The 71,175-nt window shown below is 46.7% G+C and overlaps 1 protein-coding gene and 3 long non-coding RNA genes across 4 annotated transcripts; all 4 read right to left on the bottom strand.

Annotated features, from left to right (window-relative positions):
* Positions 1-11,685: 11,685 nt before the first annotated feature.
* On the bottom strand, positions 11,686-23,001 carry LOC135825316 (uncharacterized). The gene is made up of 3 exons (XR_010555054.1): positions 22,661-23,001; positions 16,862-16,925; positions 11,686-13,814 (listed from the first exon to the last, which is right to left on the bottom strand). It is a non-coding gene; the product is annotated as an uncharacterized LOC135825316 (long non-coding RNA).
* Positions 23,002-29,971: 6,970 nt separating this feature from the next.
* On the bottom strand, positions 29,972-45,331 carry LOC135825317 (uncharacterized). The gene is made up of 3 exons (XR_010555055.1): positions 45,182-45,331; positions 36,016-36,079; positions 29,972-30,696 (listed from the first exon to the last, which is right to left on the bottom strand). It is a non-coding gene; the product is annotated as an uncharacterized LOC135825317 (long non-coding RNA).
* Positions 41,638-43,738, bottom strand: LOC135824913 (uncharacterized). Its single transcript, XR_010554971.1, has 2 exons — positions 42,658-43,738; positions 41,638-42,573 (listed from the first exon to the last, which is right to left on the bottom strand). It is a non-coding gene; the product is annotated as an uncharacterized LOC135824913 (long non-coding RNA).
* An 11,720-nt stretch (positions 45,332-57,051) lies between the features above and the next one.
* LOC135825365 (kielin/chordin-like protein) lies at positions 57,052-61,537 on the bottom strand. Its single transcript, XM_065338098.1, has 5 exons — positions 61,357-61,537; positions 59,787-60,015; positions 59,184-59,393; positions 58,443-58,637; positions 57,052-57,888 (listed from the first exon to the last, which is right to left on the bottom strand). The coding sequence occupies exons 2-5, from the start codon at positions 59,998-60,000 to the stop codon at positions 57,554-57,556; spliced, it is 954 nt and encodes a 317-aa protein (XP_065194170.1). The 5' UTR covers positions 60,001-60,015; positions 61,357-61,537; the 3' UTR covers positions 57,052-57,553.
* Between the last annotated feature and the right edge of the window lie 9,638 nt (positions 61,538-71,175).

Below are 71,175 nucleotides of genomic sequence, written 5' to 3'. Positions count from 1 at the left end.
AGACACAGGAAATGTGACTGGTGTCCGTACACTGGACGCCAATATCATCCCAGTCTTCTCCTGCAGGATCTGTTTGACATTGACATACCGGTATGCAGTGGGTCGACATTGGCCTGGTTTGGCAGCTATCTGCCTGGGTGGATGTAGCAGGTTTGCATTGGCGCGTCGTCCAGTCCGACATTTTCTTGTAACTGTGGAGTACCGGCAGGGTTTGAGAGATTGCTCGTGCTGTGAACACATCTCTTCTGCCTGTCTCCGTCTTGGAAGTGCCGTCTCGCCGCTTCCTTGCTCTACAGTCACGCCGTTATTTCGCTTTGTTTCGTGGTGCAGCTGAAAACCTGCCCAAACAACTGTGAGCTCGCAACATGGTATGGACAAATTGCACCACTCATGCTGGTTAACTAAAACCGGGATAGTCGAGTAAGCGAGTTCACTCCCTGGGCCATGGCAAGATCTGTTCAGCGCGGGCTATTCCAACCTCCAAGTGCATAGTCACCGATCGATCCATGCGATGGTGGTTGACCTACAAAGAGCCAAGGTCTACGAGTACTACTATTGGATGCAGTCAACAAAATCAAAGTACCTCAGTATGCCCCAGAATAGGGCATGTGCATCTATAGCATGACACAACAGGGGTTCTGGCGGCACCTGTCAAACAAGCAGTAGCGACTAGTGCCAGCTACCTATTGGAGGCTAGCCGCTACAGTCTGTCACTGGAGATAATTATTATGTTCACTGTTTAGACTGAGCACAATCAATGATGCCCAATCAATCTGCCCAATTTGTGTTCTGTTCCAACTAATTATAACGTCCCATCGCATCAACCCTACCACACGCACATGTTGTCACTCTAGCACGACTTGTGTTATTATTGTTTATTTTGATTCGCACGATAAATAGAGCACAATAAACGTTAACTTGACCGAAGGTTAAAGGTGACTGCAGAATAATATAGAGGAACACATCGAGGTACAGGTACCGGCATCAATACAGTATCAGAGAGAAACAAATAAAAATGAGAGGTACGCAGAAAAAACTCCCGTAAGCCCAAGGGGAAGTGGTTGATGAGGGATGAATGCACTCTCCACGCTCATCTACACTGTTCGTGGAAATGCACACATACATACAATAATATACAACATAGCAATAGCATGCACAGAACCGAACAATGTCATGTTCACACATGCAAGCACAGACCTGAACATTAGTACCAAAAGCCGATACAGACAATATCCCCATACACACAGACGCACACACACACACACACACACACACACACACACACACACACACACACACACACACACACACACACACACACACACACACAGTGTCCCATGTATGCGCCCGTGGCAAGAAAAGCATGCAAATCTACAAATGCACTGGATGTGAACCCACAGATTTTCTCTTATAGCAACGATAGCGGATCTGATTCTGAATGAAACACACACACACACAATACAATCATTGAATGCCCATCCGCAGATGATGGCAGGTCCTGAAAGAACAGGCAGTGTTCCAGTGATGGGGAACAGAACTTCGAGTGGCGAGTGAGGTATACACACACACACACACACACGTGCGCGCGCGGGCACACAATAAAGTATTCAGAAATAGAATCGACATCGTAGTATTCATTGGTTGGGGAATGGAAAGGAAAATAAAACATTGCTGTAGGTTATTGTTGTAAGGACACTAGGAGCACAACAGAAAGGTAAGCAACTTGCTTTGAAGCAAAGAAAGTTATTATTCCACGGATCTCAGAAGGAAGGAACGTTCCAGAATGCTGCACTGGCAACAGGCGACCTGCATGTGCGCGGCCCCTGCAGTCGGTCCAGCTGCCGGCCTTGCAGTGCTGAAAAGAATGTGCAGTACAGCATGTCACATAGTATCGCAGCCTGGACAAATAGGCGCTAGGAAGTCCTAGTTATGTGCTCACCTACACCACGATGCACCAATCTTCTGAGCTACTTTGGCAACAACTTTGTACTTGAGACTCCCATGGGCTGAGCCAGTTGTTGAGGGCTGCATCAAGGTGGACGGCAATGACCGCTGATGGCAAGGCAATCCATGATACACAGTCACTAGGGCATCGTCAACATGGCGCTGAGGCTGGATCGATAAAATTAACCTTTAGGCTGCCGCGGGGTTGACAACGAGGCCGCTGTCTCGAAGCTAGTCAGTCAGCCTGGTCACCGCCATTGACGAACCAGTCGCCACCGCCAGCAGTGGCGGTAGGTTGTGACAAGTGTTGTGCAATATTGTCAGCAAATTCAGTACTCAGGATAAGATGAGTGACAAAGGGAACGTTGCGTTTGATAATATTGAAGTGAACAGGGATGATCACAAACCCTGCGCGTACTCCACCGTGAGTTACAAGAAAATTCCGGACTGGACGACGAGCAAACACCAACCTGCTACATCCAACCAGGCAGATACTATTACGATAGCTGCCAAACCAGGTCAATGCCGACCTACTGCATAATGTCAATGTCAAACAGATCCTGCAGAAGAAGACTGGGGTGTTGGCGTCCAGTCACTGAGTGTACAGACACCAGTCACATTTTCTGCGTCTTTTGCAGCATACAGGATAGACTCATCACTGTAAAGTCCACTACTTCGTGATTTTTATTTGTAGAATACATGACAGGCGTATTCAGTGTGCCTCGCAGGACTGCGAGATGCTGCAGAAGACCAGGTTCGAACTTTCTGGACCGCCATTCACCGACGGTGGGCTACACGATGCTGGATGAACTAGATTCCAGTGAAAACCCAAGATTCCTTTGCTCCTGGACGCTCCGACGTGTTGTGATATCTGCCAGGTGCGCAGTAACTAGTATTTTCATCGCTATAGCGAGGACGACGCCGATCGGCAAACTCTCGCTCACAGCCATCACCAGCCTCTCAAAACCATCACTTGGCACCCCCCAGAGGTATAGGAGAAAGCCAAAACAGCTCTCAACAAACAAAAGCTAAGGACGATGGAAAGAGAGCATGTCAAAAAGAAGACGAACAGTATGAAGTTCAAATGGTTTTGAACACTCGTACCACCAACTATACCACTTTCAATAAATCGTGACGCCATTTTGTTTTAACATGAATATCGCGGGTTCGTATCCAAAAGAGTTCGTGCGTTTCCTTATAAAGTTCTTTTTTCTTCTTCTTTTTTTTCGTACTTCTATGCGTATCTCGCGCCAGGTGTTTTGTTGTTGTTGTTGTTGCCCGTTTTGGATGTAAATTTTCGCATGTTGCATGTTGGAGGAAGTGCCTCGTGGCTCGTATTCTTGAAGTCGACGAAAATAACTCATACAATCAGGTAGGTTTGGACTCTTGAGGGACTGCCGCTGACATCCAAGCGCTTTCGCTTTCCTGACCTCGTGGTCAGAGCAAGTGCCAGTGCAGTGGAAATTCCGGTTGTGGTTTCTTTCGTCTGTTGCCGAGATGAGAACTGTATTTTCCGATGATATGTAACTGAAATGTCTTGAGGTATGGCATTCCATCATCGCAGAAAAGTAGAGAAAGATGATTTCCCAAACCGAAAAGCCAGACCAAGCTGCCATCGTATTGAACGAGTACACTGTAGTGTAGAAACTGGTCACTGACCCGATCAACTGACAACGAAGCAACTACAAAAACAAAATTGACATCGTCCACAAAGGACAACGAATGCATACATGTACATATGGCGGTGCGTGCGTACGCGCGTGCAGGACCACAACTACATGTACAACATTTAAAAAATGTGCATATGTCGAGGATGACATCGACAACCGTCGAGTTTCATGAATCAACACCCCGGAATTTGAGAAATTGAACATACTTCCAGGGCATACATGTAGATTAACGGCCGGACATCTGACATTTTCCGGCCATTTTCGGCCACTGACCGGACGTTTTCAATTTCACCGGACATAGTGTCCGGTCAAAAAGGAAAAAAAGAGCAGCGACCTTTCGACCTTTTTATGCAGAGTTGGGTTTTCTTCGGAGCTTCGTGCCAAATGCGACTTGCATATCGCAACTAACACGTCTACACCGTAGCCTCGATCCCTCAGGCGTAGACTTCACCATAATCCGCCTGTAGCAACGCGGTTGCTACAGTCAATTCACACTTTCGACCTTTGGTATATGCATGGTACATGGTGTCGACTTCGCACCTGAATCTATGGGTTGAACTGCAGTGCAGTTGTTCGCTCTTGAGAGGAAGATGTCATCTTTTATTTTCACCCTTTCACTGACCAGGAATGCAGATAGTCTTTTAGAATGTCTTCTGGAAAGCGAAAGGGAGATTCAGAGGACTTGCCGCCGGGCAAAAAAGTCCGTGGTGTGAAGGCCGCTACTTGCGATAAGTGGATCTCGGACAATGATGCAGAGCTGACTACTTCCGCCTAGCTGATTTATGACCGGCAGAAGAACGATCGGCTGTTAGCAGAATGTTTGAAGTGTTCCGTGTGCATCAAGTTTGTAGACAGAGTCCGCAGTTGTAAAAACTTCAGCGAGGCTTTCATAACCGGATCCAAGAACCTGAGAACATCAGCGTTCAAGGACCATGCTGGAACGGAGATGCATAAACGAGGAATGAATCTTTTCCGCAGGCAAGAGTGTCCCGCTCGAAATGCCCTCGAATTCGGTCCGCGAAGGTACTGTGCGAGGTGGACGATGGTGCTGCCGCTATTGCACGATGCACTTACCTTCTCTGCAAGGAGCATATCGCGTTCGCAAAATTCTTGACTGCAACGCTTTCTTGTACATACATTTGTCGTCAGTAAATAGTTCAGTTTCTAATACAAATAAATTGTACATAGTAATGTGTGAGATACGTCCACATAATGAGTCATTGTGAATATACTTCAGTACTACTAAAAAAAAGAAACACCCTGAAAATGTGTTGTGGAAAATGTCCGGGCATGTCCGGACAGATTTCAAAACGGAAGGACATTTGTCCGAGCTAAATGAAATCCTTAAGCTCTGGCCTGAAGTCTTCAGGCCAGGTTGTACACAAATACGCTTCACGTCTACGATCATGTTGCCGCCAAGTCGTGGCACCCCCCTCCGGAGGTCGCGGACACGATTTGAAATGTGGCCGCGACGTTTTGGTCAAGTTTAGTTCATGCCGTTGCCATGCAACTTGGCCGCATGGACGCTGGTTTTGGTCGCAGTGTGAGCGCGCCCTTACAGGGCATTCACACTACGTTCACCCGATCCCACGTTTCACTCGATTGGCTGGCGTTCACGTCACAACATGTTCACACTATACACTTCACTCACGTTTCAAGTCCTCATTTGGACGGATTCTCACTGTGGCAACAGGCAGAAGCCCGCGACTTGTTCGAAAAAGTTCAAACTCAAAGATCGGGAAAGAGGCAAGGATGGAACGAGGAAATTTTATTGTTTGGTTCTTCATATCTCATGTTGTCACAGTATATGTACCATCTGCAGCACTCCCAGTCTGCTGGCGTTGGTGTTTCGCGTAGAGTTCTCGCCCACGCTTCTTGGTCGAATCAACTTTGTTGTTCACTTCCTGCTCCGTGTATTTCTCGGAGGAGCCCAATTCCTCCCGGATGTAGCAATTCAGCTTTTCAGTCTGAGTCACAAGCCGCACCTTTGCACTTCTGGACAGCATCTGTTTGTCTTTGTTGAGAAGAACATCTCCCCACAACTCGATGAATTTCTTCTCCGCCTCCACAGACCTACATGTATCGTGATAGTCAGATCGAGTGCAAGAGAAAAAAAGAGAAATGACTTTTGATATGGCGGAAGTAGTCTCCCAGTACTAGACTATACTGGCAGTACGAGTCGTGGTCGGCGATCCGCGACCAAACGCCAGGTTTTGATCGCGGCCACGATTTTCACGACCACGATTCACATTTCACGCCATTGCAATATCTCCATGGATACCTGCGTCCAGACGTGACTGGGATCGTAGTGTGAATGCACTATTAGAAATGTCAGTTTAGAGTTAGAGTTCAACCTTCAATCCAGTCTTTAGTAATAATAAAGTTAACAACAGTGTGTTCACTGAGACCCGTGTGCATTTGCCTCAGAGACAGAGAGACTGCGACCCGCTACAGCTCTACGGGGGGGGGGACTGCTAAAGCTTTTTATTTATTCATTTTTTATTTATTTTTTACCTGTACCACACATTGCCGTTCAATGAAAACCGACCGGGGTGATGTGCATGGTCTTCGCAAGTCCTCACGTCTTCAGTCACATCACTCATCCGGGTGTCAGCATGCAGGCGACGACCGATATGGTTCTGGGAAAGGGTAGGGAAACACAACTTTTAAATATTTGGCTTTATTATTATTATTATTAATTCAACATCTCCTGGCTCGTCAGAAGACTGCCAATATATATGAGAAGTCGGGTGGTAGCCAACCACGGCGAACTGAATAATAAGGAGAGATAAATAAAGAGAGTACTGCAAGGGGAGGCATAACGAAAATGGTGAGATTATTTAGGACGAAGAAGCCGAAGCTTGAACTCCTTAATGTCTGTGCATGCTTTAGGGCTAGTTGGCAGGGAAGACCAGAGAGTGTACGCAGAGAAGACTAGATATTTCAGAAACAGGGAGGTATTGGCACGGGTTAATGAGAAGGAATGACGTGTTGATCTGGTGGACACAAACCAGTTATACTTAGCAAAGTGTTTGGGAGCCAGGTTTAATAAGATCAGGTGTACAAGGATGCAAAGATGTTGCTGGTGTCGCTCTAAGAGGGGAGATACTGAAGCTAAACTGTAGAGATGTTGGGAGGAGAATGTTTGATTTTTGCGAAACAGGATTTTTAGAAGCAGACGCTGGTGTATTTCCAGAGTTTGAACAAGGGCCTGAGACAGACCGCACCACGCTGTGTCACAGTAATCAAATATAGGTAGAATGTACGACGTAAAGAACAATTTTCGGCAATGGTCATTTAAATGGTGGCAGTGAGGTTGCAACATGCCAAGGGAGGAGCTAGCTCGCTTGCATACTGACTGGACCTGTGGGGACCAGGACACATGGCTGTCGAACATAACACCAAGGTGTTTGTGTTCATGAGCAATTTTAACGTTAGCATCGGCTCCTGGAAAGTGCAACGGCTGAGTAGGCGGCGATGGGCTGATGAACATTGCTTCGGTCTTCGCGATGTTGGGCCTCAGCTTCCAAGCTTCCATCCATGCTATGGTGGAGTTAATGCCGGTCTGCATGGAGGTAACGAGGTTGGAAGGCGAGCTGTCAGAGCACAACAGTGCAGTGTCATCAGCAAAAAGGCTGACGTCTGGAACTAGAGAGGGCAGATCGTTCACATAAGTTAGGAAAAGGAGTGGACCCAGTATGGACCCTGTGGAACACCAGACACTACAGGTAAAGGATCGGACAAGGAAGCAGAGACACGGACAGTTTGATGACGGGACGACAAATATGACGACAGCCACTGCAGAGCTGTACCACGTACTAGAAAAATGGACTCAAGCTTTGCAAGGAGGCCTCGATGCCAGACTGTATCGAACGCTTTTGATAGATCAAAAACACAAGACCTACATGCTTCTTCAGGTTACGATGTCCGTAAATATCCTGGATTAAGCGTGTCAATTGCAAAGTAGTTGAGTCGCCACGACAGAAGCCGGATTGTGCAGAGGAGAGGGCAGGGGTGACATGGTGGTAGAGAGATTCATAGAAGATGCGTTCACAGACCTTGGATATAGTTGGGAGGAGGGAGATGGGCCTGTAATTAACAGCTTGGGAGCGTTGTCCTTTCTTAAATATCGGGACAACAATAGCAGATTTCCACGCAGACGGGAAGACTCCTGCACGATATGACAAGTTGAAGAGCAAGCAAAGGGGACACGACAAGGAAGGCACCAGCAGTTTAAGGACTTCATTTGGAATACCGTCTTTTCCAGGAGACTTGCAGCTCTTAAGACATTTCAGTTGTTTGCGGACCACACCAGTTGTTGTAAAGACCTCCAGAAGTGGAGCGCGCAGCTCTGGAGCTGGGTGCAGGGGCGGGATAACCCAGTTCGGATCGTGGGGAAGGCCGGGAGAGACAAACTGTTTGTTCAGAGTGTCCGCAATGGATTTTGCCTCAGACTGACGGTTGCCATCAGGATCAATCAAGCACTGGATTGGGGCGCGAGAGACACTGGGACGCTGGGTGCGAATGAACTGATAGAGAGAAGGACGATTGGGTGAGGAGATTGTTGCAGAGAGGGAGCTGATGTAAGAGCGGTAGGTTTTACGGGATAGGTATTTGACAAAGTTGCGTTGAACTCGGTAGGCCTCCATATTGACTGGTGTTGGAAAATTTCGGCTGACACTGAAGAGGTCTCGTTTAAGTTTCACCGCAGATACGAGGACAGTCGACACCCAGGGTGGATTGGATGTCACAGACGATGTGCGTGTGTTTGGCTGACAAGAATGGGTGGAAAAATCAGCGAGGTGGTGCTGGAAGGTTTGTTCCAGGACGATTGAAAATCGATCGACTGCGTTGTCAACAGTTGGGGAGTTGCCTGGGCGTAGAAATGACCAGTCACAATGAGAGAGATCGGAATTAAGAGAGTCCCAGCAGTGAGAGGGGACATGACGATAGCGGTAAGGGAAATGTTTGCGTGGTGCTTGCTGCAGATGTTGGCCAGGCGATGGTGAGAGCTCGAACCGACATGACACGGTCAGATGATCCGAGGATCCAAGAGTACAAGTCGTGTTAATATCCGTTGCAAGCTGGGGGTTGTTGACGAAGAGAAGGTCTAAGCACGACTGGGTCCCTGCAGGTGTTGTGTGCGTTGGGGTAATCACAAGCTGCTCTAGTCCGAAGCAGGTGAGGTGGCGGTAGAGCGCAGCTCCCGCGGGGGACGTTGATTGCTTGACCCACGCATACGAAACAAAAGGCACAGGAGGAGTCCGAGGAAAGTGGCTTCTCGGGTTTTTCCTGAAAGTGAGGTGTCAGATACATTTTAGGAAACATCTGGGAAGCATCGAAGCACAATCCCATAGTGCAGATGGTACATGTTGTATAGATTTCAGGAAAACCAGGAATCGTAATTCTGCAATGCAGCCATTGGCACTTTGATCATCGTTGTGTATTCAATCAGCTGAAGGCACGCCAGAACAAGGTCATCTCGGATCATCAGGAACAAATTGGCGAAAAGATCCATTGCCACGGTCATTTAACCCTTTCAGTGCTATTGACGAGATATCTCACTCTGCCAAGTGTGCCTCACTCTGGCAAATGTAAACTTTTGGGTGTGTACCAAAACACTCGTACACGCCTCACGGTTGACACATACGAACACACATGCGCATATACACACACACACACTCGCACACACACACGCACACCCATAAACTAGCACAATGTACTTTGGTGGAGTGATGGTGGACGGTTGACGATTGACGATTTTTGGACTCTGATGGTGGACGGTGGATGAGGCTTGGGGATATCTTGGAGGAATCTGATGGTACTGCGCGCGTTATTGACTGCTGTATTGGGTTTTATTCCCGTAGCTATGCAGAAGACGTTACTTCAGTAACGTCTGGCGCTAGCCAGGGTCCACACAGCTTTAATTCCCGTAGCGATGCAGAAGACGTTACTTCAGTAACGTCTGGCGCTAGCCAGGGTCCACACAGCTTTAATTCCCGTAGCTATGCAGAAGACGTTACTTCAGTAACGTCTGCCGCTAGCCAGGGTCCACACAGCTTTAATTCCCGTAGCTATGCAGAAGACGTTACTTCAGTAACGTCTGGCGCTAGCCAGGGTCCACACAGCTTTAATTCCCGTAGCTATGCAGAAGACGTTACTTCAGTAACGTCTGGCGCTAGCCAGGGTCCACACAGCTTTAATTTGGTGTTTGTTTGTTTGTTTGTTTGTTTGTTTGTGTCACGCCTGGCGGTATCCCGTATCTGTCCCGTACTTTACCGTACCAGCAAAGACAGCTGGCCACAATATTTTTGTTTGTTTGTGCCATTGACATGCCTGGCGCTATCCCGTACCTGTCCCGTACCATCAAGAGTACGGTACCGTGTATGTGTGGGAGTATACATGGCTGACATTGCTTGTGCATATGTGTGTGTGTGTTGGGGGCGGGGGTGTGGGTACATGCGTGTCTTCGTTCGTGTCCGCGTGAGCGTGTGTTGGTGAGTTTGTATGTGTGTATGGAGGGGGGGGGGAGGACATGCAGGCGTATTTGTGTGTGTCGCTGGGGGGGGGGGGGGGCATGGTTTTTCGTCGCGTGTATCCATGTGTGTGTGTATGCTCGTGCAAGTGATGCGCTCTGGAGATGGTGTCTTGGGATGCCCTCAAGCAATATCACTTACACTGACCACACTCCAGGGATGGGGAGGAGGTGGGGGTTGGGGGTGGGTATGTACCGGTACTCGTTACGAGGAGAGTTTGATCATTACGCAATGTCCACCTGGCAGTGTCGGTAGAGTTCTTTGCAAGCGCTACTAAGTTTTAGATCAATGAAATACGATCGAGTGAGCCAATGTTGCTGCAGGCGCCAGTCAACATCTCAGTGTGGGTAGGACTAGGGCTGTACAGTATCCAACGCTCGTGCTTGACTTACGCAGTCGGATTGCCAAGCAAGTACTCGCTCTTTTCATATTTTCGAGCGAGTGCTGGAGTACTAAGCATTCGATACCCTTTTCATCCCTAGTTATAACACAGTGTAGGTGAAGGTATTTATGTCTGTTTTACTTTTCTGCTTTGCAACATATTCAGGTGACCTGGCTCACACCCACCAACCGTCGGTCACCGATCCGCTCTACCTGCCCGACCCCCATTCCAATTTCAAGTACTGTACGACGGACGCCCGTGAGTTTGACCGGCGCTTCGAGGAGTGGGCGCTGGACAGCGCGAGGGGGAAGTCCCTGGAGTCGCGCTGCATCGAACTGGAGCGCACAGCTCTGTCGTGCGGGATTTGTGGCTGTCTAATTCTGGAAGGCGCACTGCACGTGTTTGAGCAGAAGGGCGAGGCGTACCCCGGGAAGCTATTCATCAGATGCGCACCGACGTATTATGCCATGATGTCGTGTTTGTTCGTACGCTAGCGCTAGCGAGCCTGCTCCTGTCCACCTCGGGGTGGTATTGCGGCAACTCAAACTGTTTTCCGACCTAGTCACCATTCAACTGTCTACTTTCAGCCTCACACATCACTCCACCTAGCAAATCACAACACATTTCTTATGCTTTTGAAAAGACACTATTCACAAGGTGGACCATACAGTAAAACCTGAAAATCGAGACCACCGTGACTAACGACCAGCCTGGTACTAAAGACCACTTCGCCAGGCACAGACTGTCTCACAATCATATATTATGGTTGTGCGGTGCAAACCTCTAACTAAAGACCACCTGCCACTAAAGACCGCTTTCTCTGGCCCCAAGGGGGGTCGTTAGTCACAGGTTTCAATGTATTCAATTTCCTAGGCATTCCAATCACAACCTACATGTATTTCAGTGTGTACTTGTGCAAGCTTTCTGCAACAAGTGTACCAGCATTCAGAAAGCTGTTAGGAGGTGCAATGCCCCCCTCGAGAATTTTTTGACAATGAATGTGATTTTCTGCCGATTCGAAGTACACGTGCCGTGGCCACTTTTTCTTATCAAACTTTGCTTAGGTTCAGCCCATGCACTTGATATGGCCTCAGTGCTGGAATAATCCCTTGCCACAATTCATATTAGTTTGTTTCGTAAAAACGAGAGTATGTCAAGTTACGTAGGTATCATGATTCTTTTGTCAATATTGAAAAATAGCTGCTGGGATGATCCAGTGATGCAAAGCGGAATAGGGCAGCTGCTTACTCCGGCTACTGTCAATTAAGTGTTTGTATGTTGCTGTTGCTGCTGGTGCTGCTGCTATTGCTCCTAATGTTGAGGTTGGTGCTGATGCGGCAGAGACAGCTATTACTGCCACTATTGCTGCTGCTGCGGCCTCTGCTGCTGCCACTGCAGACTACAGTAGCTGCTGCCACTGCTGTTGCTGGTACCGTGACTGGTTCCACTGCTGTTGCTGGTAGCATGACTGATTCCACTGCTCTTGCTGGTGGTTTTGCGGTTGGGCGCCTTGTCGGAGTGGTGGCATAGACACAATTTAATGTGTTATACTGTACAATGCTACAACAATTATACCACTGTGATTAGCCTTTCTTTCAATTACTAAGACGTGGACTAGCCACAAATAAATGGGAATAGCGCGGAGGACCATCGTTGTTGGCCGACTCTAACGGCGGCGCGGAGGGGGCCAAAGAGGTGGCTTGCACATCCCGCTGCTCCTGAGACTGGTGTTGCCGCTCCTGCTGCTGCTGCGCCTCTTGCTGTTGCTCGTGGCGATGATTTCTGACCTGATCGGTGCCATCTTCGTATGTATGGGAAATAGTTGCCTGGGCTTTGCGACTGGGACGGTCGCTGGCTTGGAAATGTAATTGTTAAATATTGTGTGCCACAACTCGTCATCACTGAGTTCTCCGCCTCACTTGCATGGAATGGGTATGGGGAACTGCTTAAGCACTGTTTTTCTACACATTGCGAAAAGGGTTGGGAAACGCAACTTAATAATAAAAAAATATTTGGCTTGACGCACGTATACGAAACAATTGGCCCCGGAGAAGTCCAAGATAAGTGAACTTCCCAGTGTTTCTTGAAAGCGAGGTGTCATATGCATTTTAGGAAACATCTGGGAAGCTTCGAACCCCAATCCTACAATGTATATGGTACACGTGTAGATTTCAAATGTAACGGATTGCCAACAAGCTAAGACGATTCTATTGTAATCAAATAAAGAGATATCTGCTGTAGAATGATAAGACTATTATAAAGCAGACAGAAGTGAGAGAAGAGCCTAGACTTGCATGTACATTGTACAGTGCATGGTGGTGTACCTCCGAGTTTCACGTTAATCATGGTTCGGGCAACACAATGTGTCATTATACATCCTTGAATGCGTCGGACCCCACGATAGGCGGTCAGCCTTTGGGTCTTCCTAATAAAGTTATTATTTAAAAAAGAGAAGAAACACATGAGAACGAGTTATGCAGCAACTATCCACGACTGTAACGAGATGATAAACAGTCAGATGATAAACAGTGTTTCTTCTCTTTTTTACATTTTATTACTTGCTCAGTATCCGAGTTTAAAGTTATTATTATTAGTATTATTATAACATGTACCTGTTCCGTAGTACAAACAAGGTGTGAACAGTTCTTTTGTGTTAGTCACTAAGTCTTCAGTAGCAAATACTTGTGAAAAGCTCGGAGGAGCATCGCTCCTGGCAGATTCCAGTAACGGCGGCGCAGAGGGGACGGATGCGGTGGTTTGCTCATCCTGAGGCTGTTGTTGCTGCTCCTGCTGCTGCTCCTGTTGCTGCTGCTGCTACGCCTGTCGCTGCTCATGTTGCTGTTGCTGGTTGTGTTCGGGACCAGTAGTCGTATGCCACAATATAATGTAATTGTTAAGCAGGATGTGTGACTGGCATTGCCATTACCGGTCCAACTGGATTGTAAGTGGGTAGGATGATTGCGTTCGGGATGACGGCGGCGCCGGGAACAGCAGCTGCAGCAGTTCCTTTTCTAACTGGCTGGGCTATGCTTGCGCTTTCATGGGAACATTGCCTCAGAGCTCTGTTGAAATTTTGACTCTCAAGTCGGACCTGACACCCAAGCACACAGCCTGCGAGGCCAAAAGGTATACAAATGAACAAGCAGAGAACTCCCAACCCAATTATGATCCCACCGCTAAAATCTGGTCCAGCGTTGACTCCCCAATCAATCAGGACCGCTCCGCCTATCAGGCATGCCGCAAAGAGGATTAGGAGGAAAACGGCTAGAATGGAACGGCTTCCTAGACAGATGCAGACACACAAAGGCGCAAACACACACAGACATAATCACACATATATGCATACACACACACGCATACACACATACACACACACACACACGCATACACACATCTTAGTAAGGCCAACAACCGCCCCTCAAAGTGTGCAGCTTCAATTGCCTCTGTTCATGTCCGTGTACCGGTATAATTATAGTGAAACATGTCTAAGATGACCACTCAAGGGACCTTGAAAATGTGGTCTCTGTAACCAGGTGGTCTCCTTATCCAGGGTCATTTGATTGGGAATAAAGTCCCTTGGTCTTGGTTGTAATGGTCTTCTTGGACAGGTGGTCGCCTTATCCGAGTGGTCGCCTTATCCGAGTGGTCGCCTTATCCGAGTGGTCGCCTTATCCGAGTGGTCGCCTTAAAGGGGAAGTTAAGGCAAAAATTAAAATTTCACCAGTTGTAGTCTTCGGGGTGCTGAGTCGAATGGTCGTGGTCCGAGGAAGCTGAGACGCTCCCTTCCTACTTGAATCCCAATCGAACTCGCGCACTTCCACCGAAACTGGGTGACTGCGCCCTTCTAGATGGGGATTTGTATGCAAAATGTCACTAAAAGCGCGATTTCGTTCTTATAAAAGCACGGATGACCGCGATTGGCCCATATGTTGTAGTGTTTGGGACGCTGAGTCGACTGGTTTTGGACCGAAAAGGCTGCGATGCAGCGTTCCTCCTTTATTCCCAATCGAACATGGTTGAAGAAGCGGTCACGTGGTCCTGGGTGCCCAAATCACCTGGTCACCACGCCAGCAGGTGACAACTTTCACACCAAGGTTCAACTCGGGTTCAACTCGAGTGACAGGACTGCACCCAAAAAAGGTCAAACAGGCTAGTAAGTTGTACCCTGCAGGCACGGTGACCAGGTGACTGGTGTACGCAGGAGCACGTGACCGCTTCTTCAACCATGTTCGATTGGGAATAAAGGAGGAACGCTGCATCGCAGCCTTTTCGGACCAAAACCAGTCGACTCAGCGTCCAAAAGACTACAACATATGGGCCAATCGTGGTCATCCGTGCTTTTATAAGAACGAAATGGCGCTTTTAGTGACATTTTGCATACAAATCCCCATCTAGTAGGGCGCAGTCACCCAGTTTCGGTGGAAGTGCGCGAGTTCGATTGGGATTCAAGTAGGAAGGGAGGGTCTCAGCTTTCTCGGACCAAGACCATTCGACTCAGCACCCCGAAGACTACAACTGGTGAAATTTTAATTTTTGCCTTAACTTCCCCTTTAACAGGCTTTACTGTAATAGATAAAGAGAGGTTATAAGATGTCACCGAACAGTCTAGGAAGATAATTCCCGCGGGTATTTCAATGGCATTGGGGTCCAAATTAGATACGTACTTGTAGATGTATTATGTATACTAGGGGTGAAACAATTATACTGAATACTCGAGTACTCGATCGGTTTTTTTCAGAAATAATCGTACTCGGAATAAATCAGAGTACTCGTTCATACGTGGTACATGCATTTACCACAGAACTCTGCAGTTTCAGAGCAGCAATCGGCAGATATTGATGTGCAGACTGTGTGGTGAACATTTGTTCAAGAGTAGAGAGAGCCCAAATGACCCAGCCACCAATATCCCAGAGAAAAATGACTGCCATTCGGTTCAATCAATGGTGTTTCATGTGATTTTAAGGCCCTTGGTGTGCAATTTTTAGGAGATGAAGAATACTCGAATACTCGAGTATTCGATCGGAGAAAATCAGAGTACTCGAACTCGGGATCTCAATGCCAACTTTCACCCCTAATGTATACTAATGCCTCCACGCTCGGACAAACAATAATTATGGCATCTGGCGATGGCCAATTGTAGAAACACTGTTTATTTTATCTTAACTCGTATCCATATGTCTTTTTCTCTTCCATATTTTATTTTATTTATTATTATTTTTTTACATCGGAAGCTCAACAGTGCAGCTGCACAAATATGAAGAGGCGGATGGGACCAAAAAAATATATAAAAAACTAAATAAATAAACAATGTAAAATATACATCAGTGTAAATGTTCATACATCAGTGTAAATGTTCAAATGTTTAGCAAAAAAAAAAAAGGGGATGAGAGGTGAACATAAAGAGAAAAGAAGAAAAACGTATGCTGAATGAACCTGGGCAATATATACATGTAGCTGGTGAGTAGGCAACTAAACGTTGCCAACGTTGTCAAACTAAATTGCACGATATCGTTCAAACCAAACTGGATCATCCAATAAGCGCTTAAAACCACGATCGAACTGGAGGATTTCAAGTCATTAGGTAGAGCATTAAAAAATTTTTTTTGATAAAACGAATTTGGATTTTCAGGTGTCCTTTGGAATGGGCGTGTTCCCTTCACCGATCTTAATGCCAGAATGTAAGACACCTTAAAAGACATTATGATTGCTTAAAAAGGTACAAGATTCGGAAAGTTCAATGAAATTCGACTAGGAACATTAATTATTATTATTAGAAACGACATCAACGTCCAGTTCCCCAAGAAGAGGACTGTTTAGTGTTACTTTATTAGGATGACCCAAAGGCAAATCGCCTATCGAGCGGTTCACCGGATTGAATGGTTGTAGTATGACAAAGCAAAAAAACTGTTACTGGTAGTAACGCATGTCGCTGCTCTCATGTCAGGAGGCGGCTGCTGTATCGAGAGAGAAATTAGAGGACGCTGAATGAAGCTGCATAGATTCCCATCCCGTACCCGTCACCTCCCTCCCTTGACCCCTAACTCGCTCCAGCATATTTCGGCACTATACAACACAGATCATCCACGTGACGTCTCAACCCGAAATGATTGCGCAATTCCAATGAAAGTCCAAACAAACAACACTGGGTGCCGTGGTGTCAAGTTATAAAAATTGTCTGCGCAAATATGTCCCTCCATCATGTCTCAGTATAGAAATTTTCCTTTTCCACCATTTTCCCCAGATAGGTCAACTTCCGAGGGGCATCTTTTGGCCCTTTGCACAGTTCCCTATATGTTGTGCGTGAAAATCAACAGGGATGCATGCCTTACTTCGATCGCATCCAACCATGACGTCCGAGTGATTGATTGCGGACGAGGCAACTTTTAACTTGATCTACACAAGAGCAGCAGTTAACCAAACAATCCAGAATCAATGAGCTTCAAAACCAAATTGATAGGAGAGCGATTTATCCCTCAAATATCATCATTGCGATCGCTCGTATCCATGTTCACTTCCAACCTTTCCACTCAGTTTATGTACATAACTACGAAGTCGCTTAGTTCAGTACGCATGGATAAACTGTCAGTTTCTTCCGCTACCACCTACCTACTTAAACCTTCATTTAAAAGAACACGATTGCGAAGCAGCAAAAAAGCAAATAAATGGAGAAAAGCAATGTAAATGTAAATTTGATAACCGCAATCAATAAAATGAGCTGAACACTTGCAAGCCAGATATGAAAGAAAGATTTTTTTCTTTCTTTCATATCTGGCTTGCAAGTGTTGAGTTTCGGAGAGAAAAGAGCAGTACGTGGTATGTGGCCTCTAATTTCCTAAAACTTTGAAAATCTCGGTGAAGTCCAAATTTGAAATTGAACCGACATTTGTGTACTTTATTCATGCAATGTAAAAAACGGTGGATACGATATGCAATGAAACGATCAAAATATGAAGAAAAGGTGTAGAGAAAAAATGGTTTCAAACAAGTTTTCGTACAACACTCATCCGGAATCGTCGTTGTAATAAAGGACACTGAAACAAAATTGAACTATTACAGAAAATCTAAGTTAGAGAAATAACACTAAGAACAACAGCAGTGAAATTTACAAGTGTGAATTTTAACAATCAAAGCGAGAGCAATAACGAATGCGTGTGCTAACAATAAACATGCAAATGGAAAAATGAACAAACAAGAGAAAGAAAGAAGGAAGGAAAAAGTGATAACACATAACAGCAGTGCATTTCTCCTGGAACATTAACGGCCAATCTTGGCCGCACCAAACACGACACGTTACTTGACCAATTTCAACCCAATTATACTATCTTTCTGTACACACAAATTACGCTTATACAGACGCTGATAGATAGCTTTCAACACTTTTAACTGTAGTCCATAACCATAACCATGACGACCACGGCACAATACAGTGAACGAAAAGTCGGAATACGAATTGCAACAATCAGGACTAACTAGCAGATGATTGTACACTGAAGACTTGCTACCACGAACCCTACGCACAACACTAACACTCTCACCTGCACTCTCACAATATCTTCCATCATTGCTCTCCGACTTACTGCTCCCTTTGCAGTTCGTTCCATCCTCCGCTCTCTCTGTCTCGTCCATCCTGCCTGACCGGGTCCATTGAACTTAACTCGGCCGTCACCCTGCTGTCACGTCCCTCCTTTCGCCCTTGTCTGTTGAGTGCGTAGCTTCTGTTGTAGTTGGCTGTTTATCGTTTTGGTCTTTCAATTGTGGGCTTGGATGGTGGATTAGTTGTGGTTGCTGTAGATTGCGCTGTTGGTGTTGGTGTGGGAGCTGCTGATATGCAAGGTGGGTCTTTTTGAGTCGGCATTTGTAGTGAATAAAGTACACAAATGTCGGTTCAGTTCATTTTATTGATTGCGGTTATCAAAATATTGTCTCCTCGCCGTTAGTTTAAATGTAAATTCCAAATCAATAATCATAGACACGATAAAAATAATATGAAAAACACAATCTTGATTCTGGGCCACAGTCCTCAAAATGCGGAAGGGGTATTCGTGACGTACTATTTATTGCCAAACACACCAATCCAACAGGTGATCACACCAATCCAACAGGCGATCACACCAATCCAACAGGCGATCACACCAATCCAACAGGCGATCACACCAATCCAACAGGCGATCTAAAGCAAACTCACCAAGAGATCTAGACACGCCACAGCACGTGGCACTCAAGAAAAAGCCTTACATACTGCTTTGTACTACCTACATGTATCTACATACAATAACCTACCTACCTACCTACCTACCTATGAACCTACCTACCTACCTATGTACCTACCCACCTATCTACATACCTACCTACTTATCTATCTACCTACATACAACGTACCTATACCTACCTGCCTCACAAGTCACTAGTAAGAAACAAAGCAAATAGACAACCGAGTACGTTAAAGCCTACTACAGTCGTCCCTCTCTAATCCGGCACATTTTGCAACGGCATTTTCTGCTGGATAAACAAGGGTGCTGGATTATCGAATCCTGCCCTCCAACCCGGCCCACCAATTAACATACATGTTTGTGTCGTACGTCAAAACGTAGGGATTTTCTGTGTCAATCCAAGTACTTTGTGGAATGCATGTCTATAACATACACTTGGGAATATCCTATGCACTGGTATAGGATATTCCCAAGTGTATTGTTACATCTGAGGTGTATGTTACAATGCTCCCTGACGGTATGCGATATACAACTGCTGGATTAGAAAATCGAATTATGTACAGTTTGAGTGATTTGTTGCAGAAAATCGCTGCTGGAGGCGGAATTCAAGTGCCGGATTAAAGCGTAGAAAATGAACTGAAAAAATCCGTTTTGCCAGAAAGTGTGCTGGTTTGCAAGGGTGCTGGATAAACAAGTGCCGGATTAGAGAGGGACGACTGTAGTACATACATTATAACCCAATACTAGTATAATACTAGTTTTAGATAAACCTTGTTTCATGCTCATCACAACCACGCGCTCTTCAGCCGAACCATACAGACACCAGCAAGGACACTTCCGTTGAGAGATAATATTGCTCCACGCCTCTAGACAGCTGTTTCGCTCCCTGTCGGAGCTCATCAGTAGAGGATGATAGTGATGATAATGGAGGAATGATCATTCTTATACACCAGAAATGGCGCAAGTGCGCGCTTTCCACATTTATCAATAGCATATGCAAGCTGCTAAAATGGTAAAGTGTGAGAAGAGCGATAAAATTAATAATAATAGTACGCGCTCATTGGTGGAGAAACACACCACACAGGCGACGAAAATCTTACGCGGAATACTGATGCCAATGGAAAGTACATGTATGTTGTTTATTATTATGATGTTGCAATGTCCATGTATGCAGGCCAGGCGAGACTCACCGCCGAGATCCCCCAACGCGACAGGCTCGGTTGCCGTTCAGGATTCACACCGACCTGTCCGCCCGTCAACAGGATCGACAGCGGGAGGCCCCACTGATGCCGATGTCGATGCACACCAGGAAACTTGTAGTCGTGAGTGTGATACTAACAGGTCCATCGGCAACCACTGACAAACGAGAGGCCAGCTGGGGCATTCACTCCAGTCAGGGATGCTTGGTCGACGCTTCGTATCAGCAGCTCAGCTCATTTTGATCAAACAAAGATGTTGCAGATGTGTCTTTTTTTTCTCCTTCCTTCTTCACCGACTCGACTTGTCATCTCTCCCTTCTTTCTTCACCAACTCTTCGTGTCCACTCTGCTCTGCCACTAACGGCGCATTAAAACTTCAGAACTAAATATTGCGACAGAGCCTGCATACATGGACATTGCAACATCATAATAATAAACAACATACATGTACTTTCCATTGGCATCAGTATTCCGCGTAAGATTTTCGTCGCCTGTGTGGTGTGTTTCTCCACCAATGAGCGCGTACTATTATTATTTATCGCTCTTCTCACACTTTACCATTTTAGCAGCTTGCATATGCCATTGATAAATGTGGAAAGCGCGCACTTGCGCCATTTCTGGAGTATAAGAATGATCATTCCTCCATTATCATCATTATCATCCTCTACTGATGAGCTCCGACAGGGAGCGAAACAGCTGTCTAGAGGCGTGGAGCAATATTATCTCTCAACGAAAGTGTTCTTGCTGGTGTCTGTATGGTTCGGCTGAAGAGCGCGTGGTTGTGATGAGTTGGGAATGCATTGAAAATATGGCCGAAAGCTCTGTCGCAATATTTAGTTCTGAAGTTTTTATGCGCCGTTAGTGGCAGAGCAGAGTGGACACGAAGAGTCGGTGAAGAAAGAAGGGAGAGATGACAAGACGAGTCGGTGAAGAAGGAAGGAGAAAAGCAAGACACATCTGCAACATCTTTGTTTGATCAAAATGAGCTGCTGATACGAAGCGTCGACCAAGCATCCCTGACTGGAGTGAATGCCCCAGCTGGCCTCTCTTTTGTCAGTGGTTGCCGATGGACCTGTTAGTATCACACTCACGACTACAAGTTTCCTGGTGTGCATCGACATCGGCATCAGTGGGGCCTCCCGCTGTCGATCCTGTTGACGGGCGGACAGGTCGGTGTGAATCCTGAACGGCAACCGAGCCTGTCGCGTTGGGGGATCTCGGCGGTGAGTCTCGCCTGGCCTGCATACATGGACATTGCAACATCATAATAATAAACAACATACATGCACTTTCCATTGGCATCAGTATTCCGCGTAAGATTTTCGTCGCCTGTGTGGTGTGTTTCTCCACCAATGAGCGCGTACTATTATTATTTATCGCTCTTCTCACACTTTACCATTTTAGCAGCTTGCATATGCCATTGATAAAATGTGGAAAGCGCGCACTTGCGCCATTTCTGGTGTATAAGAATGATCATTCCTCCATTATCATCATTATCATCCTCTACTGATGAGCTCCGACAGGGAGCAAAACAGCTGTCTAGGGGCGTGGAGCAATATTATCTCTCAACGGAAGTGTCCTTGCTGGTGTCTGTATGGTTCGGCTGAAGAGCGCGTGGCTGTGATGAGTTGGGAATGCATTGAAAATATGGCCGAAAGCTCTATCGCAATATTTAGTTCTGTTGTTTCATGCTGTCAAACTAATAACATAGTACTTGGTCCGGCATATCTCCCACGCACTTTTTGACAGGTAAAACCCAGTCCAATCACGATATCTAACTTACTTCGGCTTAGGAGATCGTGATGGCAAGATCAAAGGAGGCACCAAAGAAAAAATGATCGCGATTGTAGCGCTTTGAACCGCGATGTATTCGACTTTTTCTGGAAGTGGGAATCTGGCCATTCACTGTCTGTGTTGCCAAAAGCCAAGCGCAGCGACCCGAAGACCGGAACTGTGGCAGGGGCAAATGACATCCTGGCCTGGAGAGGGTGACAGGCACGCGTGCACGGAAGAGGAGTATGAGCGTCAAGCTGAAGAAGAAAGGTGTTTTTGATGCGATGCGCCCGGCCGACGTGTTGGTTGTTCCTTCTCTTGGTGGACCTAGCAGCCGCATTACAAGAGTCGTGTCCAGATTATTCAGCGGAGCGTATGACAGCTGTCTGGAGAGGCCTGTACGCCTCATTCGAAGGCTTTGTTAAAACACACTGTGGTGACACACAGGTCACACTGCCCAGGTTTCTTCAAGCACGGAAGTGACAGCCACAACTGTTTCTTTCCCATTGCTGCCATCCGATAGGCTGAGAACGCAAGAGATACTCTACCAATCTACGCCAGCTAGCAGCTAGACACCAGCAAATGTCAGCTCATGTAACGGCGCGGCGACAGATGCAGAGTTGAATGAACTCTGGAGCTGTATTACTAGTGTGAGTGCAAGAACGCGCTCCTTGGCTTATTTATTTCGTTCATTTTGCTTACCTTGCTTCCTTTCTTCGACTCGCTTCACCTGATTCCATTGCTGAAATATTTTTCTTGTGGCGGAGAGTATTCATGTATCATGCTTCCTCACTATGCCTGTTGGAAATTTCACAGAGCGGTAAAAAAAATTCCTATTCTTTAATAGTGGCGATAGATATTTAATAAGCGACATTTGCGATGAGCCGGACCAAGAACATACATGTATGTTCAGCAAAACTGTTCGGACTACTGGAGAAACACTCACCGAATTGTTGACAGCAAAAATCAATGCAGTCTTTGCATAGCCTTCAGTTGTTGAACTTGTTGGAAGACCTCACGCAGACGCTCTTCCCCTGCAGCTAGTTCACCGGCCTGTGTTATTATTAGAAGTTTCGTAAAACAAATGGAGACTCTAACAATCGCTGATCAACCTTGCACCACATTCGGAGAAAGAGAAGTGATTTCATACCTGTGCGCCGTGTTGTACTTTTCAATAGCAGTGGTGCGACTGGCTGGTACATGGTACCATGCCTGGCTTAGCTTAGTAGAAGCCGAAAAGGCTGGGTAGCACGGTCAGAGCGCGGCTGACACCATGCAATCACCTCGGGAACGTCTCACTTCGTGCCACTTCCAGACTGTGTTTGCTTGAAGTGTGCAGCAAGTGTGGGGTAGCCCTCGTATGGTGTTGGACGGAATGCAAGTACTCAGTAGTTGTAACCTCCTGCAGTGTGCCCTTTCGATCTCGGCTACGGCTAAGTGTACTACAGTGCTGGCAACTGAAATCCGACCCCCTTGGATTTCAGTTGCCAGCACTGTAGTACTAGTAACGTAGCGTTGGCACACTTGTAACTCACACAGCTGCAGCGTGAATCACTTTCAATGTATTGGTCACGCGTGTTGCACCGCGCCGCACCCCGCACTTGCAACTCTTACCTTTTTAGTCCTTGCTTGCAGATCCATGAGTCATGACATGGATAGTAACTAACTAGTACTAGTACTAGTAGTCTCACTGCATTCTGCATTCACTGCATTCACATATTGACCTTAGAAATACTGCTGCACTTTCAACCGCCTCTTTACACCCATTGCCCACACTGCATTCAGCTCCTTCTTCTGCATAGAATCAAATGGCATTCCTTGTGCAATGACTGTAGCCCACACATCTACTTTGACCTTTCTTCTTCTCTCTGCTGAGCTTTGCCGTGACCATTGCTGTTGCAGCACGTACATGTACATGTATGCTGTCTGCCTATAAAACCTGCTGGTCACAATTCTCTACAGTTCAGTTAGAAACGCCAGTTAGAAACGCCAGTTAGAGATGCCAGTTAGAAACGTCAGTTTAGAGTTAAAGTCAGAGTTAATGTTTACAATGTAGTCTTCCGTTTAGTTCAGTAATAATAATTATTATTAACAGTGTGTTCACTGAGACCCGTGTGCATTTACCTCAGAGAGAGAGAGAGAGAGAGAGAGAGAGAGAGAGAGAGAGAGACTGCGGCCCGCTACAGAATTGGTGGCAGCGATGGGATACGTTACAGTAAGTCTAGATTAGTATGGTCGAACTGTTGGAAGAGCAAAAGTTCGACTACGCAAGCAATGGCGACCTCCATGCACTTCAACTACCTTTGCCCTGGGGTGCAAACACTTGGAAGCACTGACTCACTGAGATCTCCGTCTCAAGTTCATAGAATGGGTGGATCTACGGGGGACTGCTTTAGCTTTTCCAAAGTCCAAAAAATCACGTTTTTGAGCGACGTGCAGCAGGACTTTTGCCAGCACCCTCGTGACGTTGCAGATATGTGGCTTGATTATTGTAGTTGACGTTGATTTAGTGACTTTGGCAAGTTTGAGTCGTGTGAGAGAACGCCCACTCGTTCCATTGTGACAGATTCCAAGGCCACGTTGAGGGGCCCTACATGTCCTGAGGGCCAGCATAGTGGCAGGAGTGTGTGGTCAAAATTTCACTCAAATCCATTGAGAAACACCAAAGTTACGGCCCATTGAATGCCATATGAAATTTATGGGTAGGCTGCTTAAGGGGGCAGCCTACCCATAAATTTCATATTTGTCTTTTATTATATTTAAAGCGCACTGACTCTCTTGGAGGAGTATGCCCTCACAGCTCCGAACGAAATTTATTCTCATTTCACTCCACCTTGATGGATTTTCATCGTCCTGGGCTCGTTGGAAAGGTGAGGACCAAGCGAATCCATCCTGGCAGCTCTCAGCTCCATAGCCACATCAGGGCCACTTCCACGTCCTCTCCAAACTACATGTACTCCACCGCGCCTCGGAACGGCACCACAACTCAATTTCACATTCTTGTTCGGCTTCTTGCCCAAATTCAACAGATTTTCACAATTCAAACTGCGCTGTAAAGCTCAGATCCAAGCGCTTCATTTGATGTCCATCACGCATGCGCCGTGCCAAAGGGAAATCCCCTGGCGCGCTCCTCAACAAAAAGAATTCATGAACAAAAAAATTCGCGTTCACTCTGGGCCGTGATTTCCGTGTTCATCTTGTCGCCGCTCAATGAATTCTTATCCTATCGCGAAGAACTGTATATCCCCGGAAAGAGGAGGCCAAGACCTTTCCAACGAAGTATTGATTATTGCGGTGCGTTTATGTTTGACGACGTTACGAAAGTTTGTACACTGGTCTATGCACTGCGATATATCGCGCGAATTTTTTGCGAGTTAACTCGTACGTAGTGGATCAGGTCATGCATAAAGTGCGAGTTAACTCGTACTCAGCACGCAAAGGGTTAAGGATTTCCCAAAGGCTTTGGGCCTGTCGAGGGGATCGCCTGCAAGAAGAATGAAATGACAACTTTATGTAGAGGGAGCAGTTAATCGAGGATAGGCTAAGGAAATAGATCGAGGCATACAAAATCTGGAGTTGGGATACCGTCAGTGTAATGAATATATCGGCGAAAATGCTGATAGAGAGATTGCTTGAATTCGGGGAGGCTGGTTATAGCGGTAAGAGAAGGCGGTAGGCAATTCCATACCATTGCAGCTTTGTTGGAAAAGAGGGAAGAAAAACGCACACCGTGATAATTGATGTTAAGTTTGTTTGGTCTTCTTGGACTTGAAGACAATGAAAGTTGAAAATGTTGGAGGTGTTCTGGAGATATATGTATAAGTTTAAATAGAGTAACAAGAGCTGATACTTGTCTGCGAAAGTGCAAGGACTCTAAGTCACAAAGAGCATTTAACTGGGATTTCGTTTCCCATCTATCTACATTGACTTTTTTACGTAGCAAATACTTCCTAGCTAATCTGGCTTGTAAAATATTTAAACGCTCCAGCTCAGCTTTGGTGCTGGCATAGGACCAGGCCGAGGTGGCGTGTTCCAGGGCGGGTCGGACAAAACCTTTATAATAGAAGTAGAAAGGCTGTGGGGGCAAGATGCCGTATGGCATTCAATTGACCGTAACTTTGGTTTTTCTCAATGGATTGGAGGGAAATTTTGACCACACACTACTGCCACTATGCTGGCCCTCAGGACATGATTTACAAGTTCTTGCGCCTCACTGACAGGCTTTCCAGGCCGGAAAAACCCAAATTTCCGGCATAGTGCCACGGTGTGCGAGCCACATAGGAGCCAAACAAATGCATTTACAATTTTTTTCACATTTTCGTGCCCATTCTGTCCGTGCGCGGGACCCAAACCTAAAACAAGTCCAGAAGCAGCCATAGGTGATGGGGTAGGGCCCCTCAACGAGGCCCTGGAATCTGTCACAACGGAACGAGTGGGCGTTCTCTCACAGACTCACACAGACACAAGTCAATTTTTGAATTTTTCTAGGTTTAGCACGTGCTACGAGGTCGTACCTTTGATATATGTACAACATCCAGTGCTGGGACGTCCACAACAAGCCATTTCCACAGCGCTGCACACCAAATCCAGGATACCCTCAGAAACCGGCAAGGACTACCACTCACGTTTCACTACTGCCTAGTACTGAATCCTACCTGACTTCTTGACATGACTCAAACTTGCCAAAGTCACTAAATCAACGTCAACTACAATAATCAAGCCACATATCTGCAACGTCACGAGGGTGCTGGCAAAAGTCCTGCTACACGGCGCAATACGTGGTTTTTTTAACGTGGTTTTTTGGACTTTTTTGGACTTCGAGCAAAATTCTGCACACTTTCGCGTGTTTCCATGATGTTGCGCACGGTCTGCTCACATTCAAATACTGTGCTGCCAACAAAATTAAATGGCAGCGTGGAACAAAAAAATCTTTCCTTGCAAGGGCGTACTTTCGGCCATAACTCTTGAACGGCTGGTCAGATCGGGACACATTTCAGAGAATTTGCAGCTATTCATGCTCTTTCAACTGACGTAGCACTCAATATGAATTTACAAATTCGATTTTTCAGCGAATTTTTGGGTAGTCTGCCACCTTAATAGAAGCTACGTAAAACTCATGCAGTCTCTGACATTCGCCGATGAACCTTGCACTACTTTCAGAGAAAGACAATGATTTCATTCCTATACATGTGTATATAGGGTTGTACCTTTCCATAGCAGCGGTGCGACTGGTATGTAACGGCTGGGTAGCATCCTCTGAGCGCGGCTGCCACGATACAATCACCTCCTGAATGTCGCACTTCGTGCCACCTCCAGTAGGCCTTGACGGATTATGCTAGCATAATTTTTCGCATAATTCCTACCAAAATCGAATAATCCCATAATTCTAGGCTAATTGCATACGAATCGCATAAATTGGAATAATCCGCCTTTTCGCATCAAATTCCATACAGTTGTACAATCATGTTCTACAAGTATAAGTACAAGTAGATGCACCAGGAAGTCGTAGGTTTACGACTCCCTTGATAATACATGTATGTCCAGTCAACTACAATCAGTGACGTTCGTAGCTAGGTCGGACGGTGCGTTGACCCCGTTGAACTTTTGCTACTGCAGTACATGTACAACGCCCTCTACAAAAATTCCCCTGTTATTTTGCACAGAACCATCATGTACATTAGCAGCATACATGTATGTGAGCATAATGCGGCATAATATTATGATAAATTTTAGCATAAAAATAGCATAATTCGGGAATTTTTTCAGCAATGCGAAAAGCATAATTTCACGAAAATATTAACATAATCCGTCAAGGCCTAACCTCCAGGTTGGGCTTCCTGACCACATATCGTGGCTTCTTACTAGGGCTCAAACGGTCACGGTTTTACCCCTGACGGTTAACTGCTAAGCTAACGGTCGGTTAACCGGTTATAACCTATAAGCCACGGCAATCCTGCGGACTCTTTTTTAACCGTATATTTGACTATACTCATTCAAAAAAATGTACCCTATTTAGTACAACGCACACTTGTACATTCTCTTGCATGCTCATTTATACATACTCTCACACCAAGAGACCAGATATGACCAAGTTGACAGGCCAGAAATTTTGTACGCGTGCGACAGCCCGCGAAACTGCATACTTTGCAACGACCTGATACTTGAAAAATTGACTGAAAAGTTACTGCGTAACCGTTATCTTTATCGGTTAACCGTTAATTCTTCGTAATCGGTCTGCAACCGGTTAATCGGACTAACCGTTTGAGCCCTACTTCTTACGGCCAGTTCTGGAGTATGCCCCGCTCACGTGGATTGGATCAGCACAGTGCAACTTCGCCCTCCTTGACCGCGTCCAGCATAGAGCCCTCCGATTCATTGGCCCAGGTGCCTTGCTGCAAAGTTTGGCTGCCCGGAGGATGGTGTATACTCTTACATAACTTTACAAGATTCAGGGCCTGTACGGTCCGCCCCAAGTGCTCGCCATGGTTCTTCCCAGGGAAACTCTAGTTGCTAAACACCGAACCAGAGCCCAACAGCAACCGCCTCACAGCCACCAGCTACTTGTAGCTCTTGACCTGCCCGCGTCCACTCCCGACCGGCTCCTCAGGGAGTTTCGCCATTGTACCATTGAAGCCTGGGATGGTCTGCCCTGTAATGTGTTACACACTGCACTCACCCTGACGTTCTTGCAGACAGTCAAAACTAAGGCATACCAACATGTCGGGGGGGGGGGGGAGGCTCCGGCGAACTCGCTGAACTTGGCCAACTGATCACCTCTGATCACACAATTTCTTTCCTCCTCGTATCATCTTATCTATCTTGTATCTTGCTGGGGCCGTATCCATGCTATTGACACGTGACCTTTTTAGTCTTATCTGTTCTTCTTTTTTCTTCTTTCCCCGTATACATATGCATCGTCTGCAGATAAAGGATCCAACTGCTCTATTTTGTTAGTTGATTGTTCCAACTAGGAACACACGCTTCTTGCCGAACTTGACACTTGACTGACTCACGACTGCCATTCGGAGCACACGAGGAGCACGTCGCACCTTCCACTCGTCTTGCTTCATTTATTTTTTCTCTTTTTCTGGAGCTGTCGTGGCATGCTGATGCTGAGACCGATGGCCAGTGCAGCGCCCTCAGACTCACCAACACGGCTACCCTGAAGCACCCACCTTTCAAATTTTGTTCTTTACTGTCCTTTTCACGTTCATTGTTCTCTTTTGTTCTCCCGTTTTCATTACCCGGTGGGGCAGTGATATTAAAAAGATTTAAGAATAATCTACCGTTACATATACGGCACATGGTCAATGACCATTGAATGCAGTGTGGTGTGGTCCGGTGATTAATGGTCTTGTGTGGTGTTGGACCGATTGTGGGTTGCACCCTCGTATAGTGTGGTATTGCGATCTGAACTAGCATTCGACATTCGACGGGTTCGCGTACCGGGCAAGTCAAGAACAAGGAGTCGTACAACTCCCTGGTCAAGAACCACCTTTCCGCTTCCGTGGGACGCCACCACCCCATGATCAGGCGTCAGATGCGGCTCCTAAACGGTGAGGGAGGATAGATCAGATCCACCAACCATAGGCCAAAGGCCTAAATCCCATTTGCCACATCCATGTTTTACTCATGCCAGGCCACGAGCTACCGCTACATTCAAGTCCAAACAGTCTTGATGTGTATGCTGGAACTGTTTGGAGACCAAACGGACAACTAGACAAGCAACGGTGACCTACTTTAAAACTATTGTGTGCCACAATTTGTCATCACTGAGTTCTCCGCCTTACTTGCATGGAATGGGTATGGGGAACTGCTTTAGCACTGTTGTTCTACACATTGCTGAAAGGGTTGGGAAACGCAACTTAATAATAAAAGATTTGGCTTGACGCACGTATACGAAACAATTGGCCCCGGAGAAGTCCAAGATAAGTGAACTTCGCAGTGTTTCTTGAAAGCGAGGTGTCATATGCATTAATTTTTAAAGAAACATCTGGGAAGCTTCGAACCCGAACCCTACAGTGTATATGATACACGTTTAGATTTCAAATGTACCGGATTGCCAGCAAGCTAAGACGATTCTATTGCAATCCAATCAAGAGATATCTGCTGTAGAATGCTAAGACTATTATAAAGCAGACAGAAGTGAGAGAAGAGCCAAGACTTGCATGTACATTGTACAGTGCATGGTGGTGTACCTCCAAGTTTCACGTTAATCATGGTTCGGGCAACACAATGTGTCATCATACATCCTTGAATGCGACGGACCCCACGATAGGCGGTCAGCCTTTGGGTCTTCCTAATAAAGTTATTATTATTATTATTATTACATGTACCTGTTCCGTAGTACAAACAAGGTGTGAACAGTTCTTTTGTGTCAGTCACTTAAGACTTCAGTGGCAAATGCTTGTGAATAGCTCGGAGGAGCATCGTTCCTGGCAGATTCCAGTAACAGCGGCGCAGAGGGGACGGATGCGGTGGTTTGCTCATCCTGAGGCTGTTGTTGCTGCTCCTGTTGCTGGTGCTGCTACGCCTGTCGCTGCTCATGTTGTGTTCGGGATCAGTAGTCGTATGCCACAATATAATGTAATTGTTAAGCAGGATGTGTGACTGGCATGGCCATTACCGGCCCAACTGGATTGTTAGTGGGTAGGATGATTGCGTTCGGGATGACGGCGGCGCCGGGAACAGCAGCTGCAGCAGTTCCTTTTCTAACTGGCTGGGCTATACTTGCGCTTTCATGGGAACATTGCCGCAGAGCTCTGTTGAAATTTTGACTCTCAATTCGGACCTGACACCCAAGCACACAGCCTGCGAGGCCAAAAGGCATACAAATGAGCAAGCAAACAACTCCCCACGCAATTCGGATCCCACCCTCATAATATGGTTCAGCGTTGACTCCCTCAGCAATCAGGACCGCTCCGCCTATCAGGCACGCCACAAAGAGGATGAGGAGGAAAACAGCTAGAATGGAACGGCTTCCTAGACAGATGCAGACACACAAAGGCGCAAACACACACAGACATATTCACGCATATATGCATACACACACACGCATACACACATACACATACACACACACGCATACACACATCTTAGTAAGGCCAACAACCGCCCCTCAAAGTGTGCAGCTTCGATTGCCTCTGTTCATGTCCGTGAACCGGTATAATTATAGTGAAACATGTCTAAGATGACCACTCAAGGGACCTTGAAAACGTGGTCTCTGTAACCAGGTGGTCTCCTTATCCAGGGTCATTTGATTGGGAATAAAGTCCCTTGGTCTTGGTTGTAATGGTCTTCTTGGACAGGTGGTCGCCTTATCCGAGTGGTCACCTTATCCGAGTGGTCGCCTTAACAGGTTTTACTGTAATAGATAAAGAGAGGTTATAAGATGTCACTGAACAGTCTAGGAAGATAATTCCCGCGGGTATTTCAATGGCATTGGGGTCCAAATTAGATACGTACTTGTAGATGTATTGTGTATACTAATGCCTCCATCCTCGGACAAACAATAATTATTATGTCTTCTGGCGATGGCCAATTGTAGAAGTACTGTTGATAAACGAATTTGGATTTTCAGGTGTCCTTTGGAATGGGCGTGTTCCCTTCACCGATCTTAATGCCAGAATGTAAGACACCTTAAAAGACATTAGGATGGCTTAAAAAAGTACAAGATTCGGAAAGTCCAGTGAAATTCGACTAGGAACATTAAGATTATTATTATTATTAGAAACGACATCAACGTCCAGTTCCCCAAGAAGAGGACTGTTTATAATGATAACTGTATTCCCGTAGCTATGCAGAAGACGTTACTTCAGTTACGTCTGGCGCTAGCCAGAGTCCACACAGCTTTAATTTGGTGTTTGTTTGTTTGTTTGTTTGTTTGTTTGTTTGTTTGTGTCACGCCTGGCGCTATCCCGTATCTGTCCCCTACTGTACCGTACCAGCAAAGACAGCTGGCCACAATATTTTAGTTTGTTTGTGCCATCGACATGCCTGGCGCTATCCCGTATCTGTCCCGTACCATCAAGAGTACGGCACCATCAAGAGAATGAGTACCGTAAAGTACCGCCAGAGCGCCCCGTCTCGCGAGAGCGCCCCACCTTGATTTTACAGCCAGAGAAAGGAAAATCGTATGGCAGAGTGCAACGAAGTGTGTACGATGTGAGAATCATAGTGTACTAAGGTCACACTTGGCAGGTTTTTGTGTGGAGCTTGTGTCCTCTTGAAGGTACGGATTGACTGCAAAACGTGCAATATGTGTACAAGGTTCATGTCGTATGACCTACAGACAGCAGACCACCTCCACAATACGACCACGAAAGGATGAGATGGTGGGGCGCTCTGGCGGTACTTTACGGTATATATGCGAAGTGTATCGGGGGAACCATTCAGTACAGTAATATTTTGTGTGGATTTGTGTGCGAGGCCGAGATCCCACTAGCAGGCTGGCTGGGCCGCCTGTCGACCAGCCCGGGAATCGCATGTAGGCCGATAGCATAATAATTATAACGTATATACAGTCATGTAGATATATAGCAGGGAGTCATATTATGTAAACGACTCCCTGCTGTATGGGGAGATTTTCTGGAAAAAAAGAAGTTGGGAGACGAGTAAATGCAATCAGAATGGATGTTAGTTGCCGTCAGTATAATAATAATAAGAAGATGAACGCCCGTGATCGGCAGAGTCAGCGCCGGTCCCAGGAAACGTCAGGACAGACATCCCGTCGACTCCAGAACGCCCGTGAGAGTCAGCGCCGGTCCCATAGCTATGCAGAAGACGTTACTTGTACTTCAGTATCTCATTGAAACGTTTTTGCAATACAATGATTTTTTTTATTTATTTTTTTATTGAAAAACCACAAACCTTCAGACATGTGAATGTGCACATTATATACAGTGTACATACGTATGTATCGAGAAGGCAGCACGGAACCGGCAATGGTGGTGAGGCCTGGGCAGCTCGTCCGACTGTGGGTCTCGGAGTCAACACTGGGCAGACGCACCGGGGGGGGGGGGGGGGGTAGCTTAGGAGATAAGGGATGAAGCCAGCATGATCATAGTATGTAATGCATATGCAGAAGTAATAATGATGTTAATCTTACTTCCTCCGTATACAACAACTTCGTGACTTTTTTTGGAAAGCTGCGCACAGCTCTGAAATTGTTCCGTTTGACTTGGAATAACACTCGTGGCATTGTCTAACCTGTTTACAAGCTATATACAAAGAAAAAAGCAACTTAGACGAATGAGATTGAGTTTTTTCAGAGTCTTCGTCGCTCATGTCATTGTCACCTGACGACGCAGACTCCGCATCGCCAACAGTCGCTGCTTCCGCTCGCATTTCGTTCAGATTCTTGTCACCTGCAGTGATGATCCGACGCTGGACTTTGGCTACGTCCTCTTCATCTCTAGAGCTGTGTACGAATCGGTGTCAACTATATTCAGTTGTTCCAACCCGCAACCTCCATTATGCCGTGAAACGAGTCGTACAAGCACATCCCCACGCTTCGCATTTTCTCGCCAGGAAAATCCTCCCAAGCATTCTACAATGGCTTCGAGGAGGTCCCTGCGATTCCCCTTGGCGACAAAGGAGGCGTCTGACTGGAGAGAGGCGAAGAAAGCCAGGCCATCGACATTCTGATCCTGAGTCTGCGCTGGTTGCACGACGACTGAGATGTTTCATCTTGCCGTGCGAGCGAAACAAATCGATGTTCTCACGCTGCGTAGATATCATGGATATGGGGCCGCGCACCGCAAGTACGAGCCTGGCCAGTTTCAGGGCAGCGAGTGCCGCGTGACTTCGTGTTCCAGCCACGAGCTACACTTCGTCACTGTGTCAGTTTCGAGCAAGTAAGTGTTAGTTTTTTTTCATTTGACTCTTGAGTTTCTGTCGGCAATGTCCTCACACGCATGGCGTACGTGGAAAATCTGTTCGGGATCAACCAAACTCACCTCGACATGGACGTGGGTTGTCGATGACAGCCTTTGGCGCCGTTCGTTGAGCAGGTTCTTGCTCAAAAACACCGTGCAAAAAAAGTCACGAAGTTTTTGTATACGGAGGAAGTAAAAACAATAGTGCGGATGATGTAGCTAATCAAAGTAAAAAGCATTTCCATCAGTTCTAACAACATGCACGATGAGCTAGGCAACAAAGCATAGCGCAGGGCCCTGAGCTTCCAAGCTCTCTCGTTTAGGAAGACAAGAAGGGGACTGTTTATAATGATAACTGTATTCCCGTAGCTATGCAGAAGACGTTACTTCAGTTACGTCTGGCGCTAGCCAGGGTCCACACAGCTTTAATTTGGTATTTGTTTGTTTGTGTGTTTGTTTGTTTGTTTGTGTCACGCCTGGCGCTATCCCGTATCTGACGGCAAAAATCATAGGGATGTTATAAATTTTTCAATTCTCCTATTTTTTTCAGGCATATCCTGGGATTCGAACCCGCACTATCGCCCTACATGCATTCCCCCATACACTTCGCATTCATACCCATTCTTCCAAGTTGCTCCACGTTATGATCTTGCGTTTGAAAGCCCTATTTGGATATTGCGGGCAGCTGTATGTGGCCAGCTATATCCCTACCGTACCATACCAGCAAAGACGGCTGGCCACAATGCATATTCAAATAGGGCTTTCAAATGCAAGATCATAATGTGAAGCAACTTGGAAGAATTAGTATGTATGCGAAGTGTATCGGGGGATGCATGCAGGGCGCGATAGAGCGGGTTCGAATCCCAGGTTAAGTCTTTAAAAAAAAAGGAATTTTTCAAAGACCGGGTCATGCATGCAGGGCGCGATAGTGCGGGTTTGAATCCCAGGTTATGTCTTAAAAAAAGGAATTTTTTAAAGACCGGGGGAGTCATGCAGGGCGCGATAGTGCGGGTTCGAATCCCAGGTTATGTCTAAAAAAAAGGATTTTTTCAAAGACCGGGGGATGCATGCAGGGCGCGATAGTGCGGGTTCGAATCCCAGGTTATGTTTTTACAAAAAAGGAATTTTTTAAAGAATTTATAACATCCCGATGCTTTTTTTTGTCTAGGTCATCAAGGCAAAAAAGCATAGCATAGGGCCCTGAGCTTCCAAGCTCTCTCGTTTGGTATTTGTTTGTTTGTGTGTTTGTTTGTTTGTTTGTGTCACGCCTGGCGCTATCCGTATCGGCAAAAAAGCATAGGATGTTATAAATTTTTCAATTCTCCTATTTTTTTCAGGCATGTCCTGGGATTTGAACCCGCACTATCGCCCTACATGCATTCCCCCATGCACTTCGCATTCATACCCATTCTTCCAAGTTGCTTCACGTTATTATCTTGCGTTTGAAAGCCCTATTTGAATATTGCGGGCAGCTGTATGTGGCCAGCTGTGTTTGATGGTACGGTACGGGAGACGGTGTCGTATTACCCTCGATCGTACCTGTCCCGTACCTATCCCCTACCGTACCGTGCCATCAAAGACGGCTGGCCACAATGCATATTCAAATAGGGCTTTCAAATGCAAGATCACAATGTGAAACAACTTGCAAGAATTAGTATGTATGCGAAGTGTATCAGGGATGCATGCAGGGCGCGCGATAGTGCGGGTTCGAATCCCAGGTTATGTCTTAAAAAAAAGGATTTTTTATAAGAATATATAACATCACTATGCTTTTTTTTGTCTAGATCATCAAGGCAAAAAAGCATAGCGTAGGGCCCTGAGCTTCCAAGCTCTCTCGTTTAGGATGACCCAAAGGCAAATCGCCTAGAGAGGGGTTCACCACATTGAATGGTTGTAGCATGACAAAGCAAAAAACTGTTACTGGTAGTAACGCATGTCGCTGCTCTCATGTCAGGAGGCGGCTGCTGTATCGAGAGAGAAATTAGAGGACGCTGAATGAGGCTGCATAGATTCCCATCCCGTACCCGTCACCTCCCTCCCTTTACCCCCAACTCGCTCCAGCATATTTCGGCACTATACAACACAGATCATCCACGTGACGTCTCAACCCGAAATGATTGCGCAATTCCATTGAAAGTCCAAACAAACAACACTGGGGGCCGTGGTGTCAATTGCCTGCACAAATTTTTCTTGCGATATTTATGTGGGAGACTTCCGTGATAAGCATCCATTTGCTTTTGGAGAATCCTTTTAAATAAATACAATACAATACAATACAAATATGTCCCTCCCTTCCGTCTTAGTATGTCAATTTTCCTTTTCCACCATTTTCCCTAGAAAGGTCAACTTCCGAGGGGCATCTTTTTGGCCTTTGTATAGTTCCTTATATGTTGTGAGTAAGAATCAATAGGGATGCATGCCTTACTTCGATCCCATCCAACCATGACGTCCGAGTGATAGATTGCGGACAAGGCAACTTTGAACTTGATCTACAGAAGAGCAGCAGTCAACCAAACAATCCAGAATCAGTGATAAGCATTTGCGGATAATGAAACCAAATTGATACGAGAGCGATTTATCCCTCAATTATCATCAATGCGATCGCTCGTATCCATGTGCACCTCCAATCTTTTCACTCAGTTTATGTACATAACTACATAGTCGCTTTGGTCAGGACACATGGATAAACTGTCAGTTTCGTCCGCTACCACCTACCTACTTAAATCTTCATTTGAAAGAACACGATTGCGAAGCAGAAAAAAGCAAATTAATGTAGAAAAGCTATGTATATGGAAATTCCAAATCAAATATTATAGACACGATCAAATTATAGGAACAACACAAACTTGATTCTGGGCCACAGTCCTCAAAATACGGAAGGGGTATTGGTGACGTACAATTTATTACCAAACACATCAATCCAACAGGTGATCACACCAATCCAACAGGCGATCTGAAGCAAACTCACCAAGAGATCTAGTCACGCGACAGCACGTGGCACTCAAGAAAAACCCTTACATACTGCTTTGTAATACCTACATGTATCTACATACAATATACTTACCTACCTACCTACCTACGTACCTACCCACCTACCAACCTACCTACCTACCTACTTACCTATATTTTGGGCTCAGTAGAGCGTCCAGCCCCTATATGATGTCCAACCCCTATATAGAGTCCATTGGTCCAAAATCCACTGTACAGAGTCCAAACTTGGAATCAACTGTGAGCTCAAAGTTTAGATGGACATCACTCCCTGTATAGAGTCCAGCCAATTGGCTTCACCCCTATATAGAGTCCATTGGTCCAAAATCAACTGTACGGAGTCCAAACTTTGCAATCAACTGTTGAGTTCGAAACAGGACGACTGACGACATATCCAGACATTACAACGGGAACAGGTTAGTGGGAACGACATTTATTATACTAGTAGACGACGAGACAAGAGACCAAGACGAACGAAACGACTACATTGAAGAGTGAGAAAAGAGAGAGTCAGAGATCAAGTCTGAACGGCAAGATAAAGGGCCTGGGTAGCTATGGCAAATATGGGCGCGCAAGTAGCTACCCAGGCCAACGGAACAAAAGGAGACAAAAGGTGAGTACGTAAGTGCATGCAGGCCAGCTAGAAAAGGTACGGGAGGAGGTACCTAACATACAACCCCTCCATGAAAAAAATCCCGCATCCTCGCGGAGAGAAAAAAAGAGAGAAAAAGATTAAAAAAATGAACTGGAGGAGAAAACACACACACACACACATACTGCACGCGCGCATGGATCTCACGAAAGTGTGTACTAAAAATGCACTCGTACACATCATTCCTGTACTACTTATTGTGTGTAATAACTATTGGAGTTTGACGAGGAACGTGAATTACTAGTATTTTGCACGGCTAATACAGCCTAGTTACACTTTTGCTAAACATCCAAAAATTAGAGCGTGGCTCACCATGATCGGACCCCTAACTTGGTTATGTTTTACGAACACACGCGGGCACACACACTACAAAAAAATTCCCGAAAATAAATTTGACGAAGAAGCATACAAAAAAAAGAAAGAGAGAAAGGTAGCTGACCTGCATGGCTTGAACGAGAATAGACGAGGTAAGGTTGGCGTAGGAGACACGAGGTTGATAGAGACGAGACGAGGTTGGCGTAGGAGAGACGAGACTGACATGGACGAGACGAGGTTGACATAGACGAGACGAATGGTGGTTGAGGACGGCTGGGCATGGGATGATCTCAGGGTCGTGGGTCGATCAATAATCGGGCGCCAATGTTGAGTTCGAAACAGGACGACTGACGACATATCCAGACATTACAACGGGAACAGGTTAGTGGGAACGACATTTATTATACTAGTAGACGACGAGACAAGAGACCAAGACGAACGAAACGACTACATTGAAGAGTGAGAAAAGAGAGAGTCAGAGATCAAGTCTGAACGGCAAGATAAAGGGCCTGGGTAGCTATGGCAAATATGGGCGCGCAACTAGCTACCCAGGCCAACGGAACAAAAGGAGACAAAAGGTGAGTACGTAAGTGCATGCAGGCCAGCTAGAAAAGGTACGGGAGGAGGTACCTAACACAACTATAAAGAGTCTTTATGTGGACAACACTCCCTGTATAGAGTCCAGCCAATTAGGCATCCCCTATCCAGAGTTCGAAATTAGACATAGGATCTGCTGTAAGCAGTGAATATTAACCAGATAACGGCCTCTCCCTTTAATCCTTTACATCATTCACTTCTCAAGATAAAAAACAAGTATTGAGGCGCCACTGCAGCCACTTCATTACATGAAAAACCCTACAAACACCATCCTCAAATCAAGTGGTCTCTTCGCAGACGCTGCAAATTACAATATCTCAATCATGTAGTGTTGCCAAAGTATTGTGCACGCACACACACATGCACACACCCACACAACACCAAGAAAATACCTAGAAAAAAACCAAGAATTGAAAGAGAATAATGGAGAGCCAAGGATTAATTATTTGTTTTCAAATTATGCGGAATGCGGAAAGCCCGGCTTCCAGCCGAGTCTCACGCGAACCGTGATTTCTTTTCAAATTATTGTGCGCGCGCGCACACACACACAAACTTATACAACGCCAAGAAAACACCAAGAAAAGAGTAGAGACACAATACACACGCAACTCCAACAGCCATGTAAACGTCCACCTATTTACACGTAAAGTCAAGAGGGATAACAAATAATTATACGAAACGAATGCATACGTGGGCGGATGCACGCACGTTTCCATAAATGTAGTAGTGTAAGAGAGTAACATAGTGCAATAGTCAGCATAATACTAGCACATGCTGAGAGTGCAATAGCAAGCTTCACCATTGCTCATGGCCATGCAAATGTTCAGCAGCACTCAGTTCCGCAAGCTTCTGAAGATCAGCACACCTGCAACAAATAGATAGCACAAGGATACGCTTATTACCGTAATGATGCATGGGAGCACACAACTACCAAGTTCTCAACGAATGTGATGCTCAATGAAAATCCATCCACGCAAAGACCTGTGAACAGGTGACGGTGGGGACAATAATCTATTAGAAATACGAGGAATAAGGTCGTTTGTGCACACTCAAGACGCACAGACACACCACCATACATGTAGTGTACACAGTGTTTCACTTCACTGTAACTAAATTGAAATGAGATGATTTGAACAATCTGTACAGCGTTGCCGTCAGTCAGTCTTCCCCAAGATAGAAATGCAATGATTTGTTGTCACGAGGCAGTTTCACTGACTCAATGTCATGTTTGTGACATCAAAACGGTTACTCCATGGAATACGAGTACATGTATTAGCTTGAGAAGCTTTTTCTTGTCATCGGCATACAAGAAATCCTCCTCCTACTACTACTACTACTACTGCTACTAGTACACTGGCACTGCGTTTGTGGATCCCATTGTATTTGACATCATACTAGAGCCTAGTAGAGGAAGAGTGTCGTGGAGTTCACATAATTATCACAGGGATAAAAATACATTTCTCATGAAATAAAATAATAATTGATGATAGCTGACGATCGTATACGATTGATGCAAAGTCCTTGTAGTCCTTGAGGATTATTACGAAGTGGTTGATTACTTTTAGGGCATTCATTCAAGCAACATCAAACAAACGCGATACGCTCCTTGAAAATGGAAACAAATTCAAGCATAACGACAGAACAGCAGACCAATCGAAACGAGTAAAAGCTTCCTTACCTCATTCATCGTCCTGACATGTAGTTGGACAGCCTTTTGACACGGTGGTACAGGCAGCTCTTGTCGAGTCGAACAGGGTATCCTTGTGGCGTCAATGTCATGTTTGTGACATCAAAACGGTTACTCCATGGAATACGAGTACATGTATTAGCTTGAGAAGCTTTTTCTTGTCATCGGCATACAAGAAATCCTCCTCCTACTACTACTACTACTACTGCTACTAGTAGTAGTACACTGGCACTGCGTTTGTGGATCCCATTGTATTTGACATCATACTAGAGCCTAGTAGAGGAAGAGTGTCGTGGAGTTCACATAATTATCACAGGGATAAAAATACATTTCTCATGAAATAAAATAATAATTGATGATAGCTGACGATCGTATACGATTGATGCAAAGTCCTTGTAGTCCTTGAGGATGGACCGTATGCGTGTTAAAACAAAATGGCGTCACGATTTATTGAAAGTGGTATAGTTGGTGGAACGAGTGTTCAAAACCATTTGAACTTCATACTGTTCGTCTTCTTTTTGACATGCTCTCTTTCCATCGTCCTTAGCTTTTGTTTGTTTTGAGCTGTTTTGGCTTTCTCCTATACCTCTGGGGGATGCCAAGTGATGGTTTTGATAGGCTGGTGATGGCTGTGAGTGAGAGTTTGCCGATCGGCGTCGTCCTCGCTATAGCGATGAAAATACTAGTTACTGCGAACCTGGCAGATATCACAACACGTCGGAGCGTCCAGGAGCAAAGGAATCTTGGGTTTTCACTGGAATCTAGTTCCTCCAGCATCGTGTAGCCCACCGTCGGTGAATGGCGGTCCAGAAAGGTCGAACCTGGTCTTCTGCAGCATCTCGCAGTCCTGCGAGGCACACTGAATACGCCTGTCATGTATTCTACAAATAAAAATCACGAAGTAGTGGATTCTATAGTGATGAGTCTATCCTGTACGCTGTAAAAGACACAGGAAATGTGACTAGTGTCTGTACACTGGACGCCAATATCCCAGTCTTCTCCTGCAGGATCTGTTTGGCATTGACATACCGGTATGCAGTGGGTCGACATTGGCCTGGTTTGGCAGGTATCTGCCTGGGTGGATGTAGCAGGTTTGCATTGGCTCGTCGTCCAGTCCCACATTTTCCTGTAACTGTGGAGTACCAGCAGGGTTTGAGAGGTTGCTCATGCTGTGAACACATCTCTACTGCCTGTCTCGTCCTGGAAGTGCCGTCTCGCCGCTTCCTTGCTCTACAATCGCGCTTATTTCGCTTTGTTTCGTGGTGCAGCTCAAAACCTGCCCAAACAACTGTGAGCTCGCAACATGGTATGGACAAATTGCGCCACTCATGCTGGATGACTAAAACCGGGATAGTCGAGTAAGCGAATCACTCCCTGGGCCATGGCAAGATCTGTTCAGCGAGGGCTATTCCAACCTCCAAGTGCATAGTCACCGATCGATCCATGCGATGGTGGTTGACCTACAAAGAGCCAAGGTCTACGTGTACTACTATTGGATGCTGTCTACATGCAGTCAACAAAATCAAAGTACCTCAGTATTCCCCAGAATAGGGCATGTGCATCTATAGCATGACACGACAGGGGTTCTGGCGGCACCTGTCAAACAAGCAGTAGCGACTAGTGCCAGCTACCTATTGGAGGCTAGCCGCTACAGTCTGTCACTGGAGATAATTATTATGTTCACTGTTTAGACTGAGCACAATCAATGGTGCCCAATCGATCTGCCCAATGTGTGTTCTGTTCCACCTAATTATAACGTCCCATCACATCAACCCTGCTACACGCACATGTCGTCACTCTAGCATGACTTGTGTTATTATTGTTTATTTTGATTCGCACGATAAATAGAGCACAATAAACGTTAACTTGACCGAAGGATAAAGGCGACTGCAGATAGAGGAACACATCGAGGTACAGGTACCGGCATCAATACAGTATCAGAAAGAAACAAACAAAAATGAGAGTACGCAGAAAAAACTCTCGTAAGCCCAAGGGGAAGTGGTTGATGAGGGATGAATGCACTCTCCACGCTCATCTACACTTCGTGGAAATGCTCACATACATACAATAATATGCAACATAGCAATAGCATGCACAGAACCGAACAATTTCATGTTCACACATGCAAGCACAGACCTGAACATTAGTACAAAAAGCCGATACAGACAATATCCCCATACACACAGACGCACACAACACACACACACACACACACAATGTCCCATGTATGCGCCCGTGGCGAGAAAAGCACGCAAATCTACAATGCACTGGATGTGAACCCACAGATTTTCTCTTATAGCAACGATAGCGGATCTGATTCTGAATGAAACACACACACACACACACACACACACACAATACAATCATTGAATGCCCATCCGCAGATGATGGCAGGTCCTGAAAGAACAGGCAGTGTTCCAGTAATGGGGAACAGAACTTCGAGTGGCGAGTGAGGTATACACACACACGTGCGTGCGCGGGCACACACTAAAGTATTCAGAAATAAAATCGACATTGTAGTATTCATTGGTTGGGGAATGGAAAGGAAAATAAAACATTGTTGTAGGTTATTGTTGTAAGGACACTGGGAGCACAACAGAAAGGTAAGCAACTTGCTTTGAAGCAAAGAACGTTATTATTCCACGGATCTCAGAAGGAAGGAACGTTCCAGAATGCTGCACTGGCAACAGGCGGCCTGCATGTGCGCGGCCCCTGCAGTCGGTCCAGCTGCCGGCCTTGCAGTGCTAAAAAGAATGTGCAGTACAGCATGTCACATAGTATCGCAGCCTGGACAAATAGGCGCTGGGAAGTCCTAGTTATGTGCTCACCTACACCACGATGCACCAATCTTCTGAGCTACTTTGGCAACAACTTTGTCCACTTGAGACTCCCATGGGCTGAGCCAGTTGTTGAGGGCTGCACCAAGGTGGACGGCAATGACCGCTGATGGCAAGGCAATCCATAATACACAGTCACTAGGGCATCGTCAACATGGCGCTGAGGCTGGATGAATAAAATCAACCTTAAGGCTGTCGCGGGGTTGACAACGAGGCCGCTGTCTCGAAGCTAGTCAGTCAGCCTGGTCACCGCCATTGACGAACAAGTCGCCACCGCCAGCAGTGGCGGTAGGTTGTGACAAGTGTGGTGCAATATTGTCAGCAAATTCAGTACTTAGGATAAGATGAGTGACAAAGGGAACGTTGTGTTTGATAATATTGAAGTGAACAGGGATGATCACAAACCCTGCGCGTACTCCACCGTGAGTTACAAGAAAATTCCGGACTGGACGACGAGCAAACGCCAACCTGCTACATCCAACCAGGCAGATACTATTACGATAGCTGCCAAACCAGGTCAATGCCGACCTACTGCATAATGTCAATGTCAAACAGATCCTGCAGGAGAAGACTGGGGTGTTGGCGTCCAGTCACTGAGTGTACAGACACCAGTCACATTTCCTGTGTCTTTTGCAGCATACAGGCTGAGACTCATCACTGTAGAGTCCACTACTGCATGAGTTATATTTGTACAATACATGGCAGGCGTACACGGTGTGCCTCGCAGGACTGCGAGGTGCTGCAGAAGACCAGGTTCGACCTTTCTGGACCGCCATTCACCGACGGTGGGCTACACGATGCTGGAGGAACTAGATTCCAGTGAAAACCCAAGATTCCTTTGCTCCTGGACGCTCCGATGTGTTGTGATATCTGCCAGATGCGCAGTAACTAGTATTTTCATCGCTACAGCGAGGACGACGCCGATCGGCAAACTCTCGCTCACAGCCATCACCAGCCTATCAAAACCATCACTTGGCATCCCCCAGAGGTATAGGAGAAAGCCAAAACAGCTCACAACAAACAAAAGCTAAGGACGATGGAAAGAGAGCATGTCAAAAAGAAGATGAACAGTATGAAGTTCAAATGGTTTTGAACACTCGTTCCACCAACTATACCACTTTCAATAAATCGTGACGCCATTTTGTTTTAACATGAATATCGCGGATTATTACGAAGTGGTTGATTACTTTTAGGGAATTCATTCAAGCAACATCAAACAAACGCGATACGCTCCTTGAAAATGGAAACAAATTCAAGCATAACGACAGAACAGCAGACCAATCGAAACGAGTAAAAGCTTCCTTACCTCATTCATCGTCCTGCCATGTAGTTGGACAGCCTTTTGACACGGTGGTACAGGCAGCTCTTGTCGAGTCGAACAGGGTATCCTTGTCGCGTCGAACGAAAGAGAGTGTCAGTGTATCTGACTCGTTAGATTGGAACTGTGCTGAACTTTTCTCCTTCTCCGCTTTCTGCTTTCATCCCTCGCTCTGATGAAACCGTTCAAACGTCTTACTGGCAGCAATAGCCAGCCAAACAGGGGATCTTTGTGGCGTCGAACGAAAGAGAGTGTCAGTGTACCTGACTCGTCAGATTTGAACTGTGCTGAACTTTTCTCGTTCTGCAATTTCTGCTTTCATCCCGCGCACTGATAAAACGTCTTCAGAGAACCACAAGACGCTTTCCAGATTTGATTTTGAACGTCTCCTTATCCTCCTTGGTTACCTCGAGACAGATTACTGTCAGCAACTGCACAGCAGAACTGACAGCCATGGCTGAAGTGAAGAAAGGAATGCGCTGCCACGAGGCAAGCAAAACTGAAAAGGTGTTTGTTCTCTTTCGGGCACAACACACAGTACAGGACGGCGTGACTGGATAAACTGGACTCCTGGACCATGAATAGGGGACTTGTAGAAAAAGTGTACTCTTTATAGGGGATTGCGCGGCAGGATGAAGCTGATCAAAACTGAGTGGACTCCTGGACTCTGTGTAGTGGATTTTGGACCAATGGACTCTATATAGGGTGCTGGACATCATAATTTATAGTGCATGGACTCTATACTGAGTCCTACATAAAATTATATCTACCCACCTACCTACCTACCTACCTACCTACCTACCTATGTACCTACCTACCTACCTACCTACCTACCTACCTACCTACATACATACAACGTACCTATACCTACCTACCTACCTACCTACCTACCTACCTACCTACATACATACAACGTACCTATACCTACCTACCTCACAAGTCACTAGTAAGAAACAAAGCAAATAGACAACCGAGTAGTACGTAAAAGCCTACTAGTACATACATTATAACCCAGAGACTGTGCGCCTAAACCTGCAATAGTGCTCAAATGCCGGGAATGGGCAGAGCGTACATTACTAACCCATTACTAGTACAACACTAATATTAGATAAACCTTGTTTTATGCTGTCAAACTAACAGCATAGTACATACATGTGTGTTCACCAACATTGTTCGTACTACTGGAGAAACACTCACCGAAGTGTTGGCAGCAAATATCAATGCAGTCTTTGCATAGCCTTCAGTTGTTGAACTTGTTGGAAGACCTCACGCAGACGCTCTTCCCCTGCAGCTAGTTCACCAGTCTGTATTATCATTAGAAGTTCTCGTAAAACAAATGGAGACTCTAACAATCGCTGATCAACCTTGCACCACATTCGGAGAAAGAGAAGTGTTTTTCCCTCAAACCAGTTAAGATTTCAAACATGTGTGCCGTTTTGTACTTTTCACTAGCAGTGGTGCGACTGGTACCATGCCTGGCTTAGCTAAAGCCGTAAACCAGGTAAACATGGTAAAGGCTGGGTAGCACGCTCCGAGCGCGGCCGACACCATGCAATCACCTCCGGAATGTCTCACTTCGTGACACTCCCAGACTGGGTTTGCTTGAAGCGTGCAGCCAGTGTGGGGTAGCCCTCGTACGGTATGGTGTTGGACGGAATGCAGTTAGTTGTAACCTCGTACAGTGTGCCCTTTCGATCTCGGCTACGGTTTAGTGTACTACAGCGCTGGCAACTGAAATCCGGCCACCTTAGGCCGCGGTCACACATGATTGATGATTGATTGATTTTATTTGGATTCGCGAGACCAAACGAGCAGGAGTGCTCAATAACAGGGTAGCGAATGGTTGAGTTGTGCTATGTGACAATGTAGTGTGTGCGTGGAGGGGGGGGGGGGGGGGAGCTGCGGAGGCCCAATACAATGTAAGGGGATGGGAGGAGAGAAGGCCAGCGGAGAGTCAAATTCAGAAGAGGGAGGAGAGAATAGCTGAAGTACACGGTTACTGAGCGAATTCAAATAAACCAAACAAACAGCAAAACAAGTACACAGCTCACGAGAATAAAGAGGACTGGAGCACAGAATTGAACTGCTGATGTACACAGCTGACGAGAATAAAGACAGGAGCACAGAAATGAACGGGAGGCAGTCTACGAAGTGGTGGTACCATCGGTGCATGCACCACGGTACATTATCATATTATCGGCGCGGCTTTGCAAAGTTCGTGGGTACTGAATACCATGGTGTGACCAATTGTGTAGCAGTCTACAACGTGTAGGGAATGGCAGCTCGGCGGAATGCTGGGATGTTGCCCATGGCTCGCACCGTGTCAGGTATATGGTTCCATAACAGGCAACCGCGAGATGCCGGTCGGCATTGGCCTGCTCGGCTTCTGGCTATTGGTTGTTGCAGGCCCAGACTGCGCTGAAGGCGAGTTGCTCCGCAGTTGCTGACAAACAGTGCCTGCAGAGCAGGACTGGCACGGTTATGAACGCACCGCCATACCAGCACGAGCAGTTTCTGGCGATATACCTCGTCCACGCGATAAACAGAGAGCCTCTCCAAGAGGTCACTGGCCCTGGTAAATCGTGGTCGTCCGAACACCGCCCTTGCTGCGCGGTTTTGGGCCATCTGCAAGCGGTTTAGCTGGTTGTGGGTCAAGCCAGAGCCATAGGCGGACGATCCATATATCAAATCCGGCATGATGACAGATAGGAAGTACTTTCTTCGACTAGCTAGAGTGAGGCAACGTCGCGCCCGCCACAGACTACCAATCTTCCTAGCAGTGCGTGAGATGCACCGGTCAACTTGCGGTTGCCAGGCCATTCGTTCATCGATCAAGATGCCGAGGTATTTCGCGCTGGTGGTGTGCGGAAGGACATCATTTCGACAGCGTACAACCACGTCCGGCTGCTGCCCACTGCTGCTGGTAAAAACCAATACATTGCTCTTCTTTGCATTTAGTACAAGACCACGAGCGTCCAGCCAACTTGAGAGGGAGGTAACCGCCAAGCTGAGCGCATCAGACACCTCTTGCGCTGTCCGTCTTGCACATGTCAGGGCGATGTCGTCCGCAAACTGCAGTGATGATGCCGGCGCAGATTCAGAGGGGACATCTCTAGTGTATATGGAGAACAGCATGGGTCCTAGTACAGAGCCCTGCGGCACACCACAAGTGCACGGTACAGTTCTGCCCAGTCGGGAGCCCATACGAACGCGTTGATGGCGCCCAGACAAATAGTCGCGAAACCATTTCAGGGCTGTGCCGGAGATACCGATGCTGAACAAGTCCTGGATGAGGGTGGCATGCTTCACCTTGTCGAAGGCTTTACTCATATCTAACAGGCATGTTGCTACAACAGAACCATTGTCTCTTGCTTGGAGGACGGTGTCCGAGAGCAGTGCCAGTGCATCTTCGGTCGAGTGTCCAGGGCGGAATGCAAACTGGGTGTTAGGGAGAGCTGGGTCGACGAAGTCAACCAGGGCTTTCTGCACCAGCTTTTCGAGTAGCTTAGAGATCACGGGTAACAGCGACACAGGGCGGTAGTTTGTGGGCACGGATGGGTCTCCGGCCTTGAACAGGGGTGTGACGTGTGCTAGCTTGAAACCTCTTGGCACTTCCCCGCTGGACAGGGACGCATTAAACAGTGTGACCAGTGAAGGGGCAAGGATATCAGCGCTATGTTTCAGTACAAAACCGGGTATGTCGTCGCTTCCTGTGGCCTTGGTCGTGTTGATTGATCGTAGTAACCGCTCAACTTCCCTGACAGTAACCAGCGGAAAGGAGATGAGACATTGCTGTGGGGGTGGTCCGCTTGGTATCTGGAGACTTTGCGGCCGGCTGGTGTCCGTGATAACCTTGTGGAACGCGGTGGTTACTGCATCCATAGGGCATGCGGGCTCCTGGTGTTGACGGCTTCGTCCTGTGACCTGATTGATAACCGACCACATTTGACGAGGATTAGAGTTATTCTCACTGCACTGGGTGCGGAAGTACTCATTGCGTTTTCTGCGGTACGCATTTGAGCATGCAGATCTGGCTCGCTTGAAGTCCTGATGTGCCGCCCAGTCCCCTTTGTTCGCGAGCCATTTCTTGTGGAGTCGGATTTTCCGCTGATTTAGCTGGAACAAGTCTCTATCCGACCAGGGCGGGTTTGATGGCCGTTTCCCCTGACTTGTAAGAATCTGCGGAGCATGCCTGTCCAGCACGTCCATGAACCCTCCATGCCACTGGTGCCACATTTGGTGCACGTCGGATCCAGGTGCAAATGCATACAAGTTGGCTGCAATGAGGTCACGCCGAAAAGACTCGAAGTCCATCCGGTGTAGATGGCGAGTGATGCGAGGTGCACGACTAGTAGTTTGCGCAGTGAGGAGATGGAGATGCGCTCTCACCAGGAAATGGTCGCTGATGTCACAGGGAATAACACTGCAAGCGGAGACGTTGGTGGGATCTGAAAGAACAAGGTCGATCACAGTTCCATGGGGATGCTCTGGTGTGACACGTGTTGGGGAGATAACGTGATTTTTCAGGCCATATACGTCGCAGAGATCAAGCAAGTGGCGCACCTGATGACTACCTTGGCATACATTAGCGTTGAAGTCACCGAGTAGGGTCATCGATGGTGTCACTTGGGACGCCCGCTCAAGCTCTTGCTCTATCCGAGTCCAGTAGGCGACTGGCTCATTTGGCGGTCGATAGACGCATGCAACTAGGTGAGGTCCGGACTTGCTCTTGACTTCAAGCCATATGATTTCAACGTTTTCTTTGCTTAGGTCAGGACGCGGTCTTGCGGGAAGTGTGGAGCGGTAGTAGATGGCTACGCCACCACCCTGTCTACCACGATCACGTCGTGCAATTGAGTATCCTGGGATACACAGTTCTCCATCTCCGATTGTCTGATCCAGCCATGTCTCGGCAACACCAAGTATGTCCAAGCTCTGGCTTGCCAGGACAGCTTTGACATCGTGCACCTTATACCGCAAGCTACAGACATTTAGGAATGCAATATTGAGGGCGGATGTCTTGCTAGGCATCGGCTGGTTAGCTGAGGTAGGACGGGGCTTAAATGGTAATGCATGAGGATTTAGGGGGAGAGCCATAGAAAGGGTTATAAAGTTGAGACGAATACTGGGATGACTAGCAGCTCATGAAAAGCTTGCACCGCTTTTGCGGAGGCGGAAAGCGGAACTACCGCAGCCGCTTTGGCGAACCACACGATGCAGCGGTCACACATACATGTAGACTACTGTGCTCCTCAACGCTCCGCTTTGGCGGAGAGAATGCAAATGCAGCACGTCCTATGAAATTTTAGATGTTCTTGTCCGAGTTGAAGCGACCTTCGCTTGTACAAGTAGACCTATCGTGGATCGCTGAAAGGCTAGGCTGCTGAATGTCTCCTGTCAAGTACACTCGTGGATTTGGGGCGCATTCACTGCGGCCCAGTACAGGTGTATTTGAATATTACTAGTTTGGTTTACATCAATATCAAATTCAAATAGTTGTATAGCAGGGTGTCGTTGCCTCCTTCTTGTCCGAGTTGAAGCGACCTTCGCTTGTACAAGTAGAGCTATCGTGGATCGCTGACAGGCTGCTGAATGTCTCCTGTCAAGTACACTCGTGGATTTGGGGCACATTCACTGCGGCCCAGCACTGGTGTATTCGAATATTAGTTTAGTTTACATCAATATCAAATTCAAATTGTTTTATAGCAGGGTGTCGTTGCCTCCTCCATGATCCATCATCGACCCAGCGACTGCGTGGATGCCTGCAGTTGCAGTGAGGGTGTGGCAGAGTACTCTACTACTCCCTGGTTGCAGTCCTAGTGTTGCATACTCTGGTGGACGTATTGCTTGGAGAGAGAAGGAGAGAAGGAGACAGTTGGAGAGCGTCCGCGATCGGGGCCAATGAGTTGGGAGACGGATTCCCTCACCAATTATCCACTCATAACGATGCAGTATTGTTTGCGAGATCTCCAGAACGTACAATTCATTGGCAAAGAAGAACAATATGAAAACTGAATACCAAACGGCAACCAAACAACACCAGAACTCAGTGCAGAAGTAGCGCACCAAACTCCAAAGCCATCACCATGCAGGTTCCGCCAAAGCGGATCCGCGAAAGCGGAGGGTCCGCTCGCATTTTTTTGGCGTAGCGAAATCCAAACTTTCCGCCAAAGCGTTACTTACGCCTCCGCCGTTGCCGAGGCAACGGCGGAAGCGTAAGTTACGCTTTGGCGGAACCGCCAAAAAAAGTGCATGTGTGACCGGGGCCTTAGCGGCGCGCCGAGCCGCCAAGGCCGTCGGATTTCAGTTGCCAGCACAGTAGTAAGTCTTGAGTAGTATGGTCGAACTATGCAAGCAATGGCGACCTCCATGGGCTTCAACTACGTTGGCCCTTGGGTGCAAACACTTGGAAGCACTGAGATCTCCGTCTCAAGTTCAAAGAATCGGTGGATCTACGGGGGGACTGCTTTTGTTTTAGCACTGTGGTACATGTACCGCACATTGCCGCTCAATGAAAACCGACCGGTGTGATGTGCATGGTCTTCGCAAGTCCTCACGTCTTCAGTCACATCACTCATCCGGGTGTCAGCATGCAGGCGACGACCGATATGGTTCTGGGAAAGGGTAGGGAAACACAACTTTTAAATATTTGGCTTGACCCACGTACACGAAACAACTGGCACAGGAGAAGTCCGAGGTAAGTGGCTTCTCGGGTGTTTCCTGAAAGTGAGGTGTCAGGTACATTTTAGGAAACATCTGGGAAGCGTCGAAGCACAATCCCATAGTGCAGATGGTACATGTTGTATAGATTTCAAGAAAACCAGGAATCGTAATTCTGCAATGCAGCCATTGGCACTTTGATCATCGTTGTGTATTCAAACAGCTGAAGGCACGCCAGAACAAGGTCATCTCCGATCATCAGGAACAGGTTGGCGGAAAGATCCATTGCCACGGTCATTTAACCCTTTCAGTGCTATTGACGAGATATCTCGCTCTGTCAAGTGTGCCTCACTCTGGCAAATGTAAACGTTTGGGTCTGTTCCAAAACACTCGTACACGCGTCGCACATGGTTGACACATACGAACACTATGCAAGTCGCAACTCCTGTTTTGAGTTGTTTTTCTTCTCTCTTTTTCTTTCCCTACTAGTTGATGTTACACTCACTGATCCTTATGCACAGATATACAGCATTCCCTCACTAGTGGGACCATTGTTATTAGGCTAGGGCCTGTTTTGGACTTCCCACTCTAAATAAAGAATACAAAAAACAAACAACACACACGCGCATATACACACACACACACACTCGCACACACACACACACGAACACCCATAAACTAGCATAATGTACTTATCCGGAGCCGGCTGGCCTTTGGTTTACTGCGTGCTAACATGATGTGTCTGCGGGGGAGCTCGCTCACCATTTCCCTGGCATAGGGGGATGGATGACGCCTCTCCAGATGTTCCTGTTGCCGAAGCCCGCCTTTTTGGCAACTAGCTAACACAGGTACCGGATACTGACTGATCAACAGAGACTATCTTAGAAATGGAGTTGTTATTGTGTGCAGATTGGAAAGTTTCATTTTCTTTTTATTTAAATGTTTTGTTTTGTTTTGCTTTGCAGTTGTTGCCGCGGTCAGGCCAGGGAAATGATGTTCTGTGATTGCCCGTATAAGAGGCTTAAAAAAATAAAATTGGTGGAGTGACGGTGGACGGTTGACGATTTTTGGGCTCTGACAGTGGACGGTGGATGAGGGTTGGGGGATATCTTGGAGGAATCTGATCGTACTGCGCGCGTTATTGACTGCTGTATTGGGTTTTGTTGTGTTCATTCACTCAGTAATTGCCTTTTTTCTTCTTCTTTTGGTCACCAGTTTGGTGTCTTTCTGTGGTATTGGCAGTGCATTGCTCGTTTGGATTGTTCATTTGGTGTTGAGTTTCCCCAGAGTTAGGCTCGGGGCTAGATTATCTTCTCGGTTGTCTTCTACAGTCTTTCTTTTACTCTCTTTCTTCTTATTGTTCGAATGTTGTGATTTTTGCCATTTGCGCTGGTATGGCTTTTGTAGCTTTCGTTTAGATAGAAACAGTCTGAGCAGCAACGGCCTCTGAGTCTCCCAACTTCGACTTCTCCCCATGCAGAGTATGCAGAGTGGCCAGTGTTGCCGGTGCAACGGCAATGGCACTTGCATCGGGTGCTCCTGCACCAAGGAGGGTCGCACATGTACGAATTGTGTCCCTTCGAGAAAAAGGGAGATGCGAAAACAACGCGAGCCCCGTATCGTCAGCGTTCCAACCGTCCCCAGGCATCTCGACTGTTGAACTTGTCCGTGCCGCAGCCTCCGTCGGCATCTCAGCCGTTGTCAGCACCTCCACCGTTGACCACGGTCGTACAACAACATCAGTCGCCATCTCAATCGTCGTCGGCGTCTCGATCATCGAGTGCATTCGGCACTGCCATCGTTTCCTTAGTAGCTTGTATCGATGAAAACACTGTAGTGCCCGTGCAGGTGACGCTAGAGCAAGTCGACGCAAACTCGTCTGACATCAGTGACAGCCAACCTGCACACTTTCTGGCTTCATTGGATGACACCCGTACCCAGGAGTCTGAGGAGCCCGTGGGGTTTCGGATACAGATAGACGAATCCACCAATTATCACCAGCATATCAGTGATCCGACGATGGATGGCCACGTGGTGTCCCATCTGGAAGAGAGTAGTATGCAGACGTAGATGTATTACGTGGAGAGGACATCCGAAGCAACCTCCCGGATCCTGAGCAGGTGCATGAATTCTCGCCGTCCTTTCAGATTGGGCAGCTCTCCGCGGAGGAGACGGACCAGCTGATAGATATTGCGTACATTAAATGTGTACAAACGCGTTTCAGGTTCAGTTGGGGAATGTATGACGACGGTACATAACAGCTCTATCAGCGCTCTACTCATGCTTTGGTGACGGTGGAAGCTACTGGTGGAGAGCTTTCAAGATAGCGACAGTGTTTCAGGCACTTATGTTACAGAAGCCAGGTGCAGAGTTCTCGACATATGGCACACATCTTGAGCAATGACTACAACAATGGTCAACCGGAGATGTGATGGGATTATTGATGGAGGCATACACCATCCAGACCTGCAAATAGAAGTCGTCCAGGGCTGAGCGGAAGGGCGCTGCGGGTCCTGCCAGGCATTTTGACGACAGCTTTAAAGTTTAGTACGGCACTCCACACCCTGGCAAATGACGACGGTTTGTTTGTTTGTTTGTTTCTTTTATTTGAATTCGTTTAGAGCACAGGCAATTCTGCCTTCTCACCAGAGGAAAAACCTCCGGTTCCTGCTAAGAACGAATATAATAAATATTATGAGAGAAGGAAATATTAAAAAGAATCATAACATGATAATTCCAAAGCACAAAGTTTGTATATAATTCAAATGGGTTTGTATGTGTAAGCATGCAGTGAAGAAAACACCGAGAAAACATGCAGTAATGTTTAGGGATGCCGAGCAAGGTGGTTACAAATTACAATTAATTCTGTTCAGAGCCAGTTTAAAGGCAACCGCCGCACTGTGGAGGTGAATATCGCTGGGAAGGGCATTCCAAAGAGTGCTTCCCACAAATGTCAATGACTGACGACCGGAAGGTCCAGGAAGGAAAGGCACTTGCAGTAGCCGCTGCTCCTGTCCTCGAGTAATTCGGCGATCATCCCGGGATGCTTGGCCTGTGTTAGCCATCAACTGAAAGTAGGTGCAGAAAGGAGGACTTGCAAGATCATGTAGGCAACGGAAAACAAAAAACAAAACCTTGTACTGAAGTAGTTAAAAATGTGAGTTAGGGATCGAATAGATAAGCGCACGAGGAGGGGGCTGTGGATGCACGGCTGGAGAGTCGGAAAATTGCACGAATTCCGGATTTGCTGGATTTGATTAAACGACTCTGCAGCTGCTGTGTCAGCGACGGGAAGAATGCATTTGATGCGTACGTTAGTCGTGCTTGCACAATGCCAATGTACCAAAGTCTGCGGGCTCTTATGGGCAGAGATCGCCCATGGCGCCATAGCTGGCTGATGGCGACTGACGCCTTCTGCACAACACTGGAGACATGTGGCTGCCAAGATAGCTGGTCATCAATGGTTACGCCAAGGTATTTGGCAGTGGAGGTAACAGTTAAGGCTTGATCCTTACATTTCACGACTGGTATGTCGCCAGTGAGTCCCCGAGGTTGAATTACCATGACTTGGGTTTTGCCGGTATTCATCAGAAGCCCAATTTCGGAGAGCCAGTCAGACAGACGTGTCACAGCGTAGTCAACGTCTTACAAACAGTGTCCAGATCTGAATCAGAATAATCTAGGATGATGTCGTCCGCGAACTCCTGATGAACAACAATGCAAGGTATGACATCGGAAATGTCACTCGTGTAAAGGACAAAGAGAAGCGGCCCAAGAACACTGCCTTGGGGCACACCGCGGTGGTGGTGTTCTTTCTATTACGGATATAGTTGATGCCAAGACCGTCAGGGACATACTGAAAGAGAAGCATCCATCACCAGAGCCAGCTGATGATACCGTCCTTATACCAGGTGAGCCTCCATCATAACCCCATCCGGTGTACTTCAGTGGCCTTGGATAGGAGGTGATTAGAAAGGCAGCGCTTCACACTCAGGATGCGACCGGTCCCAGTGGTGTCGATGCAGAAATTTGTAGGCACATGTGCTCCAATTTTGAAGACGCCTCAGCCACTTTGTGCGACGCTCTGGCCTCTTGTGCCAGGCGGATGGCAACTGCATACATCGATCCCGATTCACTTACCGCCTTTACAGCGTGCCGCCTGATAGCGCTGGATAAGTGCCCAGGTGGTGTTCGGCCAATAGGTATTGTAGAGGTTGTAAGACGAATGATCAGTAAGGCAATCCTCTTCATTGCCGGTCAAAACTCATGCTTTGCAGGAGGCAGTCGGATGTGACCAGTTATGTGCTGGCTTAGACTGTGGCATAGAGGCGGGAGTGCATGCGATGCAATCTGCTTTTGCCGAGGATGATACTGACGGCATTATTATGGCCGATGCGTCCAACGCTTTCAATCGGTTAAATCGACAAGTCTGCCTTCGCAACGTCCGGCACATAAATGTCCACCCCTCGCTACAATATCGATCAATTCGTACAGGGAACCCGCGCACCTATACATCGATGGTGAGTGCGTTATTTCCGAAGAAGGCACGACGCAGGGTGATCCACTCGCCATGCATATGTATGCGTTGGGCATGCTACCCCTGATCCGTGCAGCAGCTGGCGAGGAGACCGTGCTGTCCTGGTTTGCAGATTATTCCTCTGCAGCGGGCTGTTTGACCGGGTACGCCAGTGGTGTGATGTCCTGACGGTGCAGGAACCGGCAAAAGGCTATGTTGTGAACCCAGCTAAGTCTGTTCTTGTCGTGAAGGAACATTGCCTTGTTGAGGCAAGTGGTCTCTTCGAAGATACCGGAGTAGCCATCACGACTGAGGGAGTACGCTACCTCGGTGCTGCAGTGGACACAGAGGCCTACAAGGAGGCGTACATTGTATATCCAACGAAAGGTAGAGACCTGGGTGCATGAGGTCAATCTACAAGAAAATTTATCCGAAAAATATTTTCGGCAAAGTGCGCTTTTTCCGAACAAACATGCCGAATTTTCGTGTGCATATTTGACCTAGCTCCCGCGTGCCAAATCGTTTTGCAGAATTTCGGAATACAAAACCTCACACAGTACCACTGCTGTCTTTCGAACTTTTCGATTTGCCCCATGATGCAGTCATTTCCGCTTTGCACTGCCGCCATTTTCGCTTGTACAGATACTGTTCTTGTTTCGTTTCCCCACAATTTGTTTCTCTCTGTATGTTTTCGTCATAAGGCGTTGGCATAATCAGTTTGGCACATGCGAACCTGGGCAACCTCCATTCAATGGGGGCCCCCAGCAACGCGTACGTGCATATAATAATAATAATAATAATAATAATAATAATAATAATAATAATACTAACTGGTTTGAGGGAAAGAGACAAACGGGAAAAGTCTGAAGAAAAAATAATAAAAATAATAATAATAATAATAATAATAATAACTTCCGCCATTCACAACTTTGAGATTTGCGCCGTGATGCAGCCATTTGTACTTTGCTTTGTGGGTATATAAACCAATAGGCAATACTAATCCAGATTTGCTCATTGCTGTTGTCTGATGATCGCTTAGTGCGTGAAACTCAGAGTTAAAAAACTTTTTCCGTCCTCTTGTTGTTTGAACTAGCTCTGCCTCTCGGTATTGAGCACTCTCTTGGACAGCCTGGCACCTCTCTGTTTTACAGTACCCCGAGTTATGTACATTTATAACTCCCTTAGTATTGACTCCCATATATTTTTGCTATACCTAAACATTCAGAATGCATATTTCACTCCTTAGGGCTACATCGACTGGGCTATATTTACTGCTTATATTTGTCTCCTTTTTAGAGATTGATCACAGGCTTTGGCTAGTCGTGATAAATCTAATATTGACTTCGTACTTGGTCAGTATAGGAAATAAAAACAGTGAAGTTTCATGCACGTGTAAGTGGCTGCGTTGGAGTTTGGCCATCCACGAAGCAGTGCTCGTTATTAAATTTGCTTCTCTGCTGTATAGTGCTCATTTTTTGTTTTGCTAAAAGCCATGTGGTGCACGCAATGGGAACATGCTGCAGCCATGTTGGTGGGGGCCCAGGTTCTGGGTTAATTAAAGTGCTCCTTGTGACTGGCTTTCGCGAAACGCCAGTTAGTGCTCGTTTCACTTACACGTACATGTACATGTAGTCCCCAGGTTGATATGAAGTTTTTATTTCATTTCCGTTTGAAAATATTTATTTTACACATGCATTTTCCTGATTTCTTGTCCAGTGTTGTGTTGCATTTTGATATCCATTCTGTTCATTTTTGCCTGTAAAAGAGGCTGGTAGTACAGTCACGTACATGTACGTGTACTTAGTACACGGTTGTAGAGGTCACTCTCACTGAGCGCCCAGGCCTAGTCGTTACACCACCGTGTTGGGGCAGGCAACAGCCGATTTCATAATGATGTTCTGCTCTCACTGTGTGATCCTGATCATCCAAGTATTCTTTCGTAGCCGGGAAGATAATAATTATAGGGTCACACAAGGAGAGAAATACCAGGCTTAATTTGCCTGAACTTTGCCAATATTCTGCGAAACAGCAGCTTCTGCAAAATTTGCGTAAGGCATTTGGGGATGAGGGTTTGAACATAAAATGTGTGGAATCAACACGTGAAAATGTTAGCATCGTTCCTGTAAATGAAAATGCATTAGATAATAAAGAACTGAAAAAAGACGGGGAATGTTCGTTTCTGGTACAATAGGCTAAATACGCATGCGATAATTATAACAGCTCTCAAAACCAGCCCGAAGGCATGATAATGAACGCGCCCGAGGAAGTAGAAAGGAATTAAGGCGATATTTTTTTAGATAAATATACACTTATCCTATGAAATTGACCGTGTGGATTTGGCTATTGGATAGTCAGTAAAGCAATCTGTGTCTTGCTGTGCGCGATGCATTGGATTATGGCAGTGGCACGGCTTCGGTTCCTGCCGCTTGTGTGCCTGGCACAGGCTCGACTCCTGCCGCCTGTGTGCCCTGTGCAGGCTCGACTCCTGCCGCTTGTGTACCTTGCACAGGCTCGACTCCTGCCGCTTGGGTTCCTTGCACAGGCTCGACACCTGCGGCTTGTGTACCTTGCACAGGCTCGACTCCTGCCGCTTGTGTACCTTGCACAGCCTCAGTTCCAGGCGACTGTGTACCTTGCACAGGCTCGACTCCTGCCGCTTGTGTACCTTGCACTGGCTCAGTTCCGGGCTCTTGTGTACCGAACATATTTTGTTCCTTACCAGCGGTATCTGAGGGAAGAAACAAACAATGCGGCAGGATTTAAGTTGAGAAATCCTTATGGGAGTTGAAAACCGCTCTGTTGAACGTTGTTTCTACTGATAATGGACTCCAGTTTCCTGAAAAGTGCTAAAAGTCAAGGAATCGAGATCAGATTGAACAGACATGTACATGCATATACAAGAGTGGTGGCCGGGTGATGCTATGCCTAAACGGTGGGGGAGGATAGATCAGAGACTGAAGGCCGATAACTCATTTGCCACATGTTTTCCTGGTGCCATGTCACAAGTTCCCAATTCACTGTGCGACGCAGCAGGCGTGGACAAATTCTTCCGCTTCCGAACATCTCGTTTCTCAATCATGGTCATGGTCCCACTATGCCTACTTGGGTAGGTCAACAGTAATTATAATCACAGAGCATTGTTATGCGGATCCCAAATCACTGAACAAACAGAATGAATGGGGTTATTGTATTTAATGGGTTCCAATTTTATCCCATAACAGAGGGTGTTTTGAAGGCGTAACGTTAATGCCACACATGTTCGTATGCCCGGCAGTTACTCACTTTCAACGGGAAGGCAGGTGGGGCAGGAGCAGACGCCATGGCCGGTGGATTTCTCGAAGCCAGGTCTGCACGGGGAGCACTTGAAGCCTTCCTTCAGGCACTGGACCTTTCCATTCTCACAGTGGCAGAGTTTGCAGGCATCCACCTCCTCTCTGAACCAGTGGGCGCGTGGGAGACTAGAGCACGTTTCCGCGGCTGTGGAAGAAACGAAAACAGTCAATGGCACAAGAGAGTAATACTCATCAGATTCGAATCATATAAGGTCTGCTCTGGAACAATATCTGAATATGGAAAGTCATTTTCTTGCGGCTAGTACTTACATGTATATCGGGCTCACGAAGAATGACCTATTCCAGGGAATAGAGCTTTTCATGCCGGACATGAACAAACTCGGATTTAAACAGAACCTCCTCTGTCTTCAGCGTGAGAGTGAAGTATTCTAGTGAGAAGAAGTCCATGTTGTTGTTAGTTCCAGTTGAAAATCTCCCAAAACGGTTCACGTACTACATTTCAGACTTCAATATCTGCAGCACAAACTGGCTTTACCCTCTATATTGTCTATGGTTTTCTAAGAAATTTCATGATGTGTGCATTGCTTTGATTGCATTATTTATGGTATATTTTTGCCTATCCTTTCTCATCACTGCCCTGATGCTGTGGTGCCCAAAGTGCGAAATACTGACAGTCTTTCATTTATTACGTTGCATATGTGGATAATTCTCATCCGATGCTATTTCTTACCTTTAGGGCATGTGTCGCAGCTGCATGTATCCTTGGCACGCACCATCTTGCTGGCGTTGCAGGGCAGTGTGCCACCGACTGACTTGGTGCAGAGCAGGATTGCGGGCTGGCACACGGTTGTGCCGAAGACGCATCGACAATCCTGGCAGCCTTTTGTCTTATCCGACCACGTATCACCGTTGACGTATTGCGTGCCAGCATATTCACACACTAATTCACATGGAACGAAAGGAAAAGCGAAGAAAGCAAACCGAAATAATACTCAAACACTTTGATATAATCAGAAGTTCTTATAATCATCACTTTTTACCTGTACAGCAGGTATTCTCACACATGTACATTATGACTTTTATAACTACATGAGCACTGCTACGAACCCTTATGCATATTAACGATTCTGGATATCAAAGAACATCAAGCTGTTTTGAAGAATCCATATACATGTACTTCGCAGAGATTTATTCTAGCCTACGTAGCACAAACTCACAAAATCTCTCATACGCACACACACACTCATGTAATCATATAGATATCCTGGTATGCACATTACTGGAGCGTATGCCGTATCACCATGGTCACATGGCACACCAGTACATGACTTACCGGCAGCGCCTTGCTCCTTCTTGCCAACCATATCTGTAGCCCCATTTGTAGGCGTACCTGTAGCCGCATTTGCAGGCGCACCTGTGGGCTCCGCCGTCGCAGCGGCTGGTACCGTCTTGGCAGCTGCCTTCTTCGCAGGAATGGCATATGCGCAATTCAGCACACACACGACCAGGGCCAATGTGGTGAAGAGTGTCATCCTCGCTTGTGCCATCGCTTTGCCGAAATTCTGCAGAAAAAAAGAAAACGGCAGGTATCGCCAAGCCGATGCACCAGCAATCAGATAGTAAGTATAACCCTGAGGATCAATACAATCATGTACTCAACTCTTCATGCATTTGCACTGTGATTTCGTCCAGTAGTGTGGGAATCATTGAGCCATACTGAGCCGAAGGTGTCGTATCGGCTATCGTGCTGCTGCGGCAATGCTGCTACATGTATCGCTCCTGCAAGTGTTGATTGTAGGTTGATATTTCTCTCTCTCTCTCTCTCTCTCTCTCTTGCACCCTCCCCCCCCCCCCCACCCGCCCATCACGCACTGGATATGAGCATTCTACGGGCCAACACTTGTTTATCAACACAAGAATGAAAGGCCGTCACCTGGCCAGCTCTTGCGAATGACCCGTAGCAAGCTTGCATGTCCCGTGATAGAATCTAAACCAGACAAAAGACCCGTTTGTCGCTTGGAAACATGCGCCTGAGACGCAGACCAGTTGTGCTTGTGACGGCACCAATTAATTGGCTGTCATCACGCCACACCGATTTAATAAACGCAATGTGGCGCTCTGGCTAGAGAGCATTTAGTTACTTGAATGTATGCCACTGTTCGAAAGTTAAACGATGGTCATCCAGACCACCACACACCATTCTCCGTGACCCCGAAAGGGGGTCATCTAGCCCATCCCACACAATCCTACTTGACTCTCAAAGGTGGATGTATTGTTGGTCTGAGAAGGCTGCAAGAAGATCTCTAACACGACGTCACTCCACACTGGAGCACAATGTGGTCTGCGCGTACGTACTTGGAAAACTACAGTTCTTACCAGAGAAATTCGACCTCATGACTATTCATGTAGTAACTCCGCGTTTGAGTGCACAGAACAGTGTATGAAGTGCTATCACCAAGTACGGCGCGGCGCTAGTTATGCACCAGGTTGATTCTCAAAGGCCAGCACTGAAGGCTGCGCTAGTCGTAGCAAATGTTGCACCGCAATTAACCGGTTAAAAGTACACACTTTCATGAATTATAAGATGACGTTCAGTCTCTACCCGCGTCCCTATGCTTAGTGCAGCAATCGTCAGGCAACTAAGCTTGAAGCACACTCGCACACGGTAACCGTACGGAGCGGTGAAGCTCCACGAGGCAAACACCATTCCGCTTAGCATCAAGAACGCAATTAGAACCACACGCGGACAACTGTTACTTCGTGGTGATCTTTGAGTCATTTGCAACAGGATTTGTCTAGCTCCGAAAGGCGACTGACTACTCTGTCTTCAATCGAAGGCATAGTCATTATTACAGAATGATATTCTGTGTTATACATCTGCAATCAGAAACAACTGCACTTACGAAATGTTCCCTGAAGAAACTTAGTTGTCTGCAGCTCCACGGAAACGATAAGGCGATCAGCACACACTAATATTCTATCCTTTGGGTGTTGAACTTGAGTTCCTTCGTGAACTTCCTTCAGCTGCTTCCAACACGAACTAACAATTGCACTATGGACACTTCTTCCCAAATAACAATTCTCGAGCTGTGGTGGTTCTTATATCTACATGTGCATCGATCCCCGCTTTGCCGTGTACAAACTGAGAAGACCGATACTGAGAGGTGCAGCAGGGGTAGGATCGTGCCCAATGGCATGCTGTGTAGTGTCATGTACCCGATCTGCCTTCCGTTCTGATAAAAGTCAAAGTGCGTTCAGCATAGTTGGCCGGCCGGCAGGTGACCAGAGCCACAACCAGGAAGCAGGCTTGTGCTAAGCCACCGCGAGGCCCACCGAGGTCGTCTAAGCAGCGCCTAGCGACGACATTTCGATAGCGAGTCTCACGACCATCGGCCGACCGGGGTTTAGAAACCTCGTTAGCTGCGTCCATTACCCTCGCACCTCAGATTAGACGGGTACACAGTTGGCCCTGGGTAGCAGGTGCCGCCTCAGTGCACTGCTTGAACGCATACCTCGCCGACGTTATCAGCTGAGTGCTCACCGTCATTATCAGCTGACTGCAGCCAGCTGCCTGTTGTCAGCAATGGTCACCATGGGTCTGGATAACGATATGCAGGTGACTCGGCGAGCAAGAGGACAAGATGCAAATGGTCGGAGGTGAAGTCTATGTGCATGTGCATGCATGTGTGAACGCGTGCGCGTACGTATGTTGGTATGTTGGTGCGTGTGTGCGCATGATGCGTGCACTTACATTGTACACATAATAGATGTGTGGTTGTATGCGTGTGTTGTACTAGCACAAGTAAGTTGCTATGTCTAACTCAGCTTGTTCGCCATCATCGCTTCAGCGATGGACAGGACCATTAGTGTGCGTTTGAGTGTGATGCGTGATTGTGTGTGTGTGTATGTGTGTCCCTGAGTCTGAGTGTGTGTTAGCGTGTTTAGTTCCCTCGTGTGTCCGTCCGTGTGCGTCGCGCACTTGGGGATGGAATGCGCGTGTGTGTACATGTGCGCGAGTACGTGTTTGCGTGCCTTGTGACTGGATGTGTGCGTGCGTGAGTGCAGTATGTGCGTGTGTGTGTGTGTGTGTGTGTGCGTGCGCGACGTGTATGTGCGCACGCTCGAGATAATGTTGTGTTTAGAGTATTTGGTATGCGACTGCGCTGGAATCTAACCCCGAGTGACGACCAGAGTACACCACGTCAGAAGAAGAAATGCAAACGATCAGGAACTGCCTAGACTTAGCGGCTGGTGTCTGATGTCAACTGCCCAGCGTTGAGAAGACTTTCTCACGGCCCATGACCCAGTAATATCCTGCCAGACGCAAGTGCACTGTAGAACGATGTGCTACGCCGGGGCATGGACTGCGTGCATGTAGCATGCCGATTTGATCACAGCGGTCGATGGCTGCTTTGCCGCGGCGGTCTGACCGTCAGAAGTGCGCGCCCCGTTCCCGACCATCCTACTGTTATGGACTGCGAACCCCGGTTGTGGTGCATACTGCACATCCCGCATCCGCTGCTTTCGTTCGGTCCAGGGCACGAATAGAATCGACGCTACATCATAGTACGTGTACAGTCAGTACTTGCCCATTCATACAAAATGTACATGTACGATGTACGTTGTAGGTCACAACTGCCGATGACCGTGCTCGCGCAAGGCAGACTCTTGTTTGCATAGTTGTACCCCGCCCGGGCGGGCGTCATGGGACGGCATTTTCTCCTTTGCCCTTCCGGGGCCAATGTGACCGTTATGGCGGTGGCTCGACAGGCCTGGACGTATGTGTATGTTTACCGTTACGTCATTTACATGTATATGTTCGTGTGAACGTCCGTGTGCATTATACAACAAGAGCGTGTTTGGAGTCTAGACGGCAGAAAGGGAAATGGTGGAACATTATCCTTCGAGAGCAGCCGGGCAGAGAACGGAAAAGAGTGAATGAAGATGAGGCTTAGATGGATAGAGGAGCACCACACTGAACGTCGATCTATCAATAATGATACTTCAGTATGCGTGATTTAAGAATCACTGTCAGCCTCAAAAAGAAAAGAAAAATAGACCGGTTGTCCGCACACTGAGCTCGCTGAAGAAATGTTAGCATCGAGTGGTGCTGGTGAATGTGATCAGCCAGTGGGTTCTGTGTGACGATCCCAGAGTAGGGGAATGCGTGGCTGGCAGTTTCAGGTGAAGGAACGAAAAGCTCACTATGATCATGATGTTCAAGGAATTGTCCTCGGCGTTATGGTGGTATTCACGTGGAGTGGGTGGCCTACAGCGCATTGAGGAGGAGTGGTGAAGCGATCCGTAATGTACATGGTGTTGTCCAATCATCCTTATGCATTGTAAATTGGAATTCACGCACCCAAATGATCACCGCCATTTCCATGTTGATTAACCCTGCCTAAACACAAAGCAAAGCTGACGTGGTCGTATATGAGAGGAGCTGAACCATTAAAAGTATTACTAGGAACCCTCCGCATTATACTGTCGGTTAATGATTCGCTCACGTGCAATAAAACTAGGAACTATTTGTTTTCTGCCAGTTGGATCCTGTGTATTGCACATCCTGCACACGTAACGAACTACCGAGATCAGATTTGTTATTTTGCCGAATGTCCGATGGCATGACATCAATGATGATCATATTGAAGGATAGTACGGGTACTCAGGTGTGCACTCCTCATGTGTGCATTCTCTTTTGGGAGCAACGAGCTCTCTCCCAAACCTGGGGATTGGTCTCTTCCGTGTAAGGAACATGGTCATGCACGAATCTTAACAATCGCAATTCAGTACAGTGCAAACACGGTACTACAAAAGGAGCAGAGCCAACCGGATGATGGCTTAGTATGCCTTTCAGTTTGACTTGACTGGAAACTGTAGACCGGTTGACAAAGCTTGACCGACAGTGCATTCAAAGGGACAGAGTGGAGCCGAAAAAGACTAAGCATAACATCACCCTGCACATGCTGAACAGGGCAAACAAGAAAGACACTATACACAACATGAGAATAAATTTGCCTTGACTGGTGTTTACGGAAAGAGATCGCTAAAGGTAACAACTGCTTTAGTGATCCGTACATTGACAGGTACATTGCATATGCAGAATTGCACGACGCCAACAACACAGTCGCTCTGCTTATCAAGACATGAGACATTGAGTGATGCGAAAAATAAGTTTGGGGACAGGTTTTGTAAGTGTTCGGCAACTTGGCCGTACGTGCATGATGGTACATATACATGAAGATGAGGGCTACAGTACAGTCACGACACCAGTAGTAGAAGTACAGCAGTGCGGCTCTCACCCGACAGTGTGCTGATCTAACTTGTCCAAGATCACAGTCGTTATCACCCATCGACGTTCGCTATACATGTATCTTGGGCCCGATGCCCACTTTCTTTCCAACTCGAAAGTTAGCAGATAATTGTGCTCTGACGAAACGTTCGAATCCTTTTCGTCGAGCCACAGTTTACCCCGCGATTCGTTGAGGCAATCAGTGACCAGACAGCATTTCTCTGAGAGGAGATTGAAAGCGCGGTATGATGATCGGACCGAGTCGTGAAAATTGGAGATATCATCCAAGACTTTTCGTTGGTTTACAATGATGAACTTCCCCTGGAATAAGCCTTGGATATCCAAAAAATTCAGTTGGTCCGTTAGCCGACTCCATTTGAGATAACATTTTGCGTCAAACGTGCTTTTACTATGAAGGAAAAGAAGCTTCCAGAACCAGTATACAAGAACTGAAACATCCAAGTTTGGCTGCGCGCCAGGCCACACGGAAAAACCTGGGCGGGCCAGATGTTGTATCCTCCGCGCCGCCGCGCTGCCTGCTTCTGTGAAATCATGGTCAATCGCCGCCGGTTCAGCTCCGCGGCTTGCATAATCGTGGTCATGGTCCACCGCCGCCTTTTCAGCTTTACGTCCAAAAGGATGTCTGCAGCCTCTAAGAATGGGTTGAGCCGCATCTTTGAGTAGTTGAGCTTCAATGCTTTGTGAACATTTGAATGCATCATTACATACTAATCGGTGTTCCCATGCGGGTGCTTCGTCTTTGCGCAGTCTCGGCTGGGGAAGCGTGAATCTGGCAGTACGTCTCCGAGATGGACTATCCTCTTGCTGTGCTGCGTCACCAGCTGTGTGCGTGCGCACTAGTGTTCGAGATGACCGTGCTGGAGGTGAACTGTCCTCATGGCCAACGATCACCCAAGTTTCCTTCGTCTTGTCTACAGCGCCGCGCCGGTAGCCTTTATCATTTGAAGCCATAATCGGTTTGGACTAGCTGGTGTCCCTCACGAAGACAACGCACACAACGTTGAAGAGGAGAGTAACTAATTGTTGCTCGAGCGCCTGCGACGACTGAAAGTAAAGTCCAGGACAATTGGCGTTTCCTGCGCAGAATACAACAACACAAACACTATCGATATGCATTCCCAAAAAGGTTTTCCTTTTTATATTGCGGATTGGAGAACCAGGCACCATCATAGGTTTAATCCTTTGGTAGCGCGCGAACTAGCACATGAGAGTTGCCAGTATGTTCCACACGTCACCAGGAGAATTCGATAAGAATCAGCACACCTTCCCTCCTTCCATCCAGCAGTCAAGTACGTTGTTCCACTGCCTCAAGGGCTTCTAAGGCGTAGAGAACCTGCACTCCATTCTTTCAAAACTGGCACCTGAGCCTGTGGGTGCCTTGCACGCATCGTCGTGATGCATGTAGTGAAACTTGTACATCTTTTAAGATGTTACAAAGTAGAATATACGTGTGGCATGAACATTATCTCATTGAAGTGTATTATCGGAAAGGGGTTAGAGTCTGCACATAATGGTACACACGAGGGAGGTTGAGAATATGAGTCGTCAGGTGCGATGTCTACACGTCATAATAGAGAGGTTCCGAGGCACGATTTTCCGTGCCAAAATCCGTATGGGCGCTACGGATTTTTTCGAGACGTGCTTCATTCGATTTTTAGGCACGGAGAATCCCTGTTTCGTATTAAGATTTTGCGTCATCGAGTGCAGAACAATTTTTCGCGTACAAATGTTTACGAGAAACATCGATTTTCAACAGGAAGTTTTCGATTTCGGCACAAATTTTCAAAATAAAAAAGGTATAGCCCGGGGATTATGACGTGCTTGCGATCATAACGTAGCCAATGACGGCAAACGCATAAGTTCCTTACTCCGGAATATCTCACTGCTCGAAAACGACGCACGAAAAATCCGCCATTTTATATAATGAATAATGTATTAAATTTAACCTCGGATGGTGAGACAATAATATTATAGTTATGATGAAGAAAGGAAAAGGACACAATGTTACGAGTTATGAAAAACTGTCCTCCAACGTAACCAGATCTTATACAGTCAGCGAGTGCGACAAAACGGCACAAAACTGGCAAGGAGTACTGAGACATTTGGCGAGCTGACACCTAGCTCCAACACTTCTCCGAGGCGCAAACCAACAACCTTCCAACTTGGAAGGCTCAGGTTCGGAAAGGTCTAAGAGAGGAATGAAAGCGCAACGAAGAAGAGCACGAGCTACGCATTACGGCAACAAAGAATACCGAAAGTTACTGGTCGAGTTGCTGCTGATCGCTCTGCTTTCCCTCCCCGTGCAGTTCAGTAATCCTCACGTAGTATCACAGATACATCGTATTCTCTCTCCCCCCCGTTTATTCGCAGTTATTAGTATCCTATTCTCTTACTATGTGCTTCCATAGCTTTTACTATGTTCTTCCATAGCCACTTCTAGGCTACGCCTTTGCCGTCATTTTATTGGGTCGTCATCCCGTTTGAATGTGCGAAGTGAAATAAAAAAACCAACCAAACAACCAACTGGATGATGACGAAACTAGTAAGACTTTTTTTAACTGGTTTTGAAGGAAAGAGACTTTTTTTAGTGTTTATTTGAATTCGTTCAAAGGGACAGAGTGGAGCCGAAAAAGACCAAGCATAACATCACGCTTGACACATGGTGAACAGGGCAAACAAGAAAGACACTATACACAACATGAGAATAAACTTGGCTTGATTTGTGTTTGGGGAAAGAGATCACTAAAGGTAACAACTGCTTTAGTGATCCGTACATTGAGAGGTACATTGCATATGCAGAATTGCACGACGCCAACAACACAGCCGCTCTCCTTATCAAGACATGAGACATTGAGTGATGCAAAAAATAAGTGTGGGGACAGGTTTTGTAAGTGCTGGGCAACTTGTCCGTACGTGCATGATGGTACATTATACATGAAGATAAAGGCAGCATTACAGTCACTTCACCAGTAGTAGAAGTGCAGTGGTGCGGCTCTCACGCTGCAGTGTGCTGATCCAACTTGTCCAAGATCACAGTCGTTATCATCCATCGCCGTTGGCTATACATGTACATGTATCTTGGGCCGGATGGCCGCTTTCTTTCTAACTCGAAAGTTAGCAGATAATTGTGCTCTGACGGAACGTTAAAATCCTTTTCGCCGAGCCACAGTTTACCCCGCGATTCGATGAGGCAATCAGTGACCAGACAGCATTTCTCTGAGAGGTGACTGAAAGCGCGGTATGATGATCGGACCGAGTCGTGAAAATCGGAGATATCATCCAAGACTTTTCGTTGGTTTACAATGATGAACTTTCCCTGGAATAAGCCGCGGATATCCAGAAATTTCAGTTGGTCCGTTAACCGACTCCATTTGAGAAAACATGTTGCGTCAAACGTGCTTTTACTATGAAGGAAAAGAAGCTTCCAGAACCAGTATACAAGAACTGAAACATGCAAGTTTGGCTGCGCGCCAGGCCACACGCAAACACCTGGGTGGGCCAGATGTTGTATCCTCTGCGTCTCCACGCTGCCTGCTTCTGTGAAATCATGGTCCATCGCCGTCGGTTCTGCTCCGCGGCTTGCATAATCGTGGTCATGGTCCACCGCCGCCTTTTCAGCTGTATCTCCAAAAGGATGTCTGCAGCCTCTAGGAATGGGTTGAGCCGCATCTTTGAATGGTTGGGCTTCAATGCTTTGTGAACATTTGAATGCATCATTACATACTATGCTGTGTTCCCATGCGGGTGCTTCGTCTTTGCGCAGTCTCGGCTGGGGAAGCGTGAATCTGACAGAACGTTTCCGAGCTGGATTATCCTCTTGCTGTGCTGCGTCACTAGTGTCTGTTCGAGATGACCGCGCCGGTGGTGAACTGTCCTCATGGCCAACGAACACCCAGTTTTCCTTCGTCTTGTCTACAGCGCCGCGCCGGTAGCCTTCATCATTTGAAGCCATAATCGGTTTGGACTAGCTGGTGTCCCTCACGAAGACAACGCACACAACGTTTAGGAGGAGAGTAACTTATAGCTGCCCGAGCGCCTACGACGACTGAAAGTAAAGTCCAGGACAATTGGTGTTTCCTGCACAGAATACAACAACACAAACACTATCGATATGCATTCCAAAAAAAAGGTTTTCCTTTTTATATTGCGGATTGGAGGACCAGGCACCATCATAGGTTTAGTCCTTTGGTAGCGCGGGAATTAGCACATGAGAGTTGCCAGTATGTTCCACACGTCACCAGGAGAATTCGATAAGAATCAGCACACTTTCCCTCCTTCCATCCAGCAGTCAAATACGTTGTTCCATTGCCTCAGTGGCTTCTAGGGCTTAGAGAACCTGCACTCCATTCTTTCAAAACTGGCACCTGAGCCTGTGGGTGCCTTGCACGCATCGTCGTGATGCATGTAGTGAAACTTGTACATCCTTAAAAAGATGTTACTCAAATCTGTGAACAGCAACTGTTTCGCTCTGTTAGAGCTCCTCAGCACAGCTCAGAGGACCGAAGCGCAGCTCTTCTCAATAAAATGCGTTTCCGTGAAGCAAAGCATTAAAAAACATTGTTCTCACTAGGCCTTGACAGATTATGCTAATATTTTCGTGAAATTATGCTTTTCGCATTGCTGAAAGAATTGCAGAATTATGCTATTTTTATGCTAAAAGTTATCATATTATGCCGCATTATGCTCACATATGCTGCTAATGTAGAATGGTTCCTTGCAAAATAAAAGGGGAATTTTTTGTAGAGGGCGTTGTACTGTAGTACTGGTAGCAAAAGTTCAACGGGGTCAACGCACCGTGCGACCGTCACTGATTGTAGCAAGAGTACTGTAGTCTTGATTGTAGTGGACTGGACATGTTATCAACGGAGTCGTAAACCTACGACTTTCTGGTGCATATACTTGTACTTGTTCTTGTAGAATATGTACAACTGTATGGAATTTGATGCGAACAGGCGGATTATTCCAATTATATGCGATTCGTATGCTCTTTGCCTCGAGTTATGCGATTGTTCGATTTTGGTAGGAATTATGCGAAAAATTATGCTAGCATAATCCGTCAAGGCCTAGTTCTCACTCGATGACGCAAAATCTCCATACGAACCAGGGATTCTCCGTGCCGAAAAATATAGAAATTATTTCAATCGATAGAAAAATGAAAATTCAAGTTCGTCAACAGAAGTGTCTTCTCTATGTAAATTATATAGATGTAGGCAGAAAAAAGAAATGGTCTAGTCGTTGTTGCTGCTGCTGCTGGTCTGTGCTCAAGGGACGAATCAGGAAGCTAATCAGCCACGCATTCACAAAATGTACTTCGAAATAGATACATGACTGTATTATGTCTCAATCTGCGGACAGAACTGTTTCGTCCTTTGTGGACTCGTCAGCGCAGCACAGAGGAAATGAGGCCGAACCTGATAGCAATGGAAATAAAAATAGAAAAATTTAATTTTTTTTAATTTTAATTAAATTTTTATTTTTATTTTTGACTATTATTACAAACACACCATCATCATAGAATAGAAGACAGCGTACAGGCAGGATCAAGGACAAGCGGCTCAAGCCGGGATCACGACTTGACTGAGCTGGATAGAGTCAAGGCCAGGTTTGCAAGATCCTACCTTAGGAAACGCAAAATCCGAATCGACTTTAATACACCCAAGCAGGATCTTAATAAAAATGCTAACATTGAATCCCTTCTTTACCGCAGGCAGTTTTTAAGCTTAGTTGCCATGCACAAATTTATTTTCAAGTATCGACGTTGCCTAGCTTCATTCCATTTCAATATCACGCAGAGTGCGAGACGCCCTAACAAAATTATTCTCCCTAAAGCAAAGACCACATCAAAATCGTTGTTTCTCTTCCAAACCTCCCTCTTATGGAAATGCCTCCCACCAAGACTAACTGCAGAACCATCTATTATTGTTTTCAAGAATGAGCTTCGCAAACTCACTTGCAAACATAGTGCTTCGCTCTCCGGTATGCCTACGCCATGTACATACCCCCCCCCCCCGTGTACTCCCCAACGCATTTACGCTGCACACATTTTCACTACTTTCACTTTAGCTCATACATGTACATCCTTCAAAGCGGTGAACCCCTTTATAGGCGACAAGCCTATGGGTCATCCTAACGAGAGAGCTTGGAAGCTCAGGGCCCTACGCTATGCTTTTAATATAAAAAGGCCAGAGATAAAAAGGAAAAGAAGGAGCAAACCAAAAGCGGATGAAGTGAGAGAAAGATAACAATCCGCAAAAAAATCTGCAAATACTTTTGCCTAACTCATATTCAAACTGATTGAAGCGTTTTTGCAATACAATGATGTAGCCAATTAACGGAAAAAAACATTTCCATCAGTTCTAGTAACATGTACGATGAGCTAGGCAAAAAATGTCCTGATGTCTGTCCTGAC

The sequence above is a fragment of the Sycon ciliatum genome, chromosome 9, assembly GCF_964019385.1.
Source record: "Sycon ciliatum chromosome 9, ocSycCili1.1, whole genome shotgun sequence".
Classification (NCBI taxonomy): domain Eukaryota; kingdom Metazoa; phylum Porifera; class Calcarea; order Leucosolenida; family Sycettidae; genus Sycon; species Sycon ciliatum.
The sequence above is the reverse complement of the archived record's forward strand: the minus strand, read 5'-3'. Positions and strand labels throughout refer to the sequence as shown.

Excerpts from the sequence above, each read along its gene's own strand:
- LOC135825365 (XM_065338098.1), bottom strand. The coding sequence starts at position 60,000 with ATGGCACAAGCGAGGATGACACTCTTCACCACATTGGCCCTGGTCGTG. Across the intron at positions 59,394-59,786 it reads GAAGGAGCAAGGCGCTGCCG|TGTGTGAATATGCTGGCACG; the intron begins GTAAGTCATGTA and ends CATGTGAATTAG. Across the intron at positions 57,889-58,442 it reads CACCTGCCTTCCCGTTGAAA|ATACCGCTGGTAAGGAACAA; the intron begins GTGAGTAACTGC and ends TTCTTCCCTCAG.